This window comes from Suricata suricatta, chromosome 9 (assembly GCF_006229205.1).
Source record: "Suricata suricatta isolate VVHF042 chromosome 9, meerkat_22Aug2017_6uvM2_HiC, whole genome shotgun sequence".
In the NCBI taxonomy this organism is placed as follows: domain Eukaryota; kingdom Metazoa; phylum Chordata; class Mammalia; order Carnivora; family Herpestidae; genus Suricata; species Suricata suricatta.
In genome coordinates, this window is record NC_043708.1 from 5,309,552 (window position 1) to 5,378,717 (window position 69,166).

At 44.6% G+C, this 69,166-nt stretch overlaps 2 long non-coding RNA genes across 3 annotated transcripts; both read right to left on the reverse strand.

Annotated features, from left to right (window-relative positions):
* Window positions 1–2,245: 2,245 nt before the first annotated feature.
* LOC115302065 lies at window positions 2,246–4,949 on the reverse strand. Its single transcript, XR_003913410.1, has 2 exons — window positions 4,701–4,949; window positions 2,246–2,349 (listed from the first exon to the last, which is right to left on the reverse strand). It is a non-coding gene; the product is annotated as an uncharacterized LOC115302065 (long non-coding RNA).
* Window positions 4,950–44,438: 39,489 nt separating this feature from the next.
* On the reverse strand, window positions 44,439–53,156 carry LOC115302460. Of its 2 annotated transcripts, XR_003913482.1 has the most exons (3): window positions 53,060–53,156; window positions 51,995–52,169; window positions 44,439–44,594 (listed from the first exon to the last, which is right to left on the reverse strand). It is a non-coding gene; the product is annotated as an uncharacterized LOC115302460 (long non-coding RNA). The 2 variants fall into 2 exon arrangements; XR_003913481.1 differs by lacking the exon at window positions 44,439–44,594 and having other exon boundaries at window positions 51,925–52,169.
* Window positions 53,157–69,166: the final 16,010 nt, after the last annotated feature.

Consider the following 69,166-nt stretch of genomic DNA (forward strand, 5'->3'; position numbering starts at 1 on the left):
TAAGTAACATTGGTCATCAAACCCAAAAGGTGAAGTGACTCAGGTGTCCGTCAGTGGATGGATGGAAAACAAGTTGCGCTGTTTACATACAGTGGAATAGTATTCAACCATGAACGAGTCTTTTCTTTAAAGAATGGATCTTTAAAATATCATGCTGAGTGAAACAAGTCAAATACGACAGAACAAATGTATGAATCTACTTATATGAGGTTCCTAAGAGGAGTCGAACTCACAGAGACAGAAAATGGAAAGGGCAGGGGTGGGGGGGGGCAGGACTGGAAGATGGGGGGGAGGGAGGTGGAGTTTGATGGGGACTGAGTTTCAGTTTTGCAAGATGAAAACAGTCCTGGGGATAGATGGTGGGGGAGGGCTCTGTGACCACGCAGATGCACTTCTTGCCACTGACAGGTCCACTTCAAGATGGTTAAATGTGAATCGTATATATATCTTGCCACAATCCAGAAAGATAAACAGGGGCGCCTGGGTGGCTCAGTTGGGTGAGGGTCCAACATCGGCTCAGGTCGTGATCTCACGGTGTGTGCGTTTGAGCCCCGTGTCGGGCTCACTGCTGTCAGCGCAGATCCTGCTTCAGATCCTCTGTCCCTCTCTCTGCCCCTCCCCTTCTGGCATGTGTGTGCTCTATCTCTCAAAAATAAACACACATTTAAAAAATGAAATAAAAAGATAAGATGTAAAAAGCTATTTTAAAGGAATGTTTGGGGTATAGCGTAATGTTTTGCTTTTGGACCTGCCATCAGGTGAATTTTAAGAGTAAGCTATGGCAGCCCCTTATCACAAAGTAGCAGGTTTCTTGTTCCAAGCATCCTTGGAGAAATGGATCACTTAACAGATGATTACAAACATACAAAACAAACAAACAAACAAAAAATCCCCCCAGATGGCCTTGATACTTAACATTTGCAGGCTTCTGAAACACATAGGGAAATAGGAAACAATAGTGTGTTGGAGAAAGCGTGCCCTGTCGGACCAGGGGAGTCAGATGCTAGTTTGGGAGGTTGAGATACAACAGCTCCCTGACTACCCACAGCCATTTGCTCAGGCAGGTTCTTATCATTTGTGGCTACGTGCATGGGGGCTCGAGAGAGAGAGAGAGAGAGGACCCACTCACCCAGGGGCTCAGAGGTGGCCTTGTCTTTCCACTTGTCCTCCTCACAGTGGAGCCATGTGGGCGAGTGCATCCAGGCAAGCTTGTGGGCACACTGTTTTATTCCTACATAGGGTCTGCCACCAGGTCACAGGACCTCAAGAGGTGATGATCAATGGCCAAAATCCCCCTTGGGAGCTGAAGAAGGCCCGAGGGACATCCCCACCCACACATCTCTCTCTCCTCTGCAAGGGACGCCAGGGCCGAAGGGAGGCCAGGTCTGTGCTCCTGGGCAGGTTTACCTGGTCGCCCAGGACAACAGACTTGCAGGCAGCCAAAGGGATCCCCAAGCAGCAGAGCGTGACAGTCAACATCAAAGTGGGAATGCCACTCCTTGATCCGGACGGGGCTGTACCTGCCAGGGCAGAGCTGCGGATATGACCACCCCGGGGATTCAAAGGCGTTCTTAGAGCAAGTGGGGACACACACACACACACACACACACACACACACACACACACGCACACGCAGCTCCAATGCAAAACCCTCCTCCTACTTTCAAATGAAAATAAAAGTCTAGACATCCTTTCTTCCCAATTCTTCACTGACCTAATTATTCAGATCTGTGCTTTCTTTTGGTCTTTTCAAAGAACGAGAAGAATGGTTAATTTCACTTAATGGAATAATTGAATGTCATAATTGTTTTTTACATTTCAGCACGAATGTTTGAGTTAAGCTGCACACACTCTCTCTCCCCGTCTAGAGCTCTTAATAACCAGGCTGCTCAAAGGGGCCTTTCTGTTCTATCTTTTTGTTTCCTAACTGGACTGTCTGGGCCGGCTTCTGGCAGCCGGAGAGTTTGGGGAGGGGTCTGGGGGGGAGTGGCGGATAATGACTGTTTTGGTCTTGAATGTTCTGATCTCTCTCTAAGTCATCATTTGTCAGGCATGAGAGGTACCCTGAACAGAAGGGTGAGCACGCCTTTCCATTCTCTCTTGCTCTCCTTCCTTCTCCCTCTCCCCTCCTTTTCCGTTTTGGAGGAGGGAACAGAGTGGGAACCCAGTGCTGGGCTCAATCATCCCCAATCTCCATGTGGTTTGCTGTCATGCCGCTCGAGTCTCTCAATGGCCAAAATGATGATGGTGTGCTCATTTGTTTATTCAATCATTCACGGACGGTATTTTGAGAGATTGGTGCATCTGGAGACATTTCCTAGGCGTTGGGGGTCTGGTGGACACAGCGTGCTGGTGGAAAGAGGCAGTCAAAAAACATGCATGCATAGGGAAAAGTAGTTTCGGTTAGAGGGAGGTTTTGTGAAGACAGTAAAGCAGGGGGATGGGATGGGATGTTACCAAATGGGGAGAGGGTGGTTGGCATAACAAAGGGAAATCAGGGAACGCCTCTTGGAAGAGGTGGCAGATTATCTGAGAAGAGAGAAGTTGTGGAGGCTGGGAAGAGCAATGCAGGTAGTAGGGGCGCTCATGCAAAGGCCCTGGGGTGGGCGGGGCGTGGAGGAGACGAGGCTGTTGATGCAGAGCCAGAAAAAGGCCCGATGGTCACAGCTGGGACTGGAGAGAGACCGTGGGCTTGAGTCGTACAGGACTCTGTAAGCCACACCATGGAATTCGAATTTACACTCAAGAAAGTGTAAGCGAAGAAATAAAATGATAAACATCCCGCTTGCTTCCGTGTGGGAGAGGACACGATGGGGGTTATGAAGATGGGTTAGGCAGCGGCTGCATTCCTCCCAGGGAAGGTGTCTGGTGGTTCCAGCAAAGTGGGTGGAATGGAGTCGGTGCTAAGCCACCCCCTCCAGAAATATGTTAGAGGTAGATCTGACGGGATTTAGCAATGGATCAGGTGTGTGGTGTGTGTGTGTGTGTGTGTGTGTGTGTGTGTGTGTGTGTGTACGAAAGAGAAAAGCTTCATAGGTTTATTGTCTAAGTGAGCGGTGTTAATAATTAGGATCCGAGAGACCAGTATATGAGTCGGTGTGAGACGGGTTACATGTGGAAACACCTCCTCCCCCGCATCTCAGTGCATCAGTAGAACATGAGTGTGATTTTTGTTCATGGAATGAGTCGAGCACTAGTGGGGACCAAGTCACCACCTCAGAGCAGCTCCGTCTGGAGTCCGGAGCCCTCCTTGGTCACGGCCGCGGGGCAGGGAGAGCGTAGGGAAGCCGTCCCTTCTCTCCTGTGCTCTAGCTGAGAATATGCACACGGCACCTCTGTTCCCAGCGCCCCTCCGGAGCTGCCCCCACCCTGCCTACCTGCAGGGGCCTGGAAAAGGGACACTAATGAGTGACAGGAGGCAGAAGTGACCCAGTTCCCTGTCTCCAGTGCAAATGGGTGATGAGGCATTTGGCCTTGTGCACGTGAGATACGCAGTGTCCGAGGGGACAAGTGGATGGGGGTATAGGGGCTTGGCCTCAGGGACAGAGGCTGAGGTAGGACACTGCAGATCTGTTGTGAATATCTTTGACCCTATTCCAGGCCCGATTCTGGGTTTTGAATCCGGCGGTGACAGGCACACAGTTCTCGCCCTCCAGGGATTTGCTTAATGGCCACGTAAGGTCCACATCAATCTGCTTCAGTGCCTCCTCAGTGCCTCTTCAGCAGTCCGCCTGGGCCCCACGCTGTCCCCACAGCCTTGTGACCACACCCCTACCTTGTGACCACACCCCTACCTTGTGACCGCACCCCTACCTTGTGACCACACCCCTACGGCGATCCTTCCTTCTGGTGACAGATATTTACTAAGCACCTACCATGTTCCGGGTACATAACGCTTCCTTTATTTCTCGGACATTCTGCGTGCTTCTGCTTCTAAGCACTCGCTAACACTGACGTTTCCTTTGCGTGGCCTTAGTCTCCCCCACTGCCTGGAAAACTCCTATGCATCCATCAGTGCCATCTCAGCAGCACTGCCATTGGGAAGCCTCTGCTCCACTCATCTCCCCAGAAAAAAGGCAGCTCTTCGTTTCCTCTGGGACACTTGGTGTCACTCCGGGCTGTGGCACTTGCGTCACAGTATCTTGGTTACTGCCCTGCTGGGCTCCTCACTAGATGCGTAAGGCCACGGGGGGTGTCTCCTTCATTCCCTGACAAGCACTCATCAAAGGCAGTGATGCTGTACCATTTGGAGGCCCTGGGAGGGGGTCCGGACCCCAGTCTCGTGTGCATTACCGTGTCCTGTACAGGGCTGAGTGCGAGCCGGGTCACAACATCCCCCTCTGAGGGCCCCTGTCTGTGCCCAACACGACGCTTTTACCTCCCCAAAGCTGCTAACTGGCTTCGCGGTCATGCCCTCGCCCTCCCTTCCCTGCTGCACATCGGCGTAAATGCATATACAGCAGTTCTCTTAAAGTGCAGGTACCATCAGGTGGGTTTCCGTGTCGGGCAATCTCAGGGGCTTCTCGGCTGGCCCGGAGTCATTGTCAGGGCCCTGGCACACATCTGGCAGCTTTCACACGAGGGCCAAGCCCCCGCTGCAGCTCGCAGCCCTTCTCCGCCTCCCTCTGCCTTCCTCACACAGCTTGGCCCCTGCCAGACCCCTTGGACTCTCCAAACCTTCTCAGAGCCTCTGCGCTCACCTTGCACCTGCCTGGGGTCTCTCCCCAGATGTTCGCGGGGGCATCCCTGATTCTTTCCAGCTGCTGCTCACGCGTGGTGCAGCTCGCGCCCCCTCTGTGCTGGCAGATGTCTGATGAGGCGATGCAGGGGGGACTTAGCACCATGCCCAGGGCTCAGCTGCGGCTCTCATGACCATACACCATGGGGTGTGATGGGTTTTGGGGGGCGGGCACCCTGACGTGTTCCTCCAGTCCTTCCCTCATGCAACGGCACACCTGTCCTTTATGATGTGACATGCCGCCTGGAGGACGCGGAGGCACGGGCTGTGGAGACAAGGGAGAGCAGCAAAGGTAGGGGCCCCTGCGTGCTGCTTGGAGACCTCAGGTCTCCCAGTCAGCCCCGTGCTGCTTCTTCATTCTGCAGGGACCGTCCCTTCTTCTCAGCTTCCGTTGGGCTCTCCCTTCCCCTCTGTGGTCGAGCTGACCATTTCTTACATCTCACAGTGGAGACCAGGTCTGTTTGCCTCACTGGGATAGAAACTCCTAATGGCTGGGATCATGTCTGGACCTCCTGAACCACGGTGCCCAGCCCAGACCTGGAGCCAAGGACACAGGGGACGTGTGTGTGTTCAACGCATTTGAGAGGCAGCCTTCACCCTTCCAGCACTGGGGTTTCTGGCTTGAGTGAGCAGAGCTATTTCCCCAGATGCTCAAACTGAGACCTAGTGAACAGATTTTTGATCCCTCAAAACTCCAGAGTAACCCAGCTGTGTGGACACCACCTCCTACAACTTCCACATTATTACCCTTCCCTCTCCTGAGCCCTCTGTCAATCACCCCTTCCCAGGAGTGTCCCAGGAAGCCCCACATCCTGTCCTTAGTATCTCAAGTTCCTCCTCTCTGGTGAATGTCCCCTGCACTGCAGCTCAGTCAGGGTCTCCCGCAGACCCAGGTGTCCCCATGCCTGGACCCACATCGTCACAGCATTTTTAGAGAAGTCACGCACATCAATTACATGGAGACACTGGCCCATTCATTTCCTGGTTTTTCCCTTGCACAGATGGTGGAAAACATTTGGGAAACTTACCCCTAAAAGATCATGGAACACATTGCCCGCATCTGGGGTCGAATTAGATATGGGCTATCTAATATTAGATATTAGAAACGTCCCTTTCTGCCATCCTCTAGGGCTGGGAACGAGTACACTCTCCTTCCTTGACTTTGCAGTGATCCCGGACTCCTCGTGTAATGTTTTGGTCAAATTTCATCATTAGAAAAGCAAAGAAATCTTTCAGAAATCCTTGATGTTTCTCAGGATTTTGTCTGTTTTGGAATTTTTTATGGGAACGGGATGAAGTAGTTCATGAAAATGAGCTTTGTAAGTGAGAACATGTTCATTCAATAAGCAATTTATGAATACGTGCTGTGTGCTATGTTCAGAGAAGGTCTTTGGGGAGGGAAACTTAGCAAACATGATCCTTTCAATTAGCTCCCTGGTCAGTCCATGTGTGAGTTAGAAAAAAAGGGGTCTTTCTAAGCAGATGTGAGGTGGCCTCGTGCCAGGACACACAGCTTGACAAGAGGAGCATGGGCTGGATTTCCCTTCCCACTTGGCCTCTCATCCAGATGCCCTTGTGCAGTCAACAACTTCTACAGCCTGTGGGGCCTGCCATCTATGAGCAAGAAAGTGTACTGATTAGGGAAGCTTGTCAGACGTGGGAAAGAAGACAGAGCTGGCCCACCAACTACATGACTTGGGATGAGCTATTTGACACCCCTACACCTCCCTTCCCTCATCTGTAAAGTTGGATTGAAAAGATCCGCATCCCCAGGTTGTTCTGAGGATCAGATGGGACAATAGATAAGAAGGCACTGTGACAACCGAACGGCATGGAAGAGTAGTTGTCAGTCCACATCATTGTTATTGCCTGTGTTATTGTGTAGCTCATGTTATAAACAAGTGGGCTACCTGGTCCAGCCGGAAATCTAATCTTCACTCAGGGTGCCTGGTGGTGATGGTACTTATCACAATGGGATTTGTTGTGGGCTCCAAGCTTCTGCTTGAGCTCTATGTCACCTCCCTTCATGCTTCCTGTAATACACATTGGCAGAAGGTGGACCGGTTTCTGCCGAGCACCATTTTAGCTCAATTAACAAACACAAACTGAGTTTGTACTGTGTTCCTTACCTCGCTATACACAGAGGGTACAGGCATGAACCCCAACCAGACCTCGCTGTCATGGAGACCACAGGGCAGCAAGGGAGACTGACATGGACAAGGGGAAAATCAGGTAGGAGGTGGAAAGGGGTGAGAGGTATAGGGATGGGGCAGATCGGAGAGGGAATTCAGAGGGAGGGAGAGAGGATTTTCTGCAGAGTATGTAAGGAAAGCTTCATTTGAGAGAGTCATTTGATTTGGATGTGAAAAGGTGGCTGGAGTTTGGGTGTTGGGAGATAGGTGGAAGGGATTACTGGCCACAGGACTGCTGTTGGAAATGGTATAGAGGGAAAAGGGGTTGATTGCTATTTACTGAAGTCTGGGATTAAGAAAGAGAAAACACTCCTGAACACATACGATGAGACCAAGATGGACCTCAGAATCTTCCTTCTGTAATGGATAAAAATGAATAAAAACCAGCCAAGAATGAACAGTTGTAGGTACACAGACTCATGCTTGTCACATACAAAAACAGAAGCCAAAGAAACACAAGATTCCAAAATGCTTGTCTGCGTGTTATCCCAAACCCTCCAAATATTATAGGGATGAAAGCACGAGTTAAACAATTCACAATATTATTATTATTTTGCTAGTTGCTCCCTTTCCTAATTTTGAAGTGAGTAGACCAAAGGGGTGTGTAAGAACTCTTGGGAAAAGTTGAAGAAAATTCATTGAGCCATCCTTATGCATGACCAGCCTGCATCAGAAGTGGGATAGAGCCAGGGATGAACTTGCTATTCCTTCAGTTCTTTCTAGCCTCATGAAGCATGTTCCTGCCTGTGGTGGACAGTCTCGCCATCCAAATGGAGTCCTGAAGGATGGGGTGACCAATGGTACAGGACGCCTACCAGGATCTCGGAGGAGGGGACTGATCCCAATTTTACAGCGAATTCTCCATCAGAGAAAGAAAGTTTGCGAAGAGCTGCCCTTGCTAGGATAAGGTAGATGAAAAGAAATGACTTGGTCGCTATGCAACCACACCACACCAAGAGCTGAGTGTACGGAGTTTAGAACAGTGTGTAAAAATCACAGATGAAGGACCTAGTCCTGAAGACGACATAACCACAGAAACTGAAGAAAATCCCCAGTAACGGCTTTGTGCTATAAAAGAAGATAGTATGACCATATGTTTAGTAAAACAGGAACTCAGAGGAGAGTTGATAAAATCACAAGAGGAGAAGAAAAGTGATGTTTTGAGTGAAAATAACTCAAGTTTTGAAACAATAGCAGAGACTGAGCTGCTGATATTAAGGAAGTGCTTGTAAGAGTTTAATGAATAAATGCATGCGGAGGAGAAAGGCAAAGAGAATGAATCAACCAGAGGAAAATAGAAATAGGATGGGGAAGGCTAAGATAATACATTATGAGACGAATCCGTGGTCTTAAAATACTGAATCCAGCAAATGAGCCTTCTGTCACTGAAACAGCTGAAGGAAAATTTCCCTGAAGAGAAGGAAGAGACAGACTCATATGAAAAATTTTTAGTGTTTCATAGGAAGTTGATAAAAAACATCTCATACCCAGACACATCCTGTTTAATTTACTGACCATCAAAAGTAAGTGGAAGTCTTCAGACATTTGAGCAGAAAACACAAGTCTCCTGTAAGTCAAGTTTTAGGTTTTCCCTCCAGCAGCATGCCCTACCCCAAGGTAGGGAGCAGTGGCTAGGAAGTTGTGAATGACACGAGGCAGGAATCAAGAATCCCACACCCGAACAAGCTGTGTTCCAGGTATAAGTGCAGTGGTTGTGGATTCTGAGGCACAGAAGGGAATTAGGCAGTGGAGTCTGGGGCACCTGGGGAGGGCAGTGGCCTAAGTCATAGTCTGAAGGAAGGTTGGGAGATGGTGGTAAAAATACAGGCTCAGGAGCCCACCAGCCCATGCCATAGACAGAGGGATATGTGTCACCTCTGGCTGGAAGAAAGTGACTTTCCTGCCTACATTTCATAGCCAGGACCGAGGACTTGCAGGGAGGGGCTGAATCTGATTTTTCTCCTGACGAATATCGACACACGCAGACACAACATAGACTACCAATCCAATAGAATCTCAGATAACAGAATGACTATCACTAATATGTGACTTTTCTTGAGAAGAAAAAAATTGACAGTGACCTTCAGCAAACCAAGCAATGAATCGAACTAAGAGCTCAAGGATTGCTGAAGTCATGGGGAGAGGGAGAACGGTGAGCATTGAAACCACAGAGAGAGTAAGAGAGTCATAAAAACTTGTATGAGTTGTGGTTACAGAATGGAATCAAATGCTATATATACCCTGCTCACGTATAAAAGAAAAAAATTAAGGATGCCTGGGTGGCTCGCTTGGTTAAGCATCCTACTTGGGCTCAAGTCATGATCTTGTGGTTCGTGGGTTCGAGCCCCGTGTCAGGCTTCGTGCTGAAGGTTCAGAGCCTGGAGCCTGCTCCAGATTTTTGTCTCCCTCTCTCTCTGCCCCTTCCCTGCTCACTCTCTGTCTCTGTCTCTCTCAAAAATAAATAAACATAAAAAAAAAGAAATACTTAAAAGCATTAACTAGATTGGGGGTCAAATTTGCAGGCCATATACAGTTGCTATTACATATTCTTCTTACTTGTCTTTACTGCCTTTGAAAATGTAGAGACCATTCATAGCTCACACCATGCATTAACACTGGGCAGATTTGGGCCTATGGATGGGGCATAGTCTGCTGAGCCCTGAACCACATTGGCCTCTTATCTTCCATTTAATCCATGAGTCCACATGTCCTGGCCATGCACAGCTTCTCTGGTGGGAAATACTAAGAAAATGTGGAGAATTGCATATAGCAGAGAAAAATGTGACTTGAAATGCAGGTAGAAAAATTCAAGGCAGACCTTACACTCCACATCAGGGCCCAAAGCACTATGCCTTTCTGCACGTTGTTTCCGAGCTGTCCTGGCCAATACGGTGGTCACTGCCACCTGTAGCTGTTGAACCCTGGAAATGTGGCTGGTTCAAACAGAGCTGTGTTATTAAACAAACTATACCTGAATTGTGGCTACTCCACGAAAACGAAAGAATGTAAATATCTCATTAAAGATGAATGATTTTTTGTATTGATTACGTGTTGAAATGGTAATAGTTTAGGTGTATGGAATTAAAGAAATAAATTATATTATTGGGATTAATCGCATTAATTAATTTTCATTCTTAAAGGTATGGTACCAGAAAATTAAAAAAATATGCCTTGCCTTATATTTCTAATGGATGGTGGAATGAGAAGCAGCTGACAGATAAAAAGATTCTTCATAAAGATGGATCCTTGTCATTTAGCGGAACCAGATGCATTAGGCAAAGGGACTCCACATCTGTCTGTCCCTCTGTTTTTCCTGTTGACAAGAGGATGGTTAGAGTCCTTTGGGGAGCACATGAAGCTTCCATTCAAATCCTAGAAGTCCCACCTGTTCCCCGCATGGACTCAGGAAAGACCCTTTCTCATTTTGAACTTTCCTTACCCCCTCACTGAGAAATAAGAGGAAAAGTCCACAGTGATGATTTAGAACGAATCTCTATGTTACAGCCCTTGTCCGTGGTTGTAGAAGTGAGAGGGGGTAGAGAGATGTCCCCTCCCCCCAGAGATGGGCTGCTTTCGTGAATGATAGGCTTTGGAAGGTGGTAGAAGGATGACATTCTGTGAGGTGGGTGGGTTGTGTCTCTAAACGGACATTCCCTCTTCAGCTCTGCCTTCCTCCCCAGTGCACCCTGTTCCCCCTTGGGTCCTTTCCTCCACCCAACTTTGCTACATGACTCATCAGGCCCCCAGATGTGTTCTCCATGTCATGGTCATGGTCATGAACCTTTCTACTCTGTGCTTTGGGCTTAAATAACCCTCTTTGTCTGCTTCACCTGTGCTCAGTCTTTCAGACCAGCTCCCACAAGAGGCTGTCAGGAAAGTTTAACCCCTGCCCTTCTGGGCTGTCTGGCCTCCTCATCTCCCCTTCCTTTGTGTTTGGCTGCTTCTCAAAGGCGGAGTGGTGGTGGTGGGGCATGTCTGATTTACCTCAGCACACGCGGCAAACCACCCAGAGTCTGGTCCCGTTGAGCCTCAGTAGTCCTTGGTGAACGCATGCACGCACGGTGATATGGAGAGAGCTGTGACTTTGAAACACCTGTATGATGTGTCCTGGAAACCCAAATCCTGCCTGTGCAGAGAAGGTGCCTTGGAAAGGACATTTTGGGGGTGAGCGTTGAGATCCTCTGTTCCCAACTGAGAACCAAAGGACAAATTGTCTCCCTGGCTGTGGTAATCTGAGTCTGCCGGAAGCCGACTCTGGGGCAAGGTTGACTATTTGGGCCGTGACCCAGGAGGACAAGTAGAGGGAGCAAGGAGATGAGGCAGCCTGTGGAGATGGCCCAGAAAGAGCTCAGGGCGGAGCAGTGAGTGCTGTGGGCCGTTGGAGCCCAACCCCGTGAGGGAACCATGGGGCTGGCACAGAGCACACCTCTGGGTTGTCTCCCATGGGGAGGAGGGAAGGAAGCTGGGGGTGTATTCACCCGTCTCCTATCTGTCCTCGGTGAGGCGCTGCTGGGGCTGTGTGGTAATGCCCCTGCCCTTCCAGCTTCTCCCAGCCTCAGGCAAAGGGAGGCAAGCAGAGGGAGGAGCTAGGTGCTAGCAGCTGGAGGGGGCACTGCTGTGCACTGATGGGGGGCTGGGGGGTGCAGAGGTGTGGATGCCCCTGCTCTACCCGCCCACCCCACAGCTTGTGTTCGGTGCGGAGGCAGCCTGGGTTTTATGCAACACCAGTGTGTCAAGGCAATGGACCATGCTTGACCCAAGCAAACTGCTTTAATCCTACTCCTGGATTTCCTCCATCTCTCTTGAAGACCAGGGTAGCTCATGGGAGCCACTTATAGCCAACGAGGCCAAAAGGTAAGACAGCTCTGGAGGCTCCTGGGAAAACTTTCACTTTGATGCTAAAAGGGGACTGATCTGTCTGCAGTCATGTCCGATCCCCCTTTTCAGATTAGGTGTAACTATGAATTGGGGAGTCACAGCCCAGCAGCCTCCTTGGCACTGGGAGTGAAGAGTTTTCCGAACCACCATGTGGTCTGGCCTGCCTTGACCTCCACCCTCTGGTTACACAAGGGAAGAGAAGGTATCAGGTGTCAGATATTGCATTACTGCCACGGAAAACATTTCCAACTGATGCCCTTGGGGAATGTGGGGGAGGGGGTGGCAGATGGGAAGGGTGTTTGTAAAAGGGCGAGGACCCCAGGATGTGACTATAGTGTAGCTCCCCAAGTTTTGGAGATGAGTCTATATTCTATTGCTATTACACATTACCACAGACTTAGTGGCCTAAGACAACACACATTTATTCCCTCATGGTCCTGGAGGTCAGAAGTCTAAATTAAAGTATCTGTAGGGTAGGTTTCTTAGGGGCGCTTCAAAGGAGAACTCTTTTCCTTGCCTTCCTCAGCTTCTAGAAGCTCCTGCATCCCATGGCTAGTGCTCTCCTCCCCCACATCCTTCCCACCCTGTGCACCGTGTCCTCACATCTACTATTGGGCTTGGTTGCACTTTCATCCCTCTTTTAAGGGCACTTGTGGGTGCCCTGGGTCCACCTGGATAACCCCAGGATTTTCACCCCTTACCTTGATCATATCTGCACACCCTCACCTTTACCATGTAAAGTAACATTTGCAGGTTCCAGGGGGCAGGACCTGGATCTCTTTGGGAGTGGCATTACTCGGCTTGCCACAGAGGAGGTGAGTGGGTTATTTGAAAAAGGCAGGGAGCAGCTGGACATCCTGTCTGGGCATGGGAGCTGAGGGGGCGCCAGAGGTCAAGTACTGTGGTTGGACGTAGGTGCTCAAGGACAGAGGAGGCAGGAAGGGAAATGTGGAAACAAAAAGAGGTCATGGGTCCAAGACGATGACCCTCAAGCCTGAATCCATGCTTTTAACCAAGTTGGGTCAAGTGTAAAGCATCAGGTCTTTCAGTGACTGGTTGAGAAGGGATGCCCCAGGTCACAATGGATGGCTAAATGAATGGATAGACAAATTAGGACCCCCCCCAGACCCCCCTTTTTCCTGGTGAGCAAGAAAGTCAGTTGTGTCCCTCCGTACCTCTGCCCCTCCAGGTGAAGGGAGGCTGGGGGTTCAGGGACTGGAGAGGTTTCTGCCTGTTCCTAGGAGTTTAGACAAAGACACTGGGTCAGGGCTTCCTGCCGGCCAGCCAGGAAAGGTGAGCAAGGAGCTGAGGGCAGGGACTTTCACTTGGAGAGCAGGCTTGGGAATGCAGGCCTGGAACAAAGCCTGCTTGTTCAGGGGCCAAGAATGTCACCCCACTGGTTCTGCGCCTGGCCTCAGAGCCCTGCCCTGAGCAGCGGGAACCACATCCACAGAGGGAGAACACAGATCAGGCTCAGGAAGGCCACTGTCCACGGTCATATTGTCGCCTCCAACTCCCTTTCTGCTGCTCTGCCCTGTCATGGCTACACAAACTATCTGCTCCATTGGTTTCTGGCTTTGGTGTATTTCTGTTTGGCTTCTGTATATGGGGCAGGCATTCTGCAGAAGGAGAGAGGTGTAAGCAAACAGCGTTGGGCTGGAATAATCCTGTGGAATAACAACCATGGCCTTCGTGTTTGGGAGGACCCTCACAGACCTTAGGTCACCTGCCAAGGTCATGCAGGCAGGGGGCGGAAGGGAGAGAAGACTCTAGTCTCTGTATGGTCCGCTCCAAACCCTGTGTTCTTCTCAGGAGACCACTGTCCCCTACTACCTCTCGACTTGGTGGTGGAGACAGACTTGTGACACAAGCCCACTTTCTCCACTCCAGACAATGGGAATCCAAGGGCTCAGCTGAAAACAGAGTGGGGTTTTGTGGGAGTACAGCCATGCCAAGACGTTTTGCGTCGGACTCCGTGATAAACAGAGATTTGATATTTCTGGATAATTCCCACTGAGCACCCTTCCTCTTTAATTATCTTGTGGTCACCCTTTTAAAGGTGATTAAAGCTATTCTTCAGTAGATGTGGTTATAGACTGAGTGGGAACCTGGTCTTTCTTGTGGTTTCTCTTGCAGCAATTAAATCTGGCCGGCTCGTAGACACTGTGCAGCCGGAGAGGCTTACCAAGCAAAACGATTTTCCCCTTCGGGCAATGTTAAATTTAGGAAAAAATACAATTAATTATATCAGACAGGTATCTATTATATATCATGCATGCATTAGGAGCTCCTTTGCCATCCGGATCCAAGGCCCCGGCCCTTCCCTGGGGACGTGGCTGGTCCTCACTTGAAGCCTCCTCCCCTTGCCCTCCCTGCATCGTCCCCTCCTGCCCACCCGTGCACCTGGCCCCTCCCCTACCCGACACCCACAGCTCTATTTGGAAGCAAAAATGAAAGGACTCGTGTTTACCAGAACTTGCTGCTTGGGAGCTTGTGTTGAGAAATACAAGAGCTCTGGGAAAGTGGGGCAAAGGCCACCCGTGTCAACCCCACCTTCCACCTGCTGCGTGACCCAGGGAGAGACCCCCCTCCTCCCCGTGCCTCCTTCTTCCCATTTGCAAAACGAAAACGTTGAATCAGACACCTTCAAAATTCAGTTCAGCTCTAAGTGAGGGATGTCAACGGCGGCTCCGTGGGACGAGGGCCCCAATTCCTCGGCAAAACACATAATTAATATCTTTTTTCCCTCAGGTGCTGTTTTGTGTTCCTGATGCTGAAAGAGGCTTGGGATTCGTCCATGATTATACTCTTTCCTCTTTTCTGGAAGCTTCATTAACCCTCACGTGGATGTGAGAAGAAGGATTCACACATGTTATTGATAAGCTGTGTTTAGCTGCCTCTCCAGTGGGAGTCGGCGGTGAGCAGATGCTCGGAAAGTGTTTGCTGGAAAACAAAGAGGTGACTTTTCCAAGATGACCATGATTTGGGATCCTGAATCAGATACCAATGAAGCGTCAGTCATATCCATGTTCACTCATGAGGCCAGACACGTTTCCATAGAACACGCACGGGTAGTGTGTCCAGTGGTGGGGATTACGGTCCTGCAGGCTTGGGCACGAGGTCCACAGGGCTTCCCTCTCCTTGTTTGATCCGGCCCCTTCTCTGAGCACTAGCTTTCTGTCTTCGTTTCCTTCCTGATAAACCAGGATAGGCTTACCTGCCAGCTGCCTCGCGAGGGAGTTGTGAGGATTAATGAGATAATATTTTTTAAGTACTCAGAGATCTTCTGATGAAAGAGGCTATAAAAGTACAAAGTGTCACTATTATTATAATTAATGGCATTTCTGAGAGCTTTCAAAGTGTACATTGGGTTATACAGAAGGCAGAGGAGGTCCTCACTTTAGAAGCCAGACTTCCTTTGGGGAAAAACAAGGCCAAAGAGCCTGTGTGTGGCCAAGAAGGCAGTGATGAATCCAGGCTCATAGGCAGCAGGGGGAAGGGTATTGAGATATGGAATCCAAGATGGGGCACGGGTGGGGAAATCCTGCTGCTGAAAGATACAGGAAGGTCTGCAGAGATGGCTTCCCTCTGGGGCAAGTAGAGGTCAGCTGACCAGACCGCAAAACAAAGTACGTCCCCCACGTGGTTCCTTCATTATGGCACATACACCGGGACCCGCCAAGGGACGCTGGTCACTCCTTTACTGCACGATGACTGAGGTCCTCCCGTAAGCTGCCCCCACCTTGGCCAGACACCTCCACACGAGAACAGATGCAGTTCCCACAGGCAGAAGTCCAGAGTCTGGTGGGGGAGGACGGACACATGCACCGAGCCCCCTTGCAGGAAATACTAGTGCCGCGAGGTTGGGAAAGCAGAGGGCATGGTGGGAGAACAGAAAGGGGCAATTTCAGCAGATGGTGGGGGGGCAGGGAGGGCATCCTAGAGGAAATGGGCCCCTGAGCTGGCACCTGAAAGTCAAAGTGGAGCTGGCTGGAGGGCGAGGGGTGTGACTATGGGGTTGGAAGGGTTAATCCAAGCAGCAGAACTGCATGTGTGAGGCCAGGAAAGGCCAGAGCCCATATTTGCTAGGCCGAACTGAAGGCCTGGAAATGAGATGACCCGCGTAGAGAGCCGGGTAAGGTCTTCCTGCTTGAGGGCTTTTGACCTGACTCAGTGGCCGTAAGGAGGGGGCAGGTAGTGACATCGAGGAAGTAGCATCCAATGGACCAATGAGGGGAATGAAGGAGGGGAGAATTCTAGTGCAGCGTCTGCACTCTGAGCTCACATGTCTGAGTCGCACACTACCCTGTGGGGTCTTTGAGAGAAGCCACCAGGCTTTCTTTGTCTTTGGGCAAAGAATGGTGACAGGACAGGACCTGCTATATAACCTGCTGAAACTGGTGAAAAATGAAAAGGTGGGGGCACTCGTTCAAAAATGAAGACTGCTAAACCAAGTGTGGGGCCCTTCTAAGCACGTGGACCTCCACATGCCGCATGCACGCCCACGAAGCCATCCCTGGCCAGCCATGTTGAGGATGCTCAACATCTCGGGCAGAAGGACTATGTGGTACAAGCAGTAGGGAGCAGGTTTCTACAAATTCATGTACTCAAGTGTCAAACAGTCCAGCCTTCAGGCCTTTCCCCTTTGCACATGGACACCATTCTGACCGTCAGAAGGCCAATGCGTATTAATATAGAAAAAACAGGAGAAAGGAGGAAAAATATTGACAGGTCTTCAATATCCATTGGACAGAAAACACAAGCATATTCTTTCCCCTTTCAGTGGAAGAGCTCCGTGAATCAGATCCTTCCTTGGCACCTGCAAGATTTTTCTTGCCAGATGAATCAGCTTAAAAGGAAACACTACTTTATTTAGTTAGTGAGTCAATGGCAGTGCCAACAAATTGGACTAGAGTGAGCTTACGCATAGAACACTCTAGGAGATGCGTGTACCTCCTTAGGAAAATGGCAGTGCCAACACATTGGACCAGAGTGAGCTTATACATAGGACATTCTAGGAGATGCATGTACCTCCTTAGGAAAGTTCAAAGTTGATAAATATTGTACATATATTAATCCCAAAGTATCCCTTTGGCACAGAATGGACTTCACTAGGTCCTTGCTAGGAGCTGGGAAATTACTTATAAAGTATCAGTTGTGACTGCTTGTATTGCTGTTGCTGTTTTCTATATTGTATGTATTGTCTTCATCTGTAGAAAGCATTTTTTTTCAGGAAGCACAAAAATACATAGAGAGGTTTCCTGCAACTCATGACTGATTTTTTAAATGTGTATTTATATGAGAGAAAGAGAGAGAGAGAGAGAGAGAGAGAGAGAGAGAGAGAGAGAGAGAGAGAGAATCCAAAGAAGGTTCCAGACTCTGAGCCCTTAGCACAGAGCCTGACATGGGGCTCAAACCCATGAACTGTGAGAGCATGACCTAAGCCAAAGTTGAATGCTTAACCAACTGAGCCACCCAGGTGCCCCAACTCATGACTGACTTTTGAGTGTGCTGTTGTTTCCCCAGAAAATCTTGAGCCTCTCAACTTCCAGTCTTCCTACCAGAAAGATATTCAGGGAGACAACATCCCCAGGTGGGGAGGGGCTACTATATTTATTCTCCTGTTTTCCAGAAATTTAGTTCTATGGTTTCAGTTATGACATTAGCCTTGCTATTGTTGCATGCAAATGGTGCTTGATTAAATTTGCTGTTCTGTTTCCAGACTTGCGTGTGTTCTTTCTTGCACCTCAGACCTCACTGCTGTAAGCCTTTTCTTCTCAATGAAGTACATCATTGATACATTTCTTTGGTACGTTGGTGGTAAACGCTTACTCTTATGTTTAGGAAGTAATTTTGATAGATTTCTTACATTTTTAACCATCAATATCTTGGAAGTTTACAGTGTGTGTGTGGTGCTTGTGTGTGTGTGTGTGTGTGTGTGTGTGTGTGTACACATGCCCTCTACGAACTGGAACACTGTTTTCACACCACTTGGGCAACAAAACACTCATGATGATCAGTGGCAATATCATGCGTTCAGCATCCAAATGCAATTTTAACACCATTTATTAGTTGTGTGCCTTTAGGCCAGCTATTTAATCTCTCTAAGCTTTTGCCCCGCATTTTTAAACTAAGGAAATAGTACTCTTCATATAGAGAGATTTTAATGGAGAAGGAGAGTGCCTCCAACACAGGGAGCCTAGCCCAGCACACGGCAGCCCCTCCACACATCAAGTGCAGCTGCTGCTGACGTCCCCTGTGTCTAATACCATCCTTTGAAAAAAGTTACGTTTGCAAGGAGCTTTGGGGAAAAAAAAACATCTTCCAGGTGAGAGTAACATCTTCTATATTTCCTTCCATGGTTTTTCTCTTCCCCAATCTTTCCACATTTTTAAGGTTTACCTATTTTTTTATAATAGTTTTTTGTCAAATTGGCTTCCTTATAAGACCCAGTGCTTCTCCCCACAAGTGCCCTCCTCCATGATCATCACCCCCTCGTCCCCCATCAGCCCTTGGTTTGTTCTCAGTATTCAATAGTCTCTAATGATTTGTATCACTCTCTCTCCCTAACTCTCTTTCCCCCTTCCTCTCCCTATGGAGGTTTACTTATTTTTGAGAGGGAGGCAGGGTCAGAGGGAGAGAGAGAGACAGACAGACAGACAGAATCTGAAGCAGCTCCAGGCTCTGAGCTGTCAGCACAGAGCATGATACGGGGCTTGAACTCACGGACTGTGAGATCATGACCTGAGTCGAAGTTGGATGTTTAACTGACTGAGCCACCCAGGCATCCCCCAATCTTTCCACACTTAAACTCATCATGTTTAGGGACCGTGCCTGAGAAATTACTCAGCATTCAGATGAATGCCAGGCTCAGGACAGCACTTTTTTCTATATGTCATATTTAAAAGCTAGACTGTCATATCACTTTTTTTGTTTGTTTGCTTGCTTTTTTACTGCCAACTCTCTAATTCCACTGCTCCCCAGGGAAGACCTGTGAGCCAGGTCAACTGATGAATGCCTTTGGCCATAGCCTACAAACATGTAATCCCATGGATCTGGACTTGCCAAGGCATGACCGTTTCCAGGATCTTTATCTTTTCCCACCATGGATGCCAGTGCTAAAGGGGCAGTTGGTCTGCAGAAGAGCAGATACGACATCTTTTTCAGTAATTTCATAATGGAACCTGCTTTCAGAAAGGCTTTCAGCTCTCCGACACCTGAGTATGTTTTTCACTAAATGGAATCTAAGAGAGATAGCATTAAAATGAGCAAGAAAAAAAAATATTTTGCAGTAGAAGGAGTACCCTGAACATGCATAAACCTGTCCTGTTCTAACTGAAACTGGCACAGTGTATCATGATATCTCATGACCCCAGTCTCCTTCCTGTGTAATGTGGAAGGCAATTCAGCAATTTGGAGAACAAGATTAGGTTAACAAAGGGCCTAGCCTACTGTTAGGATTGTGTTCTCTCTCTCTCTCTCTCTCTCTCTCTCTCTCTCTCTCTCTCTCTCTTCCTCTCTTTCCTCAAGTCCTCCCCACTTAGACTGCCAGAGCTAAAAAATAATACTTTAAATACCATCTGGTCATGCCCTCCCCAAGTGAGTGGACAAGAGTTTCTGGGTGATCCCCAGAGAACAGAGGATGGCATTGGAGCTGGGCCCAGATCCGTCACTCCCAGGTCCATCTTTATCCAAACCCTTGAGGCTGAAGGTTCCCTCCCACCTTCCCCACTAAAGATGTTTCTGATTCTAAGTTATAAATTAATTGAAGAAAAAGAAGACAAGTGTAACCCCAAATAGTTATTCAATAAATGTTTATAGGATGAATGGAATTCTTTAAAACTAGAAACTCAGGTATGAATTCATTCAAAATACTAAAGCTAAGAAAAATGATTTCAAGTCTGTGTTGGTAATTAGGCACTTCTGCTTCTAGCCCTGGTTACTGATGTTTGGGGCTAGATTGTACCATTTTGGGCAGTCAAGGGGAACACTGAAACAAGGGTGTTATATGGAAGAAATTTTCCCTTCCTACCAAATCCTTTGGTTATCAGTGGGTCCAAAATAAAGTTCAAAGTTCTAGAGCTTTCTTAGAGCCTGGGAACTCAGTCCTCAGCCCCGTGTCCTTTAGTAATTTAATCACCTGTGTGAAAAAGAACAGGGAGTAATTTGGGATGAACATCAAGGCTGGGGAGAAAGTAAAAATACTGGCCGAAAAAAATCTGGGAAGATGGAGACAGACTAGAGCATCCTGGTGGACTCAGCAAGGCAAAAATTAACTAAACCGGGGAAATAAATTTTTGTATTTATCAAAACAAACAGAACAAAAGAACAAAACAAAGATAGAAAGCAACAACAACAACAAACCACAGACAGAAAGATTGGATGAGGGTATGTAACAGGTTTCATGAGAAAAAGACTGAGTCATTACTAATTGACTGTTAAAGATAGATCAGATTCAATATTGGGACACTTCTGATAAAACAGAAATACACTAAAAAGTGAATTTTGATTATTTTAAGAGAAATCTGCATCTAACAGAAGCATAACCTGCTTTCCCATACCACTCCAAGAGGAAAAAAACCTTGAAACAACTCAAAGAGGCCAGCATTAATTGTCAAAGATAAGCCCCTGGTTTAGAGAAAACACAATGGAGAGGTCAGAATGCATCCTGACTGAAGATAACTGTGGTGCTCGAAAAACTGTCGTCTGGTCATATGAAGTGTTTTGGAAGTTAGAAAAAATGCTTCATTATTCTACTCATAATAATATACTTAAGTTGGCCATGATATTGAATTATCATTCGCTGGGTAATTTTAAGAGCACTGCCAACAATGTTTCCAGAGTATGTCTTACTTGCCAATAACATAATCCTGGCAAGACTGTAAAGATGGACTGTGGATGGGAATCAAGGCCTTGAAGCTCCCTTGAATGTCCCCAAACCTCTTCACCCCAACAACTGGGCATTAAGTATCTTTTGGTCATTGTTTGCTTATTCTCAATATACTGTGAGACTTTTCTTTTTTTGTGGCTGGAAGACTGATTGGTAGTGAAAAATTGAAAAATTGAATCCATTTTTCCAGTAACAAGGCAGGCACACATTCCCCCAAGACTCTTATTAATGAACTTTGCAAGACTTGGACTTTCAGAAACAAAAAAATGCTACTCAATTTTCAAGAAATACATGGAATTCTAAAACATAAGATTATCAATGCTTTCAGAGATTCTAAACTTCCCTTGGACTAAAGTATGTCATTAGCTTTAATGACAATCCAACCAATGACATTTGGGACTCAGCTTTCACCATCTACATTAATAAGAGAGTGTCCCATATATTTAGGAATTTTACCTTCAATCTTGTTACCAGGTGATGTGGTCAGGAACTGCAATGGATTCCTGCATGTACCCAGTCTTATCATCAATGAGTATAAGCAGCTTCCCCATATTGAACTACTGAGTAGACTCTGAATGCTCTAAAATGTAAAGCTTTCCTCTTCTGGAGGAAGATTGCTTTCAAACTTTGATAAAAAGGATTTCTCAAATACCGTTAACAATAGAACTCTGGAAAGCTCTTAGGCATTGACCTTGGAAACCATGTTTTCTGATTTAAAAAACACAAATGATCTCCTCTTGGCCATTGGTCATCCATTAAAAGAATAACTAGCTTCCCCACCCTCACTGGCTCAGTTGGTGGAGCGTGTGACTCTTGATCTTGGGGTTGTGAGTGTAGGGTCCCACGTTGGTGTAGGAATTACTTAAAAACAAAAAAAAAATCTTTAAAAAATAAACAAAAGGATGACTTGATGAATTGAATGATTTTCTGTTTTGTAATAAAGTTATGTGGATATCATGAACCTTCTGATCAAGGGTGTCCTGGATGGACCAGAAGGGCAGGATGCCAGGCTACCTCTGTGAGGACTTTAGAGGGTGAGTGCAGGTGACAAGATGCAGAACATGTGAGGAGACTTAGGGCATTTGGTGGGGAGGGAAGAACCCTGAACACTGAGGAGAAGGATACTTTTTCCCACAGCTGGGCCATGATCCATGGCATGGCCTTGAGCAAGGTGCTTCTTCCTCTGTTGCCTCCAGAGCTGCCCATGCTTCCTATATGTCCAAAGCTTCCAGAATCTTCTTTCTGCAGTAAGATGTGTACCCTGCCCTCTCTTCTACCAGGGATTGACTTCCTTCTTCATTCTCCTCAGTGGGGATAGATATCTCTGTGAGCTCCCCCATTCACTCTGCCATGAACCTAATAGGTCCAACTCAATTTAATAAGCTACTCATCTTTTTAAAAAACATTTAAAAATTTATTTATTTTGAGAAAGAGAGAGAGAGAGAGACAGTGATCAGGGGCAGTGAGGAACACAGAGAGAGAAAGAGAGACAGAATCCCAAGCAAGTTTCCAGCTGTCAATGCAGAGCCTGACAAGGGACTTGAACTCACGGACCTGAGATGAAAGCAAGAGTCGGATACTTGACTGACTGAGCCACCCATGTGCTCTGGCAAGCTTCTCACCTTCAGTGGGCAATGAGGGGATACAAGATGGAATGTGATTTAATTCTTACCCACGAAGTTCTCACCAAATGATGAGATAGCTGAGCAGAGGATCCATCCCAACACAATGTGATAAACGAAATGACAGAGGCAGAATGGAGTGCAAAGGGAACACTCCAGACCTGCTCCTCCCCTCTGGGAGGACTCATTGGAAGGACTCTGGGCAAAGAGAACCACTGCAGAAGCACAGATTTGGAGGTAAGGACAAAGAGCTAAGGCTTCAGATGGCTGTAGCCATAGTGAGAGGCTCAGAGGCTGCCCCTTATCAGCAAGGATCCTGGAAGACACGGCAGGGAAGTCAGGGGTGCATCCATGGAGGGCAGGATTTGGACCACGTACAGAAATATGTCAGTTTTTCAATTCTTGTATCTTGGAATCCTTAGGAGGTCTTGGCTTTGCAAAACAACATATTACCTCTGAATCTGAGTCTCTGAAATCCTGGCAGGGGGGCCAGTCCAGCAGGCACTGTAGCCATATGTGTTTAGAATCTCATGCACAATAATTAATTTCCATTCTGCAAAAATGAATAATTAATAGAGCATCCCACGTCAATTGATCCAAACAGGAGTTGACACACATTAAGAGACACACGCTGCTGAGCAAACTTTTAAAACTGAGGCATTTTATTAACAAAGCAACTTTTAAAAACGCCCTATCTTCCCCACAATAGGAATTGAACACATTCCAACAAAGAGGGCTGGCCGAGAGGAGGGTGTCAAGTTGGGATTTGGGGAGGGGGAGGTGATGGAAAGATTGCACTCGTTTGAAGTTGCTGGTGGGGGAGCTGAGTAGGAAGATGAAGGATGCTCCAGGGATAGAAGCAGAACATAAAGTGACAGCCTTAAGGAATTTTAAGAGCTAAATATTTTACTTTGATTTTTAATTATGCAGCCATGATGGAGAAGTATGGGCACAGCGATGGTAAAATTAGGAAGATAAAAAAATGTTTTTTTCAAAAACTCTCCATGACAGATGCTGATTTCATAGATGCAATAGAGAGCCCTGATGGCTTCATCATCCTCCTTGTCTGGGTCAAAGGTTCTTTTAACAAGTCACTTGAGAATGTTGACAGTGTTACGGAATTTGTGGTGGACGAGAAACTGGATTGTGAATATCCTGGATAGTGTGATGAGGATCTAAATGATCCCCATTCATCAGAATTCGGAGACACCATGATATACATTGTAATTCACTGCTTCCATTTTCATAATTATTAGCACTGTTATCAATAATATTTTCCAGGTATTTGGAGTTCTTTGGGTCAGACTTTGATGCCATGAATCTCTGCAAAATGCTCGGTGCAGTTGGAAACACTGTGCCTCTTACTTTCTAGATCATGAAATGGAGGTTCAATGTGGACAAGAAGGTACCCACCCACATCCAACACCATCCAATGATGAAGGTTGGAGTCTTTTTTTTTTTTAATGTTTTTTATTTATTTTTGAGAGACAGAGAGAAACAGCACGAGCAGGGGTGGGTCAGAGAGAGAGGAAGACACAGAATAGGAAGCAGGCTCCAGGCTCTGAGCTAGCTGTCAGCACAGAGTCCAACACGGGGCTGGAACCCACGAACCATGAGATCATGACCTGAGCCGAAGCTGGGAGCCGGACGCTTGACCGACTGAGCCACCCAGGCGCCCCAAGGTTGGAGTCTTGACATGAGTTTGGGTCTGTGGCTCCAAATCTTATGCTCATTTTGTAAAATGGGGCTATCTTCTCTTTAACAGGACAGAGGTAGTTTCTAATGTGGGGTCTAGAAAAGAACAACTTTCTAAGAAGAGAAAGGGGTAAAAGTGGCCTAGTGAACATTATCAGGGCTCTGGGGATCTTGGAGGTTTGAGATGCATTGGGTTCACAAAATCCCATGGTACCTAAGTGGACCAACAAATAATGCAGTTTTGGCTGCGTGAACAGAACTATGATTCTTAGAATGAGGGAGGTGATAGGCTTGTATGCCTGGCTTAAGTCATATTTCTCCCGAGAGCTGCCCTCAGCTTTAGGTGTGCTGTTTAAGGAGAAGTCCCTGCGGCTCCAGGAGGGTAGTAGGAAGCCAGGATGGGGCTGCCGTGTGAGGACGGTTCAGGGAACCCTTTGGATTGCTGAAGGTGAAGCCAGGATCAGGTCTTCTTGCAAGGGTGTGATGGAGGTTGTCTGACCCTAGAGACCAGAGGAAGGCCCCCAGGGTGGCAACCTTGAGAATGAAGCTTTGTGTCAGGAAGAAAGCCCAACAGCCAGCTGGAGTCAGGATCTGGCATCAGGTGGGGCAGATGGAGGTCAAGAAGCCACGGCCCTTGTTCTCTGGGGAGGAGAAGACATGAGAGAAATCCCTGGCCACCTGGAGGACTTGAAGGTCCTCTCAACCAACCCGGAGTCAAGGGTGGGAAATGGGAGGTGTTGCAAGGTCACAACATCCAAGTTGTGGATACGGGCAGAGGAGTAGTTGGGTCTGTTTTTGTGCTCCATTGACGACAGCTTGGTTACTCAGCATGGGCCATGGGGTGCCTATGAACCAGGATTCCTTAGACCCTGCTCACAACGACGCATTTGGATGCAAAGTAATTGCGGTGTGGCCATTTTAGGTGGTGATGCTGTGACCTGAAGCAGCACAGGACAGTTCTGAGCTGGAAAACACTGTTAAAATCATTTTGGTCCAACCATCCCATTTTAAAAGATTTCTCTCAAGTCTACCAACATTGAGGGTGGCAAGGGGATGGGGCAGGCTGATGCCAGTGACCTCCAGGCCAGATAGCCCTGGGCACCACCTCTGAGGTCAGTTTCTGCCCTATAAAATGGGGGGGGGGCTGTGGGGGTCTTGGAATATATATGGTATGTATATGTCATCTGACATGCCTGCAGAAATGACTACCTAGTGATTGTTATTGCAACATGCGGGCTAGAACTGGGATTTCCTGACTCTTAATGCAATCCCCTTCCTGCCATGCCAATGAGCATTAGGTAGGCTTCCATCCCAGACAATTCGCATTCAACTACACAATTGCCAATGCAGGAGTGAGAGCTGTGCATGCATCCTGCAGGGAGCCAGTAAAAGTCACAACACTCTGGTCCTCTTCCTTCAGAAACTTTGGTTTTAACTTCTGCTGTGTGTGTGTGTGTGTGTGTGTGTGTGTGTGTGTGTGTGTGTGTTTACACACAGGCCTATGCCTGGAATAAGATCATTATCTTTTCCTGACAATTCCCACATCATCATATCTGACAGAATAGATTTGCTGTTTAAGGTAAATGTTGAATTTCTACGCTATAGGCATGTGGTCTCAATTAGAGGAATCACAAATGATTTATTGATTTTTTGCAAAAGAAAATAATGGCAGAAAAATTATGCAATGATGATAGGGTGTGGAAGACTCGGAGCAGGACCCTGGTTAGAAACAATGAAGGGAGTTTCATGATTCAAAAATTAATGGATGTCCATGAAACAATTATGAGTGAAATATCGAGTGAAACAATTTCTTGCTTTGTAACAAATGCCATACTGAGGCGCTGACTTATTTCTGGAAGATGCAGTCTGAGGGATACAATTGCTGTTTCAAGTGCCTTCACTTAAACAGTGTAATATTTTAGACAAGTATTCAAAAGCCTTTCTGGCTTTGTGGGCAGCTCACTGGGCCTCCTTCCCAGGTTCATGTCACTCTCTGAGCAGAGGCGTGGTGTGTGGGGCCAAGAGCCCTGGATGTGGAGGCAGGGAAGCTCTGTAAATGACCTTGGACAAGTTAATAAACTCAGGGACTCGGTTTCCCTCCAGAAATATATGCTGACCTAGAGAGCCCCACTTCCTTCCAGCTGTGAGAAAGACTTGGATCTTTGGATTTTGCATGTGAAAGCCAGGCTGGGGTGCTTGTGGGGGGGTGGCCACACACACACACACACACACCCCTACACACACACACACACACACACACACACACACATACCTACACATACACACAGAGACATACACACATACCTACACATACACACAGAGACATACACACACACCTACACATACACATACAGACATAAACACACCTACACACACACACATCTACACATACATAACACACATCTACACACACACACAGACATACACACACAGACATACACATACACACACACAGACATACACACATACCTACACACACACACACAGACATACACACACACCTACACACACACAGACACCAACATACACACACACCTTCACCAACACACACACCTACACACACCCACACACACACAGACATACACACACAGACACACACACAGACATACACACACTTACACACACACACCTACACATACATACACACACACCTACACATACACACAGACATACACAAATACCTACACATACACATACACACACACAGACACAGACAGACATACACACACACCTATACATACACACACACAGACACAGACATACACACACTTAAACACACATACATCTACACATACATACACACACCTACACATACACACACAGACATACACAAATACCTACACATACACACATACACACACACCTACACATACACACACATACCTACACATACACACATACCTGTACATACACACACACACCTACACATACATACACAGACATACACACATGCCTACACACACACACACAGACATACACACATAAGTACACACACACACAGACGTACATAGATACCTACACATACACATACACACACACACACACACCTACACATACACACACAGACATACACACATGCCTACACCCACATACACACATAATTCCTAAAGGGAAGGCCAAAGACTGACGTTTCATTAAACACTTTTAATAGCGATTTGAAATGAAGCCAGAATCCGACTGACGATGAGCTGCAGTGTGAGCTCATGGGCACTCACACGCTGAGTTTGCAAATGATTTCCTGCCAGCAAAGGTGGGTGCGAGGAGAGGTTGGTGTCCTATGTTCTGAGCGCCATGCTTAGCTTGGAAAGCTTTCTCATCACATCAGGATTTAAACACATCAGGTTTGGTACCTTTGGTTATTTCATAGTTTTGTTTTAGTTTGTTTTACTAGAGGGTTTCCTTCCCCCTGCACCCCTTCCCCTGCCCCCCATAAAAAAACTATGTTAGCTAAAATGAAGGAGCCAGGGGAGGGCCAAGTCGGCCAGTGAAGTCCTTCTCTGAGCCTTTTGCAGGGGGCCAAGGACACTCCCTGGGAGCACAGACAATGTGGAAGGCATTTGACTTGCTGTATGAGTTTTCATCAAAGATTTACAGTGCTCATGCTCAACAGCTTCTTTGCATTAAAATCTGTGACTGTAAAATTTCAGGGCGAGACATTGATCTTTCTTTTCCTCGTTAACCCTTTGCCCCACCTGAGAGGATCTGAAACACCCATCTATCTTTGTTGGAAAGTTCATTTTTCCTACTAAAAATAGCCCCATTTCTTGACACCCTGATTCCTGAGGGACCTCCACACACCCATCCACGAGGACTGTGCTGGGTGCTGGGGGTGTGCTGGGTGCCTGCTGAGGGGAAGGGTGCTTGGCCCTGAATCATGGGGCTTTGCTGAAGGATCCCGAAGAGGAAAACCACTTGCCTCCTGTTGTTTCCCCATTGCGGGGCACTGAAATTTAGGGAGGAGGATCCTTTGTTTCCTTTGTGTGTGTGTGTGTGTGTGTGTGTGTGTGTGTGTGTGTGTGTGTGTGGTAAAATATACATAAAATTTCTGTTTGACCCTCTTCAAAGCTACAGTTCAGTGGCATTAGGTATATTTATAATGTTGGGCATCCATGTGTATCACCCATCTCTAGAACTTCATCACTGCAAGCAGAAACCCTGTCCTCATGAAACACTCACTCCCCATTCTCTCCTCCCCCCGCCCCTGCTAAACTCTGTTCCACTCTCCGTGTCTATGGATTTGCCAATTTTGGGTATCTCACAGAAGTGGAATTGTCTTTTGGGGACTGGCTTGTTTCACTTCGCATCATGTCCCCAAGGTTCATCTGTGTGGCTGCAGGTGTCAGAATCTCCTTTCTTGTTGAGACTGGGTAAGTCCCGTTGTACGGATGTATCACCCTTTGCTTATCCACTCATCCCTCGAAGGACAGCTGGTTTGCTCCCATGCTCTGGCTGTTGTGAATAGTGCTGCCGTCAACATACGTCTATAGATGCCTAAGTCACTGCTTTTCATTCTTCTGGTTGTTTACCTAGACGTGGAATTGCCGGATCATATAGCAATCCCATGTTGAATTTTTTGAGGAACTGCCAACTTTTGAGTCTTGGTCTGGGATACCCGGATGGCCGTGTGCGGAACTTCAAGGAACTTCAAGGAACAACGCGTGCCTCCTCAGGGGCCAGAGGGGGGCTGGGGCAAGTCGTCTGCCATGGAGATGCTGATTCAGTGCAGACCCCAGCTTCTCCAGCGTTTTGTTTTAGTTCCCTAGAAACCTTCTGGAGAGCAGTTACGCCATCCTTCTCCAGCGCCTGCACAGAGAGATTATTGGATGTGTTAACTTGAGACGCAGGGTTTGGAAAGCAACAGAGATCTGTGGCAAAGCTAAATGTCAGCTTCGTCACGCTGGGGGGGCGGGGGGGGGGACCGCAGGCATGTGAGGGAAGCTCTCAGGACCTCAGATGCGTCCACGATGCAGCGGAGCCCCGGGCGCCATCCCCAAGATACAAGACTGGACTTGGAGATGATGTGTTCTGGTGCCGTGGCGAGTGTGGACCGGACAGCCGCATTGCCAGTTCCGATCTAACAAATGGGGCTGAGACTGGAGGCTGCGTCCCTCTGGGATCCTGAAGCAGTGCTCTTCCACTGCACTTTATACAGACCCTGGCCCAGTTTTTCCCATCTGTTAAATGGGCCTCCCAACGCTCCCCTAGGCACCAAGGGGATGGCTTGTGTAAAGGCCCTGCCCATCCCTTGGCACAAACGAGGACTCACTGTGTGCGTGGTGCCGTGCTGAGGTTTTGCAAACACCATCTCATGGTGTGTGTCCCTACCAGTGTCCTTTAAGGTGGCAGTCCCAGTGCATGGGGGCGTCTCTCAGGAGCTTTGGAGAGACAGAGAAATCTGTTCAAGATTTCACAGCTACAAAGTGGTGGGGCATGCTTCCCCACCTCTGCTCCTCAGGCAAGGCCCTTGGCCTGCTGTGGGAGGGGTGGGCAGCATCTGGCGGGCAGAGGCTGGCTGCATTGTGCCCTGGCTCAGGGCTGACACCGCTGCTAGGGCCGCCCCTGTCTCTGCCCGGTTTCCTGCGTCTGGATGGGTCTGAGGTTGCTGGCGGTTTCCTGTTTCTCTGCAGCTCAGGACTGGCCTAATTGGAAAGACATGTCAGGCCGATGTGTCCAGTGTGCTGGGGATGAGGTGCGGAGGGGGATTCCAGTTTGCTAAAGTCCTGTCTGGAGAGGAATCTGAGAGGGGACACACGGGGGGCTGGAGAGCCCAGACCTCAGGGCATTCTCTGAAGGGCTTCTGTGGGCCACATAAGGCTTATTGCTTCCTGCAAAGCAGCTTGGGAGGGGGCGGCTCGGAGTCTGCCCTCTGTGGCTCGCCTGTGGTGGGCAGCTGCCCTGACTTTCGAACCTCCCTTCCTCAGCGTTAGATGGGTGTGGCTCAGCTTTATAGAAATGGACCCCATGTATGGCCATGGCAGACTCAAAAGCCTGGGATCAAAATCTGCAGATGGACAAATACATATGACCTTTAGAACACATCCTGCTTAGCCCTGAGGAGGTTTGCCAGTCCCCTTCCAAATGGGTAAAGAAGAGAACTCAAATGAGCAATCCAAACATGTGAACACTTTCACCATGATGGAATTCTTATGAAGGAAGAGACAGGCATAGTTCTCTGTCTTCTAGGACTTATAGTCTTCTTGATGTGGTCGAGAAATCTCCAGATTCGAGCTTTGACATCTTGCTCTCACATTTAATATGGGGGTGGAGTAGAAGCACTTCACTCCATCATTTCTTCTTTTTCTTAATGTCCGATGAGCCTCAGTGTTCCCATCTGTAAAATGGCCACTGAGAAAGGCATTGCCTTGAGGACCGAATGGTATTAACAGACTCTGCACTCAATCATTGCTTGATTCTCTGGCTGCTGGTGCCCGTCCTCCATTCAGGATGAAGTTGCCCCTGCCTCTGAGATGTGCAATTCTTCTCCCTAAATTCCCAACACTCCTGCCCAACAGTTCCCCCCCGCTTCTGCCTGGAGGCTCAGCGGTGAGCTAGGCAGACGTGGAGGGCTCGATTTCATGCTGTAAAGTGGCCCTCCACATGCCTGAGGAAACCATGGCCACCACAAGCAGCATTCCATCTCCTGGTTGGTGGCGGCTGGCCATGGGGACATGTGCTCAGCTCAGCTCACACTGGCGTGATCAGTCTCCTGCAGAGCTTGGGGCGATGGTCTCCACCGCCCTGTGGCTGTGAAGTCTGAATGCCCCAGACTCATGCAGAATAGGTTCCTGGGATGATACAGGCATATTGGCCAGAAAGTCTAGCCCTTCAACTCTACCCACGACCAGCACAGTTCACTGTTAAGCTGGGCTGGCTCCCACCATGGGTTCCTCGCACCAAGGGTGGCAAGAGGTCAACAAGGAGGGGCTCCCAGATGGTTCTAGATAAAAATCACAAAGGAGGCAATGTTTTGTTTAGATTTCAAAGAAACAGTGTGGTGTAGTAGGGGATTTGCAGACAGACTTGAACTTCATTTGAGCTCAGGCAATCACTGGCTGTGTGGTCTTGGACAAGTTGGTTCACTGAAACCTCAGTTTTGCTCACTATAAAAATGGGGATAGAACTGCTGTGTGTGTGTGTGTGTGTGTGTGTGTGTGTGTGTGTGTGTGTATGCATGACGATTAATAGAAAGGAAGGCACCAAGTAAAGTATCTGGCAATTGGTAGGTATTTTATGCAATTAAAGTTACTCTCCCCTTTATTTCCTCCATTGTCCTACTAAAAAACTCTTCATCTGTTTTCAACAGTAGTTTATTTAGCACCTGTTATGTGCTAGGCATTTCACTAAGTCATAAGAATGTGACTGAGGCAATCTTAGTCACTGCCAACATGGACCTTGCAATCATTTGAGGAAGGAGCCCATGCAGAGAAGGAATAGCTCAGGCAGGAGATGTGAAAGTGCTAGGGGGGAACAGAGGAAGCTTTCTACCCTGTTCAATTGTTCAATAAATATACATTAAAGCCTTCAATGTTCTAGACCACCTACAAGGCATTTGATATACCGAATTGGATGATACTTGCCCTAATTTTCAAGGAGTGTGTGTTCTAGTGAAGCAGATGTACCTACAGACAGACAGCCCCAGTGTCTTGGATAAAGATTATGCTAAAGTATAGACACCTAGGCAGAAATACACCTTTTCAAGACATCATCCCTTAAGGAGGGACGTTTCCACTCTGAACATAATAACCTTGACTGTAATGGGAATCTGGGCTGGAATCTCCGTTTTGCTCATCAGGATTGTAATGGTCAACATTCACCTTGGTTTCCCTGTTTGTGCAGGAGATAATGGAATCTAATGTATAAGGCTTCCTCTGGGATAGGAGTTTTTTGTGTTAGCTTGTATGATGCAGAAGTAGGTACAATTCACTTCAAGTAAGGAAGTACAGACCAAAGAGGTGAAGGGACTAGCCTAAGGTCACACGGCCAATGGGTAGTGGAGTAGGTTTCCAATCAAGGTTGAGTCGTGTCCAAATCTCCTGTGTCTTTTGTTGTTGCTACTGCTGCACTCGCCTTCCTGGGTGGGACCTGATGATATGCACTTGCCTAGGATTTACCCCAAAGCAAGGTGCAAAACGATTTTCACAGTCTGCCTTCCAGTGGTCACACCTTTAGCAAAGGGTGGCTCTGAGTGGAGACAATGTGAGAGGGCAGGGCTCTGGGCACCATCTCCAGGGCAGAAGGTACTGAAATCAGCAGCTCCTGAGGAGACTGTGTTCTTGACCATATTCGGAGGAAACCCCATTGCTCCGTATTTATCTAATTGATCCCAGTGCTGGCCAGTGGCGAGCCAACATGAGGCATTTGCTGACTGTGTGCCATTCTATTTTTTGAGTTAGGATTCACAGGAAAGCGAAGCCACAGTTTTTGCAGCCAAGTAGGGGGGTGGGGCCAGGCATTTGAACAATGGGTTGGCTCCTTGGCCGCCAGACTGGGCACAGTCATATTTGGTAATGTGTGGGGCAGGAAATAATTATTTATTGGTGCATTTATTTTCAGGGCTCTGGGTAACAGGCAGTTGAATCCAAATATGGTCTGAGAAAGTTTTGGTTCCTTTGTATATCATCTTCTTCTCTTGGCCTTGGTTCTTTTAGCATTTGCAATTGACCTTCAAACAATTTAAACTATGTTTTCCAATGAGATGAATGTCATTAAACGCATAGATACACATGCATGCCTGCATCCACTCTGTCTTTTTTTTTTTTTTTAAGAGAGGGCTCTAGGGGAACTTCACGTGGTTTGAGCACTGGCCAGAGAATTGCTTCTCAGTGTCCTGAGGAAAATGGGGACATTGGTATCACAGCTGGTACCCAGCTTTGGTATCCACACTGGGACCTTGTTCAGGAAGTTACTGGATATCTCCTGATCTTAATGTCCTCATCTTTAAAATGGGCACAAAGTGCTGCCAAAGTAAAATGCTATGCTCTTCTTTGAAGCATCTTGATGGATGGTAGGTATCTGAACTGGGTTGGACAGGCTCCCCACTCCACAATTCATGTCCTTTTCGGTATCTCAGAATGTGCCCTTGTGTGATGATAGGGTCACTGCAGATGTAACTACAGTTAGAATGAGGTCACTCTCGAGTAGACTGGGCCCTTGATCCAGTATGTCTGGTGTTCCCATAAGAAAAGACACAGATGTGGAGATGAAGACTGTCTGAAGACAGAAGCAGAGACTAGAGTGAGGAGGCAGAAAGCCAAGGGGGTCTGCTACCAGTGGAGCTGGGGAAGATTCTGTCCACAGTCTTGGAGGGAGCACAGCCATGCTGACACCTTGATTTCAGACTTCAGGCCACAAGAAATGTGAGAGAAGAAGCATTTCATATAAAGATCCCACTTTGGAATCTGGCACAGAGGATTGATATCTCCTATTTGCCTATACTTGGTATCTGGAGAGGCATGGGATTGGACGGTATGGGGGCTGATGATGTCAGGGCCTGATTTCCAATGACCCAGGTGAGGAGAAGGTATTTCTCTCTCTGTTCTCCTACCTCTGGTCCCCATTTAGTTTTCTGGCAGAAAAACCTCAGTCTACGTTACACACATTGCCATACTATGCAAGTTTGGGATGCTGGTTCATTTTGCACAGAGAAAACCTCTAGAAATTCTACCTACATATGTACTTACCTATTTGGTTCTCTGTCTCCTGAACACAGACTCTTCAAGTTCACAGAGATGTTCTAGGTGTCGAACTCTTCCCAGGTGGTAAGTTGCCATCAGATATCTGAGTGGGCAAATGTAATTTATGCAGGCATATATCATGGGTATAAAGGCCATTGCCATTTCTCCAAGCCCCTGTGAGCACTTAGAGCTGACAGTGCCTAAATAAACTGGTTTATTTACTGCAGTAGTTACCTGTTTAAGATTAGCTGTTATGTTAAGTAACACAGAGTGCCCAGACTAATAAATTTACAGCATGCCTGTTTGTTTTACTGAAGAATTTATTGCAGTAGTAATAACTGTCAGAGGGCGAGCCTGGAGAAAGGGCTGGAGCTACATGGGAAGATCTGCCACATGGTCGACTTCCTGACAGTCACTCTGGAGCCCTTGTCAGCAGCTCGATGGAAGGGAAGCGCAGGAACCGGCTTCTGGGGGAAAGCCGTCTCTTCTGTTCAACCCAGATGGGTGTGAACCACAGGCTTTGTGTGCTGTGGGTGTGATTTCCAGGAGCCCCTTGGACTTGGCCTCCATGAATTTGAGGGGCTTCATGCCAACCAGAAGAGATGAATGTCCCCCTTTCCAACCTTGGCTAACTGGAGGGTGGCCAGTGGAAAAACCATATGAAATGTGCAGAATCTTATACTCCTCATTCTTGATTCAATCTGCCTTTCTGTTTTTGGACCAACTGGGGTCCTGGAACTGAAGACAGGATGAGGCTGGAGGAGGGGGCAGTGCCACGCTGTGGTGTGGAGCACAGGCTTTGGGTCAGGTAGGTAAGTGCTCATCCTGGAACAGTCCTGTAGAAATTGCACAAGAGTGGGCAGAATGTACCTAAATTCTCTAATCCACACATTCCTCCTCTGAAAATCATCTCTTTTACACAGTTCTTGCAAGGACTAGGGAAGGTGCTGTTCAAAGTGCCCAGTACCCAAGACGTGCCTACCAAATACTGGTTGCTGCTGGTATTTTAATTGCCTATTTGTAGCTCTTGGATCTGGACAAGAGAGAGGATATGTAGTCTGGCCTTCCTGTCATCCTATTTTGCAGAAGGGGAAACTTCTCATGGGACAGACCAATGACTTGTCCAAGGTCCTGTTGCATATTCCTGGCAAAGACTTGGTAAGCAAACAGATCTCTTAAGCCCTAATCCTAACTCTGAGCCATTCAGTCATTTTGCAAGCAGTTAGTGAGCACCTTCTGTGGGCTCAGCAGAGGTGGAAGAAGAGATGGAAGACTTGTCTGTCTGCCCTGCAAGATGGGGTTACAGACAGTTCTGGATCCTGGGTGTCAATGCTAGGACCTGGCATGGACCAGAGAAGCAGGGGAGGTTTGTGACACGAAGAAATGATGGCCCCAGCCGCATGGTTAAACAGTGCTATGATAAAAGCAAGCAAAGTATTTTGAGAGTTGATAGGAGGCTCCTCTCACCCTCTAAGGTGGAAAAGCTTTCTAGAGCAGGAAATACCCTCTCTTTGTCTTGAGGGTCACGAGCAGCTAGCCAGGTGACAACAGTAGGCATTGCAAATAGATGGAACCATATAAGCAAAGGGCCTTTGAAGTTGAAAAAATAGTTTTGCCCTGTGCATGTGGTAGAAGTGTGGCTGGCTGTGCATTCTGGGGTCTCTTTGCTGGGGGGCAGTCATCCTCCCTACCTTGCAGGAAACAGCTTTTGAAGCTGAAGCGATTGCCTGATGGTAACATTCATTCGTTCCTTTGTTTACCCCACAAAGAACCAATGACATAATTCATAAGGGGGCCAATTCACATGGAAATATAAGAACTTCCCCCCAAATTGAGAATCGTGAATACTTGGATATGTTATATTAGTGACAACAGAGAATTAATTCAGGTGCAAAGCACTTCTGAACTTGAGGGCATGTGCAACTGTACGGGTCACATGCCCGTGAAGCCAGTCCGTCATCCACAGGTTTTTATTCATTTGAGGGATCCTAGGTATCCTTCATGAGACCTGGCACAGAGGTCCAGGAGTGGCTGTGTGCTGGGGGGCTTCCAGGCACTGGGGACTCAGCAGTGAAAAAGCCAGAGGTGGTCCTTTGTCTCCTGAAGCCTCATGGTGGGAGGTACAGTAAGCCGGTAAGGAGTGCATGCATGGGTGGTTCCAGGTAATGCTAAGAGGTGGAAGGTTTCAGGGTGGGATGGAACAGGTGAGGAGGGAGGCGTCAGTGAGATGGTGAGATTCATGAGGTCTGGAGGAGATGCTCCGAAGACCAGGAAGAGGAGCTCTCCGAGGCAAGGAAGAGCGAGGGCACTAAGCTGGGAAGAAGTGTGGAGAACTCGTGTCCAGGGAACATTGGTGGCATGGCCATTGGTGATGGTGAGGTGGTTGTGGCCAGATGTCACGGGGCTCTGTGGGACATGGAGAGGACTTCAGGTTGTCCCTAAGTGCAGTGGGAGGAGCCAGATGGTACTGTAGGAGTGACCTGATGGAGGCAAAGAGGCCTCTGCTCCAAGATGATTCTTCACCCAACTCTCGCCCCATGGTCTGGAGCTCCAGGGCTCCAGGGAGCAGTGCAGCTCAGGGAAGGATGGTGTGGGAAGGTGGCTTTTGACCGACAGACACACAGAGAGCATTAGGTGGCCGTTTATAGCATTCATGTGTAACTTGGCCCAAGACCATGAGGAAATGGGGACATGGCCAGTGGTGCTACTCACTTTACTCAGTGGCTCTTGTCTGATGCTAAATTTTGTTGTAAGGATAAATAATCTTTCTTTTACCTAAAAATTCTGATAATTATGAAGAAATGCAAGCCATTAAGAAAAGCGAAAAAGTTTAAAAACATTTCTAATTTTGTTTATTAATTTAAAGTTTATTTATTTTGAAAGAAAGAGTGAGAGAGAGAGAAAGAGAATACAAGTGGGGGAGGAGCAGAGAGAGGGAGAATCCCATGCAAGGTGCACGCTGTCAGTGTGGAGCACAATGTGGGGCTCAAACTCACAAACTGTGAGATCATGACCTGAACTGAAACCATGAGTTGGACTCTCAACCAGCTGAGTTACCCAGTTGCCCCCACCAAATTCCTAATTTTAAATCACTGAGAAATAGGGGAGCCTGGTGGCTCAGTTGGTTATGTGTCCGGCTTCAGCTCAGGTCATGATCTTGTGGTTTGTGGGTTCAAGCCCCGTGTCAGGCTCTGTGCTGACAGCTCAGAGCTTGGAGCCTATCTTTGAATTCTGTATCTCCTTCTCTCTCTGACCCTCCCCTGCTCAAACTTTCTCTCTCTCTCTCAAAAATAAACATTAAAAAAAGTAAATCACTGAGAAGTAACAACAGTCAAAATTTGGTAATCATTATTCAGGGCACTTTTCTGGGTAAAGTAGAAACAAATTGAAATATAGCTAGAAAGAGTATTTATAAAAAATTACAACTATGATTTTAATAAAAGTCAAGTGCATTTATTTTTACTTAATTACAACAACCCCATAAGAAAGTAAAGACCATTACTATTTCCTCCAGCCCTGTTTTTGCTGTTATTACTATTATATTTGTATTTTATATGTTACATTCTTTTTACAGTTTGTGTGTGTTTTTGAAAATTTTGTGTTCTTTAATATTTTTTTATAGATGTTTCATCTTGTTGCTACATTGGAATGGACTCACCTTCTACTAGTCTTAACATAGCTACTCTGGTCCTGAGTCCATTATTTTTGTTTCTAGCGTTGTTGACTGAGTTTAGGCAGCAGTGTTTTTAAAGAATGACTCCTGGCTACTGTAGTCCCTCCCTATGAGAGCCTTGGTGATGTGGATTATTTCCATGGCTGAGTGTTACTGTGACTTTGCATGCAATTTGGAAGATACACTGTTTCCCTCAGAAATGTGTTTGTGATGATCAGTTCTCTTCTGTCCTTGAATACTGAGGTCAGTTCTGAGTAACTTGCTTCTCTTGTTTAGATAGCTTCATGACATTTTTTCTTTACCCTTTTGAGGGCCAGTCATTCACTGGGATTTAGTTTCATGTTTACCATGCTGTATTTTTTTTTGAGGTATAATGTATTATTAGCTCTGTAGATGTTAGTCTGTATCTAAGAAAATTATCTTTTAAAATGTCATTGAATAACTTTGGGGATTTTTCCCCCCAGAAGCACCAATTCTACATATATTGGCTCTTATTTAGCCCTTGTATATGCATTAACTTATGCATGATCATTTTTGTTGCTTTTCTCTTTCATTTTATCTTGTGTGATTTCTTCAGAATTATTCTTAAGTTTTCTACATCACTTGTGTTTATGTTTTATTGCTTCTAAAAGGACTTTCATCCGTCATATCATTTTCTTTTTCATTCCTTTATCTTCTAGATTAACAGTGTGTGTGTGTGTGTGTGTGTGTGTGTGTGTGTGTGTGTGATAATCTCTTTGAACCACTGTACAGCATGCTTGAACATATTTATGCAGGGAGAAATCACTTCCAAACTATAAAGAGTTGTTTTTCCCATTGACATGGGTACCCCTCTTGTAATACACATACGTATCTTTTGTTTCTTCTCTCTTCTTTTGGTTTTGTTAACATTTTTTAATGGTTAAACTTTTTCAAGCTATCTATGGACAAATGTTATAAGGAAGACAGGGCAAGAGTGAGTTTACTGACAGCAGTTTCAGCTCTAGGTAAACAGAATATTTAGTTCTAGTCAGAAGATCTACTATTTATTTCATCCTGGAGGACGTCTTGTTTCAGTTTTCAACATCTGAGATGCTACTTTGGCTAACAGCAAGGCCACAGATTCTCTGACTTACATTCTTGAATTTTCTGCCTCCTCTTCCTTTTGGAACCCCCTTGACCTCCTCCTGTATTCATCAGTTATCAATGACAGCTATCATTCATCATTGATCAATGACATAATCATTCCTAGGGCTTATTCTTTGGGCAACCCGTGTTCCTGAATGGGGTTTCTAAAAGGGCATTGTTCACCTCTCCTGCATTTTATATACAACCCTAGATCCTAATCAAATAAGCATTGACAGCCCTGCTCAAAGGTTGACATTTTAGGGACAATAAATTCTGCTTGAGATCAAAGGTGGAGTGCATCTTGTTCAGCACCCTCCACCACCTAGGTTTAGATCACGTGGTATTTTGGTGTGTTCCATAGTTTATGATTTGAGATGGTGGTAATTCTTTTATAACACTTACAGATGGTATGTTTTTCTCTTTTTCTAACTCCTTGGTATTTTTGGTAAGGTTTGGGAGTTGAGTAAGTAAAAATGCTTTTTCTCTATCATCTTCGTGTGAACAAATCCTGTGACCTCCAGATTAAAAGGGACAGAAATCCAGGATCTTTACATCTCTTAGTTTTAACTGGTGACACAGAAGACAACTTAGCTTAAGAATTTGGGCTGAAAGCCAATGGATTAGAGGGTCAATATTTACTTTGTGGTCCAAGTTTTAACAAAAGGAATTTGAGCATAACAGTGATAATATTGACTATTGCTGATTGAATGCTGACTCTGGTCCAGGCACTTGGCCAGCTGTTTTGATTATTTCAATTCTAATCCAAACAACAACCCTGTGACATGAGGCTTTGTTAACCCCATTTTACTGGAGAGGAAAGAGGAACTTGAGAATCGGAAAACTGGGTGACTGACTGATAAAACCCTGAGATTGTATTCAAAATCAAGTGAGTTAACACCACGCTCCTTCCTTCTTTTCTCTACATGCTGTATGTTAGGTCTAAAAATAAAATTTGAGGGGTGCCTGGGTGGCTCAGTCGGTTGAGCATCTGGTTCCCAGCTTTGGCTCAGGTTATGATCTCCTGGTTAGAGGGTTCGAGCCCCACATTGGGTTCTATGCAGACAGCTAGCTCAGAGCCTGGAGCCTGCTTTGATTCTGTGTCTCCCTCTCTCTCTGACTCTCCCCTGCTCATGCTGTCTCTCTCTGTCTCTCAAAAATAAATTTTAAAAAAAAGAGAGAAAAAAAATTGAAGGGGCCCTTGGGCAACTCAGTGGGTTAAGCATCTGACTCTTGATTTCAGCTTAGGTCATGATCCCACAGCTCATGAGTTCAAGCCCCACATCAGGCTTTGTGCTGATAGCACGAATCCTGCTTGGGATTCTCAGTCTCAATCTCTCTTCCTCTCTCTCCCTCTCTCTCTCACCCCCCAAATAAACTTTTAAAAAATAAAATAAAATTTGAAGATAGTACAAATTACAGCAAATTCTAGTAATTCTTTATTTCTTGATGCTTCTTTTATTTTGCTTAATTTTCTGTGGCTATGTTAATAACCCCTCATGGCTCCTTTGATATCAAGCTTCTCCCCACCTCTTCTTCTGGCTCACCCATTATTAGCATCCATTCATTAACTGGTTTCTGGTGGGGATTTGTACGAGGTGCTTGAAGAAGGAAGGGGCTCCCCCTTACACATTTACAGCTGTTGTTAACTGGCTCAAGAGTTCGGTCTATTCCCAATTGGTATCCTCTGCACCAGGCTGAATAGAAGCAACTTCATAAACTTTGTAAACCTGATCTTTGAACTCATTCAGGCATTGCAAATAAAACAATGAGAGGGACTATACTAAAAATCTCATAGGTTTCATAATCTTGCAATTTGCTTACTTTACTCATGGCAATCCCCCTCCCCCAAGCTCTTTGCTTCCTCTTGCTATGTCCAGGGTTGACCTAGGGGATAACTCATCGCCTGTTAGGAGGAGCAAATGAATTGCCTCCATGCCAGGAGGACCCATGCATTAATCTCCATCCTCCATGGGATTATAGGTCTCTGCCCACAGTGATCTATGCCCACTCCTAGTCATGGTGGTTGTGCGTTGTTGCCATACACTCCTCTAATCTTGTGTATTTGTTAAAAAATGAAAGTGTTTAAAGATAGTTTAAAGTTTTTTTTAATTAAATAAGACCAATAGTGACTCTTTCCACAGGATCACGAGAACCAGCCCCATGAGTAACTGGTAGCTTCTTTCATGGAAACTATTTACTCTATTGAGAAAATCTTCTGCTTTAATCCAACAAAAGCAAGTTGCATTGGGTCATTCTCAAAAATGTGGTTTCCTCATTCTCCCACTGGAGACACCTACCCCACCATCCTGAAACTGTATTTTCAACATGTACTCTGTGGGTACCTCTGTCACTGCATTCACTGCATTATATTTAAATGGGCTATGTGTGGTTCTGTCTTCCTAAGACAGAGTTTTTGTCTTTTGTTAAAAGTTTATCCTTGGCATCCTCAATATTCAGCTCAGAAGCTGGCAAAAAACTTAATCATCTAGAGCATGTTTCCTATAGGGCATCATGAAAAGCTAATGTTTATAGAACACTCTGAAAAATGGCCTCATTATTTATGAGCAGTGGACAAAGGAACCTGTGTTCCTGGTGACTTCTGAACCATGATTGAGGTTTCTGTGCACAGGCTCTGCTCATAGTCTTCAAGAGATACTCCCCAAAGGCAGAAGCCCAAAGATCTCTGTGGGAAACCATGTTCATGACCAGAAAAGATGCTTCTTTGTTCAAATTCCAAATGATTAAGGAGCCAAGTAATTTCTTTCACGACTGTTAAAAACTTGAGCCAACACAGCATATTCAGTGTGGGACTGAGCTGAGGCAACTAGACTCTATTATAACAGTCAGAGGCCATCATGCATTTATACCCACGTCATGACACATACCCTCAGCACACATCCTATCTTTCCAAATCTGTTCCTTCTCTTCTGATTTTATAGAAACATTAAGCAAAGATACGACAATAAAATTCACACCACAGAAAATCATAGCACGTAACATTTATAGATGCCACTTATGTCTTTGTTTTAAAGAATATAAGGAAGCATTACAATGAGAGTTTCATAAAATTCCAAATTTTCAGTGGACAGAATGTTCTAACTTTATATCTTCTAAGTGCTATTTTTGGCTGAGCATGGTCTTCACGGAGACAATGTGTTTTGTAGCCACTGAAAATTTTAGCAAGAGAAACAATAAGCTCTCATTGGAAACTCTCCTGGGTAGCTGTTTGGAAGGTTGATTGAAAGGTAAGAGAAAGACTGAAAACTCTCCACAATGGGGATAGAAGCCAGACCCTTTGCCCTCAAAAATTCTTTATTCTGGTCCCAGGAACCATTGTTCTGAGACTCTCCTAGCCATCCGGGGCATTATATCTTAAGGTTTCACCACTGTTGCACAGTGGGGCTAGATAGGAGAAGATTACAGTTTTCAGGGGCTGGAGATTATAGTTTTCAAAGAGATTTAGTTTTTAGGCAGCTAAAAAGCAGACAATCTAACATCTTCATTTTATATTTGGAGAGACCCAGGAAGAAAATAGCCTATCCAAAGTTCCTGGGTCAGTGTGAATATGACAACCAACATCTGCTCCTTTATAGTTGGGCTCCAAGCCCAACCAGGAGGCCTATCCTGTCTTAACCTGAGTGGGAAGCATTTAAAGACCCTGACACTGTTTGACTCAGAATCAACCCCCTGACTATGTCTTTTTGATTTAGTTTGGGTCTCTGTGTTTCTGCTTGGTTCTGAAACTTACACTCATTTTTAGCTTTGAAAACTGAATGTTCCTAGTCCATTTTTTAAAGAGCTGACCAGCAGTCAATTCTTCTAGGGCTGAGTTCTATCTAACACTATTATTTAGGAGCATTCATCTTTCAGGGAAAGAAGCCCAGCTGAGCTTGGCTTAAACTAAATAAAAAGAGATTAGTTTAACCCATAACTGGAAAGTCCAATGGTGCTTCTTGTTTCAGGCATGGTTGCATCTAGGAACTGCATGATGTCACTCAGGCTTGGTACCTCTTCACTTCTGCTCCATGCTGGCTTTGTTTGTTTAAGTGATATCTCTCCTTCTGGTGGCTCTAGAAAACCCTGAGTTTAGAAACCTAACCAGAAAGAAAGCATCCTTTCCTTAATAATTCCAAGTCTTTCTCTGATGAGCCAGAGTGTGGGTCACACTCTTCTCTTGGTGTCTGGGAATGGGGTTACATCAACCTTACTTGAACTTATACACTGATAGTGAAAAAAATGAAATTTCTTAAAAGGGAACAGGGGTGCTTATTATCAGAAAAAAGAGTAATCTAGTTTGGGTGGGGAAAACTAGCAGAGTCTGTCATCCTATTTGGCAACCTGTTCTTGACCATTTTTTGGCCTGATGGTCAGCTCTGAAGCCTACTAATGGACTTCTTCAAAGATGACTGCTTTCAAACACTTTCAAAAATGACTTGTTCATCTTTGCCATCTTCAGACTGGAGATGAAAACCCTCCGTCTAAAAGAGATGGCTTACCTGGGCCGTCATCTGCCGTTGCTGTTTCTCTATGAGTCTTAACCTGGAACAGTGGACGGGATGTATTGCCAGCACACCATTGTCTCATGGCTTAGTCTGGCTCTACTCCTGTTATTCCCCCATGGACTCCACCCTGGGTCAGTGAACCCAGACAGGTCCGGCTGGCATCAGATCCCAGCTAGTGCTCCAGAGCAAGTTAATCACTCTTGTGGGACTTAAATTCAGATCTCCAGGCTCTTCTGCCCTTTGAGCTGCTCTAAAGAGTTGCCTGCATTAGGAAATCAAACAAAGAAATTAACACAAAGAAGCCCTGAGTATGAAAATGTCAGCCAGCCTACAGTCAGAAAAAAAGGATCAAAAAGTGGAGTCAAGGTTGCTGTTGGGTGTTTTTGTTGTTGATGGGCACCAAAGTACTGCCATCCAGGGAGCAAGTTCTCTGACATGCGGAGGAAGCATTGACTTCATTAACTCGTGTGGGAGTGCGGGGGGAGATGTCCCTGGGAACTTTTGGCAGCCTTGAGGGAAAAGGATGGTGATGGTGTGTTTCATATTGAACTTGGCATAAATGAGAGTGATGGGGGTGTTCAGAGATCAGATGGCACTTCTAGTTTGTCTGTGAGAGCCTAATTACTGACCTGACACTCGTTGCTTCAAATAGGCCAGGGAAGCAGCTAACTGGTGTATGGGAGCATCTGGTAATGCAATTACCCTGTCAGCTCTTTATCCACTTGTAGCCCTGTCATTAGACACCTTTTTTCCTTGATATTCTTAAAATGTAGAGTTACCAACCAGAGCAGTTTAAAATGATATATAGTTATTTTTGACTCCTCTCCTGTCGAGGGAGAACTTCATAAATGATGTCACAATAAGTGGAATGTGAGAGAAACCTCAGAAATAAAATTTGTAAGGGCAGAGACTGCAGGAGGAAGAGAAAGATCATCGCTGGGGCTCCCAAGCACTAATGAATTAACAGGGAAACCGTGTTAATGAGTTCCGAGGAGGGGTTGTTGTCAGAGGTTTTGAGGTAATAGTAAAGAGTTATGGAACCAGGATGCAGAGCCAGAAGCATTCAAAGTGGGCCCCGTGGCTCTAGAAATAGAGTGTAGAAAAATCCAGGGGATAGGTCCCCAAATCAGGTAAAAAGTTGGGACAACAAAGATGATGAGGAAAAGGTGGGAATCTGGGGGTCCTGGACAGATATGAGAGGTTGAAGGTGGAGAGCCTGCTGGGAGGCTTACCACCCTTACTTCCCTGGGAACTGGGAGAAGGGAGGGAATTAATGGAAACGAGAACAACAGAGTCCTTCAAAACTCCTCCCAAATTAATAGGGACAGCTTGAAGGGTGGAGAGGGGGTGATGGAAGACTGGAAGTGCAGTTAACCATTGAGTTTGGAAACACCGGACTGCAGCTGTTTTGATTTGCGCATGGGCAAATTGCATTCTTTCCACATTTGACTCAGGAATGATTTAAAATTCAGAGAGTTTTAATTATTTATTTGCCCAAGGCTCACACAGTTCCCAGGTGGTACAACGGATTCCACCCAAGGTTTTTGGAATTTGCCATGAAAATGCAGATGCGGTCCCTGGCTCAGAGCTCTCGGCGTAGCTGGGGAGGCAGATACACATATACTGTGAAAACAATGTAATGCAGAAGGAGTTAGAGCAGAATTATTGCCCCCAGTCTTTTCTCCAGCCTCACATCCCACCAGGCTCTTCTTCCCCCCACCAGATGTTTGTGGGCATCACTAAAATCAAGGATGTGAAATGGTCTTATACACCCGAAAGGTCCCCGGGAAACTAATAGAAATCCTTTATGCAATCTTTTGAACAGCCTTTGAAGTTCAAAATTGCTGCTCAATTTTTTAGGTGAGATCTTAAGGTCAACAAGGGATTCTGGTTGTCCAAGCCCCACAACATTCACTATGTCTCCAGATCACCAAGGCTTTCCTCAGCACATCTCTTGTTCCTTTTGTTAGAAACCTGCTCGCAATCCACAGCATGCCAGAGTCCATGCTGAGTGTGTGACGTTGGAGACCAAAGTGATGAGTGGTCTCAAGGAGCTTTCAGCCCAGAAGGGAGGCTAATAATTATCAGTGATCTCTCTTATGGACCTCGGCCATTATGGATAATTGTCCTGTCTCAGTGCTTGCCTTCACTTGATCATCTTCCTTATCATCTAGATGAATGTCTCTCTTTAAATTTTGGTTCTGTCTATGAAAACTTACCCAATTGCACAAAGACCAGAAGATCAGCCTCACCCTTGAGTTCTTGGTTGATACTGTGCAAACCTCCATTGAAGTTCCCTCCCATTTTACTGCCTTTGTCTCACTGTCTGCTTGTCACACAGAATGGTTTATCCATACCAAGAGAACAGGTAAGTGGGACTTAACACTGAAAACCAAGCACCAATATGATGGCCAGCATAAGTGAGAATTCAAGAGACATTTGCTGATTGTATGAATTAATACCCCAGTGTTTGAGTAAGTGGGTTCTTCTCCAAATTTCCTGTTCATAAGTGACCTAAATGAAAACTAACTTCTCCTAAATAAAAGGATTGTATTCATTTCATGCATCCCCAAAATCTCAGGGCTGATCACATTTCTCTTCCCCATGGCTTCTACAAAGTCAGAACCCATTTGTAGCAAAATAAAGAACCATTGGCTTGCCTTTCCAGTTACTCCCCTAAGTAATAGCTTTTTTCCCCCTTTCTTACTATAGGATCACTCTGATTTCTTCCTCTGTTTATGTTATTCTGTAGACTTATCCACACTTTTTTTTTTTAAAATAAAGGGAGTTACAGTCTTCTTTTTACATGATCTGGTTATTATAATTCTCTGGGTGGCCACACTCTTTAAATGACTTGGTCATTGACTGTAGATTCATTGCTCTCTCCTAAATAATAACCTTCCTTCTCTCATTCTCCTGAAGGTCTCTTAGACAAAATACGGTATTGCGCACAAGCACATTCAGATGAAAAATCCTATCATTGGTGATAACTTCGAATGATAGAATCTTAATAAACTTTCTGTGTTTGATTGGCTGGGATAACGAGAGATACATATCACGTGTGATAGCTGCATGACAGAAGATAAGCTGGTCATCATTTTCAGATAAAAATGCTCATCCATCCACAGATTGCAATCAGGGGCTGCCATGGAGTCCTTGGTCTATTCCAGTTAATTAAATGCTAAATGAAATTCAGAGTTCAGGCACCAACCTGTCGCCATGGGCTGCAAAAACACAGGAGACAGTCGGCAAGGCTGGCAGGGGAGCTAGTAGCTGCTCACGAAATACATAGTCTCCTGGCAGTTCCCTTCTTTGGAGAACTAGTCTGCAGGGCTCACGGGCTGGCAGCTGACAGCTCTGGATCACACGTGCTGGGAAGTAGACTATGAACATCTTTGGAGGATCTTATTTTGCCCACCATACCCAATGTGCAGTTTATTGAGATAAAAGGAGGAACAGATGGGTAAGAGACTATCAAAAACATAATAAGTGATGTTTTTCCCCAGGGATGAAATAGTATGTAAGAAATTGCACTGAATGTGCTTTCCTGGTAGGGAGCAGAATGAGTGGGAAATGACCTTTTTGTAGACATGTCAAAGTGACATTTGAAACACTGAAGCTGAAGCACATATCCTAAGTGTTTTGAGAGAAGAGGGGTGAGGGAGGGGAAGAACAGAGAGGAAGAGGAAAGGGATGGGGGAGAGCTGGGGAGAGAGGAAGCAAAGAATCACCCACGATGAATGGGGACAAAGGATGGAGAGCGGCTGAGAGATGTGGGTATTATCACTCAGTCACACCCTGTGACCTGGTGTGAAGCAGAAGCCAAGTTTCCTAGTTTGTTAAGTGAACAGCAACCTGACTGCTGTTTGCTTGTTAAGTGGAATATTAGCTATTATTAACTCAACTACCTCAGGATTCATCTGAGGCGCCATCATGTTTGCAAAAAATAAGTTGGTCAAACTCAGCTACTGAGACTCAGTATTAGCTAATCACCGGGGTGCTTTGGGAGTTTTTCAGTTTCTCTCATTCAAAGAGTCAGCTTCGCTTTGTCACTCAGGAGGCAGTCTTGTGTCACCTCCTCTCCAAGAGTTTACTGACATCAGTGCCTACTGGGGAAGCATTAAGGTGCTAGGCGATTTCTTAAAGAGCCATATTGTTTGGTACTATTTAGACAAAGATGTAGTAAGGGAAAGACAAAATGTGTCTTAGCATAAAGGATGTGAACATCACATGATTCAACAACACAGACTCACTGCACTGGCAGACATGTTTAGCCTGGTGGAATTTCTGAACTAACTAGTCCTTTGGTTTTTTTTTTTTTTTTTTAATTTTTTTTATTTAAAAAATTTTTTTTACTTTATAAAGTTTCATATTTTTTAACATATGCAATAATTTTCCATCATTTACAATACAGTAGTTGCAATGACACTCCAAACAGAAAAGCAAAGTAAAAAATCAAAACACCAACTTCTGTTTCATGTAATTAGACTTATACAGAAATTAGAAGGTTAAGTAACAACCTATGCACATTCTTCTTAGCCTTTTCCACTAGGCAAATATTGGCACCCACATGTGCAAATGAACTCAGTGGGCTGTCATGGTGGGTGACTGCTTTACCTCTTGATGTCCACACCCACTGTTTTTCTTCCTAAATACCCTTGTCTCCTGATCCACTTCTGGTCATCCTCAACACGGTCCTGAGCTCTCCTTTCCCCCAGAAAGCTCTTCTTGTTGCCCATCTTCTAGTCCAGCTGGGCCCAATGTCTCCTCTGGGCTCTTGGACTTCATCTCTGACAATGGAATCCCTGGAAACTGTCCTCTCTGAGTTTAGCCTCAGGAAAAGAGCCTCTGAAGAATGGACCTTCTTCTGTTCTGATCACAAAAGTGAAGGATTGTTCGTGTTCTCCTCTTTGCCTTGGCTGCCAGGACCTTTTGGCACAGAAGTCATCTGAACTCATATTACAGATAATGACATGTCTCTTTTTTCTTGTTCCTATGTTCAATTTTTTCTTATCTTCTGAATGTGTCATTCCTGTATTTGTCTTAAACTGCCTTCAATCCTCTCTAGCAATATAGAGGGAATAGGTAAACATATATTCACAAATATACAGAAGAGAAAATTAGATGAAGGGTCATCATCATGTGCTTCCCCAGGGATGAAACTCTGGAAAAAAATATTAATGATGACCCATCACTCAGAGTATAGGAAACTGAGTGAACTATAAAGCAGTTGTAAGAGAAATCATGCATCAGCCCTGTGATCTCAAACCTTAGAGAACCATCTGGTGCTCCCCTCATAAGCAGCCTTGATTTGTTCTGGGTAAGAACAGGGATTAAGCAATACCCTTATCATAGAGCACAGTCATCCTGGTCTATCCAGGCCCTGATGGTCTCCCCATGTGGATGTCCCCTAGCCTGGACCTACTTGTGTGCTCCTCTGGGTAGAAATTGTAGTGGAAGATCCTGAGTTCAGATTTACCTTCCTTTTTTTTTTTTTTTTTTTGAATTCTTGATCATTGAGAAAATGGGCTTAAGTCCTTTAAGACTATTTTTTGGAGAAGAAGTCCATTAAGCCAGGAATGTGTGTTTCGTCTCATTTTACAGGTGAGCAATCAGAGGTGCAGAGAGTTAATGATGTACCCAAAGCTGCAAGACAAATAACTGGGAGCCTCAGTGGAGTTGGTTGATGTCTATCACTGTAAATTGAAGTCCCTTTCCAGTGGACTCTGTGGTTGTTGACCAGACCAGGCACCTGCAGCTTCCTAATCGCTCTTCACTCCTGCTCTGCAAGATACCCCTGGGCTCCTACCCCTTGAGGGTTTGAAGTGCTTCTCAGAACCCAGGATCCAAGGTCAACTGCTTTGGATGCTAGCATTTTTTCCAGACCTTGGAGCTGGGAAGAACCTGATCTGAGATTGTTCCATCTCAGGACAGAGGGAAAGTGGGGACCTGAACACAATCTCTTTCAACCCATGATCCTTATTGGTGTGAGACGGCAGAGGTTCCACTGCAAGGACATCATTTCTGTGACTATCTGCTAAGAGAGATGCCACCGCAGATGCCCTGTTAGTAACCCATCGTTCTTCAATTTGGCATTCAAGCCTCTCTAGTGTCCATCCTCATTTATCTTTTCAGTGGCACTTTCCACAAATATTTATGATCACCTAATAGTTTGGTCAAAGTGGCTAATTATCACATTTGTATCTGCCCATCCTCCTTCTTCTTTTTTTAATAGCTTTGCACTTTGCACATGTTTGGAGCTCAAGAAGGGAGTACCGATCGAGCTGAATATAAATGAATTGTCAGATAGCTGAACATATATAATTGTGGGTTTTTCTGATGTTTGGGACTGCTCACATCTCTACTTCCACCCACAGCAAAGGAAATCAAGAGTTGCCTACGTTTGACAGAAATATATCCAAGATTTTAGAATATAAGATTAGAGTGACACAGAAAGTACCTCAAGGACAAGAGAACTTCTGCTCACAAAGAGATTACTCTTTATGACATGCTCTGAACCTATTTGTCATAGTCTAATTATAGACAACTCAAGGAGTAGGGCTTGCTTATCTCTCCCTGGGAGATTCTTGGATGAGTAACTTTCAACTCAAGAAATATGGAATTTGCACCACAAAATTTGCCCTTTAGAAGGACCTGGGCTTTCTTTTTTATAATTTAATGTGCATGTATTATGCACACACTAGGTGCAAAACTTAGCTAGGCAAATGGAAATATAGAACCAGAAAAGACGCTAGTCCTGGATAGCCTCGGTATGTTTGGTGTAACGGATATAAATTACTCATCTTTTAAAAAGCACATTGTGTGAGTAACCAGAGAGAGCATGGGCTCTTTGGATGGGAGGAGGGGAGAAGACCTGTTCAATGCCATTGTTATGTTGTGTGTGACAGCAGCTGCCCCAGATCAGTGCCCACCCCCCTTACCTAACAACTGTGTATTATAAACACCCCAGAGATGTTCCCAGTTTACTTTTCACTTCCTGCCGTGACAGGGCATTTAGCAGGATCTTGGACTATTGGTGCATTGACCAATTTCAGACTTGCCATGGCCTCTTAGAACATTCATTGGACATCGTTACATGCCAGATATTTAAGCAAGCCCTTCGTATGCATTTGCCTCACTTGATTGTCAAACCATGTGTAGGCATTGTAAGCCCTATTTGGTACGTGAACAAATTGGTCTAGTCATTGGTCCAAGGATAGTGGCTAGGGAAGGGCATAGGCTAATACAACCCCTTCCAATCCTTATTCTGCAGCTGTTGAGTGACACTGTCTTACAGGGCCTGAGCCCCACCTGCCTCTCTCAGATCCCTGGTTGTACTTCTCCCTGGGCTCAGTCCACTCTCAGCTGCCTCACATAATCCACCACATCTTATCCATTCCCTGAAGCTTCCCCAGTTTCAACCCAGGGAACTGGTGTACCAGAGCCACCTTACGTAGGTCCCCTTGGAATGGGAACAGGTGAGATACCAGTAGATAATCATACCCCTTTACTTTCATATGCAAATGGCCATGGGCTACTTTGTCCGCCTAAGCCTAAATCCCTGATTTCCCAAGGTTTATGGGATTTCAAATGAGTTGCTTTTGATCTCCCCCAAAGAAAGATTCTTATACAGGAAAAGGAACTGAAATTAGCCAAGGCGATTTGTTACTGCTATGTTGAATTGAAAAATATAATGTAAAAACAAAGCCCCAACTTTTTACTCATATATTTACATAAAAAATAAGTTTGGCTGATTACAACTTTTTAGATCTGCTGCTTCTCTAGCTCCATTTAGGAGGGAAAAGAAACCCAAATCCATGGCTTTATATTCCCACCCACTGATTTCCAACTAAAGCAGAACTTTGTTGCCTGCTGATCCTGCTGGCTTTTTAAATGAAAAACTTATTCTTCTTAAACTGCTGAAAAATTATACTTAAAAATCAGCATAATTCCATAGCCTATTCTTTCTAGATTACTTGAATAATGCAGGGTTGATTTCTAAAACAACTCTACATAATCAAATTTGGTTATTGACATTCAGGTTAACTTGTGATCGGCATTGTCACTAAGCCACAGAATCCATTTGTAGTTTGTAGTTAATATAATCTGAGTTAAGATTTCCCCTCACTAATCTAATCACAATTTCTGGAAGTAAGTGTTTGGCAGACTTAAAGAGATATTATGATAGTATTACATACATAATATTATATACATGTTCTCTATATATTCCAAATTATTAATCCACAGAACCATAGGTTCTCAAAACAAGAAATTGTTGTTTTAATCCAGTGAGTTTTGGAACCAACAGTGAGTAATTGGAACAGTGAGTGTTTGGCCAATGTCTACTACACACCACACCCCACTCCTACATCCCCATTAACCCAGTTATATATAAACTTCCAGAAGATTATCTATATTCCAAAAGATTATCCATATTTGTTATCTATAAAAGATGATTTTACTTCTAGAGAATGAAGAAGCTTATGAAATTCTCCATCTCAGTAACTATTTACCTGGAAGGAATTACCTAAGCAACCTTTTCTAAATTTTTCTCTTGGTTTAAGATCTCAGGGCCTGGACTAGAGCAGATATAATTCTTGGGGGCATTCCAGTAGGTGAGGAAGGAGCCAAACCAATCTCATGACCAAGTTTGGAAACCAGGAAGTCAGCCGGTCAGTGGGTAAGTTGTCAGACCTGGGAAGGGCAGAGGCATCCGTGGAGGAGGAGCCATGAGGCTGGGGTCCTAGAAGTCAGGGAGTTGGTCTGGGCAGTGGAGTGCAGCAGGGATTATGGCAAGAGGTTCTGGATGGAGCCCAAGAACTTTTCATGGGTTTATGAAAACCATTCTGCATGTGATCACAACCATGTAGTATGAAGCTACATCTGCTGGCTTGCCAAAGAAAATAATTAATCAATACAGTTGCTTGAATGAAGATAAAAGATGGCACCGATATCATGTCCAGTATTTTAACACTGCTACAGCTGGTGCTGGGCTAAGCCTTATTTGTGTTAGCTCTCCTTACTCTCATGAGATTCCTATAGAGTTGAGGCTTTCATTCTTCTCTTCTTACAAAGACAAAGGTTACTTCTCCAAGGTTGCACAGGATTGAAGTGAGAGAACTTATGTTTGAATCCAGGATGTTTGTTCTCCATAGCCCACAGTCTTTCCCATGAGGCTGTACTTCATTCCAGACGAAACTGAAGACAATAGAGAGGGACAACTTTATGAAGGGATGTTCCCTTCCTTACACTGGTATGGGTTTCTCCTCTGCAATCTGGCTTATAAAGAATCAACATGAGTCTTTTTAAAATGCAAAGGCATCTAGTAGCTTCATAAGGATAAGATGGAAAGCCTGTCTTACAGCATGTAGAGTGCTCCTAGAATAATATTATTCCTATATTCCTGGTAAACTCTTATGTTTTGCTATTTATATTTTTATTGCACAAAAAATCCAAGGAGAGGTTACTCTGTGTATCCGGAAATATAGAGACTATGACCCCTTCCTAGGGGAGCTCATGGGCTAATGGAAGGAAGACCTGGAAACAGGGAAGTGGAAACATTTTCTTTTTTTTTTTTAATGTTTATTCATTTCTGGAGAGAGAAACAGAGTGTGAGCAGGGGAGGAGCAGAAAGAGAGGGAGACACAGAATCCGAAGCAGACTCCAGGCTCTGAGCTGTGAGCACAGAGCCCGATGCGGGGCTCCAACCCACAAGCTGTGAGATCATGACCTGAGCCAAAGCCAGACGCTTAACCAACTAAGTCACCCAGCAAACATTTTCTTGCAGTGTGAAATGTATTGTATCCAGGGAACAAAGAGGGCAATGGCAAAATATGGTCGGGGTGATAGAGGAAAGCTTCACAGAGAGAAAAGGACATTTAAGGAGTGCAGGTAGGTTGGGAGTACAGGTGGGTGTTTCATTGGGAAGGGCCAACATACCTAAGGTACGAAGGGGGGCAGCAACAGGGCTTATTGGGGAAACCCTACGTAAGAACCTGGTCTGTAGAAATTAGCACCGCCCCACTAGCACAGGAATTCCACTGGTCCCAGTGGGCATGGAGGTCAAAAAGAAGGGCTCTACCTCTTACCAATCACTCCATTGGCAGTGGCTCTGGCATCCCTGAGAGTCTTCAGTGGTGGGAGGGGCAGCTGTACGTGAGAGCAGGACAGGGAGGAGTGGCTTGATGAAATGAGAGCAGCATTTGCTCTGAACAATTCTATCTTCATTGTTATCTCATCAAAAACAAACAATTGCACAGTCAGCTCTGGAAAGCCAGGTAATAATATGCAATTCTTTGACTGTCCTCTGTAACCTTTTCCATTTTCTCACATGTCCTTAAAAAGACAGATAGAGCTACAGATGATTATCAGGTAAGGAGAGAAAAAGATAAGCAAACACAAAGTAATAATATAGTTCTCTGAAATCATTGGTTGTTCCCCTGCCGAGGATGTGCACTCAAATAAGCCATTATTTAACGTCTTCTTCTGCTTCTTAATAAAAATCTCATGAAGGCAGGGTGTTTTCTCGTTCCCACCCCTGGCTACCTCTGTGAATAGGCTCTGGAAAGTGGAATGTTTCTCTGGCTCTCCTCCCTGCTGTTCTATCTATTTCTCCCACCCCAAGGTCTTCCAAACTTCCCATTGCATGGGGCGAGCAGAAGCCCAGTGCTCAAAGGCTCCAATTCTCTCTTCTATTCTTTTCAATTCAGACTGATTTCTTCATTGTCCCCTGGATCACAACATACGTTTCTATCTTTGCACAGTCGTTCAGGTAATCTGTACAGCTCTCAACAAGCTCTTCCCTTCTCACTTTTTTGGTGCCATTTTCTGGGTGGGGGTCGGGGAGTGCAGGCAGGGGGTAGGCAGTGCAAGGAGAGGTAGGCAGTAAGGTCCAAAGCTGGACAGGTCTGGGTGAATTTGAATGAGTCATTGAATGCAGCCCTGGAAATTTGGTAGACCCTCACTGAGTGTTTGTGTGTGGATGATCACAATTATTGATGAAACTCTAACTTCTTAAGCTCAGGCTCAAGTTATACAAGCAGACCTTTAGATTGGAAGAGAATGCTGATGGGTATCTTGGCCTCTCTCCCATGAAAGAGGTTGTGTCCGATGAACACAAACCTTATATCCTGAAGGCTTTAAGAGGAAACTTTTTGAAACTACAATTGAGGTGCCTCTCTAGAACTTTGATCCTTCTGACTTCTGACTTCTAGAGGCACTCAAGTAGGTTGTGTGCTGCTGCTGCCCTCCCTCAGGTGATCTAGTCCTGCATTCTGGAATCCCCACAGAAATTCAGAGAAGGAATGGGTGTGATTCCCTTCACCTGGGACCCCTTTCTTCCTTACTTACATGGCCAAGACCTGTCCATTCTTCTAGCTTCAGTATGCCTAGCAGCCCTGCTCTTGTGCCCTTGGTTAGTCAGATTGCAGGACAAAACACAGAACAGCCTGTTGAATTTGAGTTCCGGATGAATAACAGATACATTTTTAGTGTAAGTATGTCCCAAATATTGCATGGGACATACTTTTACTAGAAAAGTATATTGTTCATCAGAAATTCATATTTCACTGAGACCCTGGACACCCTTGTTTGGTGTCTTCCTTCAGTGTGTCTCTGACACTGGTACCCTCCCAGACCAACACTCCTTCCTGGTCCTGGATTTATCCTGCACCCTGTCCTTCTTTTCTCCTCCTCCTCTGCTTTTCAGCAACAAACCACAGGACTCCCACCACCGTGGTCCCAGACACAGTGACTTCTCCCTTTAGGTTATTGCAGTTGTATTCCAACCAATATTCTTGTTTCCATCCCTGCCTGTTTATGTCTGTCTTTGTTCAGAGAGGTTTCTTTAAAGTGTGAGTCTGCTGAGGCTGTAACTCTGCCCAGAACCCTCAGAATGAATTTCAAAGTCTTTCCAATACCCATAAGTGCTTCTCTCTCACTTTGCCCCATTGCATCTGTGACCTCCCAATCCACTGTACTCCCCTCTCCTTACTCTTCCCGTCCAGTACACATCCTACCTGCCCCCCCCTCACACCTCCCCAAGGCTGTTGGCTCTCCAGGCCTTCTGTACTGGAAGCTCTTCCCTCTGTGTCCCCATGAATATCCTGTCCTCCTCCTGGCTCCCTCCCCCACTACATCCCCAGCACCCTGCCGCATTTCTCCTGCTGCCCCTCTGTTGAAAATCCTGCTTTTCACCACTACCCTATGTCACCATAGCTCGCTTTATTTACTTCATATTACTTATTGACATGTGACATATTATATATTCATATATTATTTGTTTAGGACTGTGTTCCTTATGAGCATTTCCACAAAGGCAGGAATTTGAGCTGTTTGGAGCCCCCTAATATCCCACTGCCTAGCCTAGTGCCTGGCAGAGTGTAGATACTTAATAAATATTGGCAGAATGGACAAATAAAAGAATGCATGGGTGTTGATATGCCCCCCTTTTCCGTAACTGGCATTTCCAAGTGCCCAGTTCCTAGTGCATAACCAGATACATAGTAGGTACCTTCTAGATCCCTAGTGCCTCAAACAAGGCAGGCACATAGTAGGACCTACATATACGTTGTTTGTATGAACTCTTGAAAGGAACTCTAGTGTTTGTCAATGAAGCAGAAGGTCTTGATTAACATGCTTCTGGAAATCCATCAGAATATTATGGGGTTTGAAAATAGCTACTGAAAAAAAAAACACCTAAAGAAAATAAAATCACAGTCCTGGAAAATTTGCTTTGAGTGTTGCAAACATCTTTAATAGATCCTCACTTCAAGCTTTCTCTGCAGGGTTTTGAAGGTTTAGCACTGCTATATAGTCAAATATATCTGTTGAGGACAAATCCATATGAACAAAGAACACAATAAACACTCCAAATTAGGAGACCAGGCAGTAAAGGATGCTGACTCTTGTGTGTGGTACAGCAGGATGGAGCCTTTTCCCTCAATGAACAGAGGAGATTTGCTTTCTATGAATGGTTCCTTATAGCCACAAGCTACCCCAGTTTACCATTAGAATGTAAAGACATACCTTGTAAACGGACGTGTGCTATTCATGAAGGGTTCTACTGTGTTAATTATTGGAGCTGACACTTTCACCGCACCAGAAAAATTATGAAACATGTGTGATACAATCTTTGCCCATGAAGAGTCTATGTTCTGAGGCAGTGCTGCCTTAGGAGACTTGCTGTGACAAGGAAGTTTCCTATCTGTGCCATCTGGTAGGATGGCCATTCACGCATGTGGCTATTGAAGGGACATGTGGTTGGTGCCATTGGGGAACTGGCTTTAAAAATCTATTTAATTGTAATTAATCTAAATTTGAACATCAAAAGTGGCTAGCAGTATTGGGCAGTGTAACTCTAGAATACACAGAACATGAAGAGAAACAGGTGGTGTTCGGGTCAGCTTGGCAACGTGAATGGGCTCCTGAAAGCCTGGAGAGGCGGAGTCTGAATTCAGCTTCTGCTCTAAACTTCTTGCTCAAGGAGGTGCAACCTCTCTGCATCTTGCTGTTCTCACCTCTAAAGTGGGGATGATGTTAGCTCTGTCTTTTGAGGTTGTTGAAATAATTAAGTGAGCTGCTGTATGAACAGTGTGCCTATGGACAACAATAATGCGTGATGCACTTAAAATAGCTCTTAAGAAGGTGGCTCTCATGTTAAGTGTTGTTCTCTCTGTAAAATCAAAGAAAATACAAAAAAAGTTACGTGAGATAAAGTGTAAATGCGTGTAGGATATTGGCCCGGCATTTGTAGATGCCATTTCTATTATTTATGCCGGGAGGCTGGGAGACCGGGCTATCTATTCATGGGGACTACTTCTCTGCATGCATTTTAATCTCAGGAAATAAATACATGTCCCAGTTTTCATGAACCCGACACACTTCACTGACACCCTGTAGTGTGTGCCGGGTGACAGGGATGCCAATGTGTGCAGGATGGGGAGTCCTTCTCCAGGTGCTCACAGTCCGGCAGATTGCCCGCATGTGGACGGAACGTTCCGGCTCCTTCATGTGCTCACGGAGAACTTACTGAAGCAAGTCCTGCCACGTGCCAGCCCTGTCTTCTGTTTTTCTCCAAGTAGTTTCATTCCCATTCATATTTTCTAGCTCTTCGTCTCTCTGGACTGCATTCATCCTGGTTAAATGATTTGGGCTTTTATTCTGCTTCACACGGTCAATCTTGGAGTGTGTCGCATGCACACCTTGAATATTGAGTTTGGGTCCTAATTCTATATTTTCTAATTTCAGGACTTCTTGTTTAATAGCTATTTTAAATTAGTTTAATATCTGTAAGTAATTGATTTCTGCCTATGCTTTCTTAAATAGCCTCCTGTCTTGCTTTGGGTATACTCTTCATTCGTGTTTCACTTTGACAAGTTTATTGTCTTATTTACAGTCTTCACAATTGCACATTTTTTTTATTTTTATCACAATTGCACATTTTATTTCCATTTCCTTACAACAAAGTCTACCTTCTCTTAGTTGTATCTATTAAGTTTTATGATGCAAGCTCTCTTCATGTGGTTTGAAATTTTAATCTGTGAGTTCTTCTTGAGCAGGGACTTTGAATTTCTGCTCTTATCCTTCCCTGAGCCATGGCTTTAAGACGGCTTGCCCCACCTTTCTGGGGCTCCTGGTGCATGAGCTAGCGTGCTTCCTCGCTCTCTGCGGCCTCTCACAACTGAGCCTGATGATGGAGCGAGGACTGAGCCCCAATAGTCCACCCTGGACTCTAGGTTCAATGCAGTGGTTCAGCTAAGCACACTGGATTTGGGGCTGCTTTTCTGGGCAGGCGTTTGGTTGAGTATATTTTAGGTGCACAAAGAAAAGTGAGGTTGGTGTTGCTACATGGAAAGACAGAGTGCGCTGGGGACTCAGCAAGTGTTCACACGCTTGTCCAGGGCACACGTGTTTCCAGACTTCCCTGCTGGTGGCTGGGGGTCTGGGGCTGAGTAACGTGCAGTCCAATGTGGGTAGACACGTGCTCACTTCCATGGCTGGCTCACAGCATGTCCCCTTCTCTTGTCCCTCATCTGCCCACTGGGTGAGGATGTCTCGGACTTCCTGGGGGGAAGTCACATGATTCCACTGAGCCCCCAGCACCTTTGGTCCCTAAAGGTTTGGGAGTGAAGTCCCCCACTGTCCCGGACAGCACTTTTGACTATTGAGAAATAAACTTCTTTTGTGTTGAGTCATGAGACTTGGAGGCTTACTGTATAACAATAAAACTAATACATGCCTCTCTTGTTCTTGTGGGCTTATGCCTTTACAAATAATACCTCACTGTCATCTGAGTGAGTGGCATTTCAGGAAGAAACATGTTCAAGTCACAATGTTGAAGCTGCATCTCCTGTTGGGGGTTCTCACTGCTCTGTTTTATTTTCCTGGGTATGCATTTATTTGTTTGTTTTAAAAATAGCTTTACTGACATTTCTATGGATCAGGGGCAGGGGGAGGGGGGATTTGATTCCCATCTTCAAACCAGTTTAATGTGCTGCAAGATTCTATTTGCTAATATTTTATTTAGGATTTTCCATCAATATTCATATGCGAGATTGGTCTGTAGTTTTATTTTGTCCTCTCTGTCAGGTTTAAAAATCTATGGTAGGTTGGCTTCACAAAAAGAATTTAGAAGCCCCTCTTCCTTCCCCAAGCTCCCGAGGATTGAAGGCATGTAGAAATAATCCATTCCTTAAAGATCCAAAGGACCACACCTGTGGCAGCTTCTCAGCCCAGGGCCTTTTGGAAGAACAGCTTTCTAAAAAAGTCTTCAGTTTGTCCTACAACCTTATTTCCATGCAGATGGTCTATCCATCTTGGGTCAACTTCTTCATTTATGATTTCTTAGAAAATCGTCCATGTCATCAAGAATTTCAAGTTTATTTGCATTAGACAAATTGGTCTCTCACTTTCCTTTCCATTGCATTTCTGGTTAGTTTTTGAATTATAATATTTTTAACTTAGGTATTTGTACTTTCAAAGGTTTTCATGCTTGATTAGCTTACCTACATTTTTTTTCTTTTGTTGCTGTTAAACACATTTTTGGGTTTACTTATTCTTTTTTTTGTCATTTTCTCTCTCAAATTCATTACTCTCTGTTTTTATAAGTTGCTTTCCTTTTGTCTGCATTTATTCCTGTCCCATTGATCTTTTTCTTCTTTGGTTGAATGCTTCCTATATTTTTATTCATTCTTCTTGGTTACATGAACTTTTTATAATTATTTTAAGACACTCTATGATAAATGTAGCTTTAGGAACAGAATCTAGTGTTTGTATAACTGTAACTTTATGTTAGGAAGATGATCTACCATGAAGGAGACTTTTTCTTTTAAGAGAGAGTTTGTGTGTATGTGTGTTTTACTTGATGAATTCTCAGGGGTTGTAGAATCCTTTCCATGCTTCTATTTTTATTTCTATTACCTTGTGTTTGGAAAATACCTGATCTGTAGCTATTTCAGAACATTCGGTGACGTTTTCTTTGTGACCTACTGGTTATTCACTTTTTCAGTAGCTATGCCATGGGACTTTGAAAAGAAGGCATGGTCCCTCTTCCCACAGATAAGTTTGCAGCACATTGGGGCAGATGTCTTCCAGGTCCTCTGGCTGTTGAGACATTTTAGGACTCCTTTGCTATGTTTGGGGTATGCTAAGTCCTCTGAGTCAAGTCCTTCACTTGTGTGATGCCTAAAATTTGTTCTCTCTGCTCCTTTCACAGCTAAAACTCAGGCATCTGGCTCAGACTCCAGCAAGCAGACTTACCCCAGTGATGGTTCCATATGAAAGTGAGAGTCTTGAGAAATGTGAAGAAAGATAGAGGTGGGATTCAGAAGATTGGGGCTTTAAGACCAGCAAGTGGAGTGGGGTCAAATTTCTGGGACCGAAGGGACTTTGCTGCTTGTGGAATCTGAAGAGGTAGTGAAGACAAAGTTTTCAATGAGTCACTTTAGAATAATGATTTTGGGAATTTTCTCGTAGACCTGTCACCTGCTGTGTTTTCCCAGATGAGCACATAGTTATGTGAAACACTGTGTCTTTGACTGAATTCTTTTTTGTGCTTAATCAGTCAGACACAGCTTCTGTCATTGCAACGTTGAATCTTGACTGTTAGATAAGTATAAAAATTAATTTTCAGGGTGCCTGGGTGGCTCAGTTGGTTAAATGTCTGACTCTGGATTGCAGATCAAGTCATTATCTCAGTTTGTGCAATCAAGTCCCGTGTCGGGATCTGTGCTGACAGCAAAGAGTCTGCTTGGGATTCTTTCTCTGCACCTTCCATGCTTGTGTTCTCTGTAAAACATAAATAAATAAACATTAAAAATTTATTATGCAAATTTCTATATATTAAATATCCATATGTTAGTTCCTTTTTTAATGTTTACTATTTTTTGAGATAGAGAGACACAGAGTGAGAGGAGGGGCAGAGAGAGAGGGAGACACAGAATCTGAAACAGGCTTTAGGCTCTGAGGTGTCAGCACAGAACCTGATACAAGGCTCGAACCCATGAATCATGAGATCATGACCTGAGCCAAGGTCGGAGGCTTAACCAACTGAGCCACCCAGGCACGCCTCTGTATGTTAGTTCTATCCATCGAAATATGCTATTTAAGTTGTCTATATCCAAAATTTGTTTATTATTTTTAACTTTCTAAAACCTTTTTATTTTGAGATTATTGTAGATTCACATCTTTATTTCCTTTTACTTTTTTCTTCATTTAAATTTATCTTGTGGAATGAGAGAGATGCATTATTATTTTGTTGTTGTTTCTTCTTACATGTACTACATTTTTGGACATTAATTTTGCTATTGTTTTCATTGCTGTATAAATATTACAGAGTAGAATATCTCCATTGTGGCTTGTGTACTCATTTGGAATGATCATATGTATCTCCTTTAAATCTCTCTACCTTGGGGTGCCTGGGTGCCTCAGTTGGTTAAGCATCCCACTTTGGCTCAGGTCATGATCTCACAGTTCATGGGTTTGAGCCCTGTGTTGGGGAAAGTCTGTGACTTTCCCTTTCTTTCTTCCTCTTATGTTCCTGGTTGATATAATTTATACCATATATTCTATTTGACAGCAATATTTTCCACAGCTGTTCAATATTTCTTTCAATTAGCTTTTAAAAAGTAATATAATAAAAGTCACCAATTATTTTATAAGATCTTCTTTTATACCTAACTTGGCAACAGAGCAACTTTTCATAGCTCACTTAAGACCTTTGAAACTCTTTTCTTTTAGATACTCATTTTTAAAAAAGTTATTTGTTGCTTTATTCTAAAAGGGCATCTTGGCTGGGTATAAAATTACTGCCTCACCCTTTCTCTGGTGATTCTGAAGACATTGTTTCATTGTACTGTTGCATTCAATGTTTTAGGGAGAAGTCTAGAGGTAGGTTGACTTTTCCCTCCATGTAGATGAGTTGATTTTTCTCCCTGGCTATAGGATTTCAACTTTAATTTTAAGGTATAATGACTCTAAAAATATATGCCTCCTGCTTGTGGACCTGTCTCAACTTGTCTGGATGCTGCTGGCCCTTGCTATCTGTACATTTAAATATTTATTTCAAAACCATTTCCCTCATCCTACATCTTTGTGTAATTTCTATGTTCTATTTATTTTGCTCATTAGTGCCAGGCACCAATTTTGCACACACTGCATCTCCTGTGTCATCTTTAATAGTCATCATTTTCTGTTCTATAATTTGAAACTTTTTGCTGGTTTTTTTCTCTTTTATCTTGCTCAAGTTTTCTCAAGTGTGTCCTCTATGTCCCTGAGCCTTATGGTGGCAGAACCTATTTCCTATTGAGTGCTTCCAAGATGACATTATTTATTGGATGACTTGATTTTTCTCTTCTGCTTTTACTTGATCTTAGCCAACTTATTTATTTTATTCTGTCTTCTTCTTAATAATTGGGTCCTTATACTTCTGCTTTGGTTTTTTATTTTGTAAAGTTGCTATTCCTTTCAATGGGACAATGTGAAGGCTCCTTATTGCCTTATTGAATATCAACATCTTTTATTGTCTCTTTTTATTTTGCCATGTTTCCCTCCCAGGATTTTGATGGAGGTCCACTATTGGTTTTTGGTTTCCCATTGTATTTGAATGGAATGCTCCTGGGTGAGTTGTATGCTGCTGAACTATGAAAGAGAAAAAGATCAGGAGGGAAGCTTGAGGTGAGAAGAAGGTCTGAGTGATGATCTGTTGTCCATGGAGACTTTCTGCCATGGCTTTGAATAATCTTTGAATAATCTCTAGTCTCCCATCTTTATTATAATGGATATCTTATCTCAACAAATTCAGTTATGCTAGCTTAATTTTCACTTTAAATTATCTTTCTCGGTTTCTTGGAAGAAAAAATTTATTTTTTTCTTTTCTTATTTCTTGTGTTGTTTTCCTCTCAGATGTATCATGAGATCCAGAGAACACCTACTGTGTTCTTTTAAAATTGATACTCATCTTGTGGTGTTTAATTATGTCATTGTCTTTGATCTTTATTTAAGGTATATTTTACTTCTGTATTTAAAAAATAATGTAATAAATTTAATTTTTAATTCTTTTGGTGATTTCTTTTTTGTTTTATTAATTTATTTTAATTTTTTCCCTAATGTTTTATTTATTTTTGAGAGAGAGAGAGACAGCATGAGCAGGGGAGGGACAGAGAGAGAGGGAGACACAGAATCCAAAGCAGGTCAGGCTCTGAGCTAGCTTTCAGCACAGAACCTTACATGGGGCTTGAATCCACAGACCACGAGATCATGACCTGAGTTGAAGCCGGATGTTCAACCAACTGAGCCACCCAGGCATCCCTAATTTTTATTTTTTTAAATGTTTGTTTATTTTTAAGAGACAGAGAGCGACTGAGGATGAGCAAGGGAGATGTAGAGAGACACAGGGAGACACAGAACCTGAGGTAGGCTCTAGGCTCTGAGCTGTCAGCATAGATCCTGACACAGGGCTTGAACTCACAAACTGAGCCACCTAGGGGCTCCTCTTTTGTTTTAAATCTTAGGAGTCTTTTCCTTATTTGGAGATTTAAAAAATGTTCAGTTATTTTGGTCTATTTGATATTGTACTCAATACACACACTTAACATTTTATTATTACACATGCATCCTTATTATTAAAGACATTTTTAATGAGTTTATTTTATACACAATAATTTTTTAGGGGGATCTATCATAGTTGATTTGCCCTATTAATAATGTCTGTTTGATTGCTTCCAGGATATTTCCTATTTTAGAGTACACTGCCTTGAAAAAAAATTGTCTTCTAAATAAACATTTTCTTCATGGTTTGCATTAAATCCCTTAATACAGATGGTTTTGTAAATGGATAATTTAGTACCTATTTTGTAATCTGAGCATAGTATTTGTGGAGATTCTCCACAAAAAGAATTCCCTGAGGTGACTTGGCCTCTAGTCTTGCTTGTTAGTGAATATTTCCAATCTATTACATTTTCTTCAACAATTTCTAGTATGCAAAAATGATCCTCATTTTGGAAACCATTTATTTTTCTCATCATCTGTAGCAGAAAACACCAAGGCTGAAGGATGTTCAACATCTCTTCCCAAGTTGACAGAGCCACAAATTGGGCCAGGCAGGCTGCGAGGCAGGTTTTCTGATACGTAGCACACAATATTCCTTTCTTATTCCACTGTCTGTTAGAAGCAAACACAAGCTCACTGACCAATAGTCCAAAGTGGAAGGCAATTTGGAAGCTGAGAGCGATGCAAGGGTCTGTCAATAGTCAAGAGAAATAACAGCTAGCATCTTGTGCAAGAGCAGAAGGAGCTGGAAAATTCCTGGAGTGGGAAGCTGCCTCTTAATGCCCCCCAAAAAGTACTTAGGATAGACAAGATATCTTTGAACACTTGCTTCTGAAAACTTTTTGAGGCAAATCCCCACGAATTTGGCCAAGCTTTAATCAAATATTTATGATGCCCTCATTAGTCTCCAGTCCAAGGGTAGTACAGGCTCTCATTTGAATTTCCGAGTGGTAAGGGAGTTTTGAAAGGAAATGTCATATTATATGCACTGTTTATACAGATCAAATATGCACGTGTTGGTTTTGCAGACTGGTGTCAGTGCTGCTGTTATTTACTGGGACAGTGATAATGAGGTGCAGCAGGCATTCCTGCTGGGGATTTCAGGGAACATCTGGGCCATGGTGGACCCACAAAAGCCACTTCATGGCACTTGAGGCTTCCATGAGACCACAAGGACTTGAGAAGTTGTCTCTGTCAGTGCACCGCCTGGCAAGTTTGACTGGTGTGCGATAATGAGGTGACATTCACACCCAGCCAAGCGATGAGGTGAGGGGAGAATTATTCCAGGCAGAACAGCCACTTCCATAACAGTCAGGAGGCCACAGAGAACAGGAGTTTCATTCATTGAAGGCTGAGTTTAGTCAGAGACTGTGTAATGGAAGAATGACCAGGGGTGAGCAAGAACAGAAAGTAGAGCCAGGCATCTGAGTGGTCTTGTTGGCTGTTACAGAATTTAGACATTATCCTCAGGGCAATGGGAAGGTCTTTATGGATTTTAAGCTGACAAGTGACATCATCTCATTGATGTCTTAGAAGATTACTCTGCCTGTGTTGTAGAAAATAGATTGTCAGGAGGCAAGGCTGAGACAGGAAGACGAATCAGGAGGCTGTTTCCCAAGCCCTGGAGACACATGATGGAGCCACAGAAAGAGAGTGTGGCCTTGCCAAGGCAGGGACGTGGATGGATGTGTCTAGGTGCCAGAGCCAATGCTATCAGTGGTGATTTGTAAGTGGGGAGTGAGGAAGAAGGAAGCCTCAAGGTTGACTCCTTAATGACTATTCTGGGGGAAACTGCTGAAAACCAAGCAAGTTGGTTTGGAAGGGAAGATGAGTTTGTCTTGGAGGATCTGAGTTTGAGTCGACTGCTGGCTGACCCAGCAGAGATTCAGAAGGGTAGGGGGCCTTTGAGCTAGACTCTAGGACCTTGAAGATTAGTTGAAGGTGCAGGTGCTGAAGCAGACAATTATCCCAGAGATGAGCAGTGCCATGGAATGGGGAGGAAGAGAAAACTGTGAGGAGGCACCCGAACCCAACTTGAGGAGGGACAGTAGGAAGTAGGGAAGGATTCTTTAAAAAAAAAAAAAGACCAAACTAATATTTCATTTCTGATTTAAAGGATAATAAAGTTTTATCCAGGTAGAGTAGGTGTGAACATTCTGTGGGAAGGGACAATGGGCATGAGGATGTGGAATGAGGGACCATATTGAGCCGGTTTGCCTTGGAAACTGTGTCTCCACAGCACCCATGAGTCAATAGGTACTCAAAATGTCTTGGGAAAGAAGGAAGGGAGGGAAATGAACTAAAGATTTGAAGAGGATGAATGGCAGTGAAGGCAGGGGAGCTGCCAGGGCAAGACCACACATGACAAATCATGGTGAGGTATTCCAGTTTTATCTGAGGTCAAGAGTTGGGAGGGTAGCTGGTGGACTGCTTGCATACAGAATGAGACCTGGCTTTCTGTGCTGGTATTTGCTAATGCTGTTTTCCTCAGACAACTGCATGAAGGAGGTGAATATTTGGAGTTGTTGACCCATGTTTCCAGTCTTTGTTCAATGCAAGTTCAGCAGAAATAGACTTCTGTGAAAATTGAAGGTCTAAGGCAGCTGTCAGTGGAGGAGAGTTGAAGGGCTCGCAGGTGTGTGGTGGGAAGGACTCCCTCGGGCACTGAGGGCGGTTCCACTCCCTGCTTTTCTCAGCACCCCCACCCACCCCACTCTCAGGGAGGGCCCTGGCCAGAGAAATACAACAGAAATGGGGAAACTAAGAGGGTGCAAAGTTCAGTCCCTCCCCAGGACAGAGAGGAGGGGTCAGAGCCTTCCCATCCTGGGTGCCTGGTTGTTGGCAGGGTGCCCTGGTGGGAGGAGTGAGCATGCTATTAAAGTTATTTCTCTCCTCTCTTCTCATTTCTCTACGTCTTTCTTTTTATTAATGCACCGAGTGAGGGATGCCACACAGCCAGGGGGCCTCTTCTTTGGGAAGTTGCGTGTGATGAAAATCATGTAAGCTTTGGAAACAGGCAGCCTTGGTTTTTAATCCCACTTTTGCTTCCTCTTACTAGCGTGTGACATAGGGTGGCTTATTTCAAGTCTCCTGACCTTTCAGTGATTGCCTTTATTCTTAAATATAGGGAAGCTTCTTTTCCATCCCAGCATGATGGGAAGATTGCAATGTCCAGTGTTGGGTAGGCATTTAGTAAATATCCATTCTCGTCCTCCACCCATTCTGGGAAATTCTTTTGAATCTAGAGATCCAAGAGAATTCTACAGGGAGGATAAGAGAGGCAGAATTTTCAAGAAGGGAGCAGTTAAGGAGACCGCATACATCTCTGAGCCCAACTTACCTGTGTGGAAGAGGCATCAGAAAGTGAAGGAGAGAGCTGTGTGCAGGAATGAAAGGTATGCATGTGGACAGAGGATCCCCTGGGCCAGACTTCAAGGGCTCTGTGCATGATAGTGGGTGGGCATGTGAGGGGGTATGTCTCTCTTCTCCCAGCAGAAGAAGAGAGGAACCCCCTGATGTGTTGAGTTGGGTCCTGTTTTGTGGCTCCGGGTGCATGTCTACATAAAATTTTGTAGATTACATATTGCATAAAAGGAGTAAAGCCTGCCGACCGATGAGTGATATGCCAAAGGACAGATTTATGACTGATGTAGGGGAGGCAGAGCCTGCATCTGGTAATGTGGAGAAGGGCAGATATATGATTGGTTTGGGAGGGCAGGGCCTGTGTCTGCCTGCATGGCTGTCTGAGATCTGCTATCTCTCTGGTCATCTGCCTTGGAGGGATGATTGGTATGTGAGTCTTTCTGTTGGTTTCAGGATTAGGACACCCAGAATATGTGTGTTACTCTGTGTAATTATGAATAATTCATGGACAAACTGTAGAGTCATATGGGTGTTATTCTTGTCACTAATTCCAGTGAATCCAACTGAACTTAGGCCTGTTCATCAGAGTCTTTACAATGGACTGGACACCTGGTTATGAGAAAGAACAAAACATAAAGAAGAAACAAGCCAGTGGGAATTTCCTCCTAAACTATTTGCTTGATAAAAGATAATATAGTTAAATATGAAGTATATAATTAGAAGTCAGTTCTCTGAAAGCCCAGAGGGATGGTGACCACAATCCCTGGAGAAATCGGGAAGAGGTATTTGAGTTGGATCTTGGAAAAGGGGAGGGAAGGAGGAGGCTGCTTCGGTGGTGAGTATTCAGGGACATAACATTTCAGACCTGGTTTCCAGCTCCACCTGACCTGAAGACTTGTTATGAACATGGAGGGAAATAGTTAAGCTCATTCCCTTGGTTTCTCCGTCTTACTGCAGGAAATAGATCCCTATCTCACTGTCTACAACCTCTTGCTCCTCCACTCAATGTTAGAAAGAGGAAGTGATGCCATATCTAGACTTGAAAATGCTTCAGAGTCTATCAACACACCAAGAAATAGACTCAACTGTACTCAACTGTAGAGAATAAATGAATGGATACTAGAGGGGAGGTGGGTAGGGGGATGTAGATAATAGAGGATGGAGATTAAAGAGTACCCTTATCATAATGGAGAAAAAAGGCTCTCATGCTCCCCATGTGCTTTATAGGTCTAGTGGGGGCTTCCACTTGCTATGTCCCCAGGCATTACCCCAGGTCCATTCAAGGTACCTTTATCTTTCTCCACAACCCCTTGGACACAGTACTTCACCCTTTTAACTATTATCTCAAACTTCATTTGTGTTTATTTTCCCTGGGACTGGTTTAGAACAGATTGCATGCTTGTAAACTCCATGAAGACCAAAAACATATCTGGAACTTTCACCTAGGTGTTTCTCAGGTCCAGTGCAGACCCTGCCAGGAGTTAGGTGTTCATACCTTCTTGGGTTCTTGGTGAGTGAGTGGTTGGGTAAATAGATGATTGGACAAATGCAGGTAAGAGGTAAAGTAGACCCTTCCTAGCCACTTTTTTTTCTATAAATTTTGAAGATGAGACCACATTCTCTCTTGCCTTAACTATATATATATGTATAGTTCTCTTTATTCTTTCTTTTCTTTCTGTGATATGTGGAAAATTTCTACTTATCCTAATTTACTGTAAGAATTTAAATAAGTGAGCATGTATAGAAAAAAATTACCCCAATTCTAGTAGAAGGGGATTAAAGTAGTTAATATATTGATACTTTTTTCAACTTTTTCCTCTGCATTTATATGAATAATGACCTACCAATTAGTTATATATACATCAGCTTATTTTCAAAAAGAAAACTAATATTAATGCAGTTTTATTTCTTAATTATTTTCCACTTAGAATTACATAATAAGCACATTCTATGTTAGCTATTTTTAAAAGGAACTTAAAAGTTTCATTGTATGACCATATAATTCATTAAATCGTTCTTATTTTTATTGGACATTTTCAGTAATATTTAATATTTTAATATGCATAACAAGGAGAAAATACATATATTTCAACCAAATCTTTAAGGGCTGAGTGTGTTATTTCCTTCAAATGAAGTTTTAGATTAGACTAATCAGGTTAACGTGGACATATATTTTATTGTGACATACATTTCCTAATTGTTTTTCTCAGAAAAATGCCTCAATTCATAAAATTTTCAGCAGGTAAAGAGCTCTTCCTGACATAGTCAGAATAAAGAAAACTAGTTCCAGTAGGTACTCTGTTAGATTTTGAATTTGCACTTTTTCTAGGTTGTTGAAATAGGCCTGGATTGCAATATACTTTCCTCTTAGGACTGCCTTTGCTGTGTCCCAGAGATTTTGGATTGTTGTATTTTCATTTTCATTTGTTTCCATATACTTTTAAATTTCTTCTCTAATTGCCTGATTAGTCCAATCATTCTTTAGTAGGGTGGTTTTTAACCTCCACATTTTTGGAGGTTTTCCAGACTTTTTCCTGTGGTTAATTTCAAGTTTCATAGCATTGTGATCTGAAAGTGTGCATGGTATGATCTCTATTCGTTTATACTTATGGGGGGCTACTTTATGCCCCAGTATGTGATCTATCTTGGAGAATGTGCCATGTGCACTCAAAAAGAAGGTGAATTTCCTAATTTCAGGATGCAGAGTTCTAAATATATCTATCAATTTCATCTGTTCCAATGTGTCGTTCAGGTCCATTGCTTCCTTAGTGATTTTCTCTCTGGTT